This window comes from Pipra filicauda, unplaced genomic scaffold, assembly GCF_003945595.2.
Source record: "Pipra filicauda isolate LSUMZ 115617 unplaced genomic scaffold, ASM394559v2 scaffold507_size779033_pilon, whole genome shotgun sequence".
NCBI classification, from domain to species: Eukaryota; Metazoa; Chordata; class Aves; order Passeriformes; family Pipridae; genus Pipra; species Pipra filicauda.
Window position 1 is genome coordinate 253,562 of NW_024104651.1, and position 72,089 is coordinate 325,650.

At 38.4% G+C, this 72,089-nt stretch overlaps 1 non-coding gene across 1 annotated transcript; it reads right to left on the bottom strand.

Annotated features, from left to right (window-relative positions):
* Positions 1–31,054: 31,054 nt before the first annotated feature.
* Positions 31,055–31,123, bottom strand: LOC113989567. The gene has a single exon (XR_003541307.1). It is a non-coding gene; the product is annotated as a small nucleolar RNA SNORD123 (small nucleolar RNA).
* Between the last annotated feature and the right edge of the window lie 40,966 nt (positions 31,124–72,089).

Below are 72,089 nucleotides of genomic sequence, written 5' to 3' on the forward strand. Positions count from 1 at the left end.
AATCAAGGAAAAAAATTGACACAACCCTTTTTCCAGTAGTTCTGATCATCCTTGGTTCCCACATGCAAAATAAATGCAGAATTAAAGAGTATTTATTGCTTAGGGTTGATTTAGGCTGCTCCTAAATCCAATACAGTCCACAGAAGTTTTTCTTTGGATAGCTTCTCTGTAAAAACCTCTTAATTCAGCCTAGAAAAATCAAAGGATACCAATTTTTGGAAATTTTAATAGCACATTTGTGGCAGTGCTGGTTACACATCTTGCTGACAATGTCACTGTTGGTGCAAGTTGTCCCATCTGTCCACTTGCTCTTCTTTCATGAAATATCAACAGTTCTATGCTGCAGTACAGAAACTGGCAGGCACAAATGCAATTGAGAAGCTGTTAAAGGGTGATAATTATCATAGCTATCTGATTGTTGCAGAATATTGCAGTTATTGCAGATATGGTGACCCTGATTTAGGAGAATACTTTGGTAGTGCATATTCTTGATAAGCATTGTCTCGTGGCATGTTTATGGAAACAAGCAGAAGATAATATTAAAATCTCCTGTAAAAAAGCCAACCAACAAACAACTAAAAAACCCAAAAAGCAACCAACAACAAAAAAACCTTAGAAAAGAGATTTGTATTCCTAGTTATGTCATTTATAAGGATCTAGACTGGATAAAGACCCAGAGATTCTCACACAAGAAATGTCTCAGCTGGTAAAACCCCAAAGCTGATATTTCTTAAGATCTGAGCAATTCACTAAGTGCTTTCTATTTCAAAATGTGGGTTAGTGAAACCACATACTCTTTGGCATTAGTTCTCAGTGCATAAAAAGGTTTTATTCTTTATGGCACATTAATGTATATGAACAGCTGGGCTAAGAAGGGTAAGTGTAGAGTTTCATGAATTTTATTACAGATAGAGAATCTAGACAGTTTACTGACAAACATTTTGCACCAAGAATACTGCTTAATTTGCATGGTGGGTTTGTCAAGGACTGGTCCAGAAATGTCCCAATATTTGTCCTGGGACAGTTTCAAAAGTTTTTTCTCCCCCTTTTCATTAGTTCTATGAAAAATCATCTCCACAGTTTATAGTTGCTCTTTTGTCTAATTACCTTCCCCTCACCTTTACTTCCCTGAATAAAGACAGTACTTTGTATTTACTGTTGTTAGTGGAAGCACTGTTGTATTTTTCAGTTGAAACCTAGAAGATATTTTACAAAAATCTTTTTTTTTCTTCTAGGATATATTTTGATGAAAAAACATCAATCAGCTTCAGTTTTTGTGTCTTTATTGAAAACATCCAGTATTGACTTCCTATTGGTGCATACATTGTGCTGGCTCTGTACAGGAATAATTATAGGTAAAACCTATGTTCTTTCCTAATGGAAAGGTTGTCTAACAACAGTCAAATTTCAGATGAAACTTTCGCAATTTCTTTTTGAAAATAAAAGAAGGGTTTGATTATGGGTCACAGGCAGAAGGCAAGAATGGCAGGCTCAAACAGCAGTTGTCTTATTAAGGAAGAGGGTAAGTAATCTTCCGTCTTACTAGCATACAGTTATTTCTCCTTTCCTCGATAAAATATTGTCAGCAAATCCAGGATCACTCTACCAGCTGCGCAAAACTATATCCACTCTATAGAAGATCCTTTAGCAGTTGTCTTTTCTGTTTTGATAAGGTTGGGATTACAAGAGAGTAGAGGGAATGATTATCAAAAAGGAAATCTGCAAGCAGTTCAGCATTTCTCATCAAATTTTTTTTCACTCTTCTAGGAATATAGTTGTATAGTTATAGCAACAGATATTGATCTAGCTTTTGACACAACTTCTAGTTTTCTGCTAGACTAAATGTTGTGGGTTTCTTAACATGTAGGGCGGTTTTTCTTTCCACACTCAAGTACAGTTTCATTTGGCGAAAAGAAGTGCTTTGACTAAACTGAACTTTAGGATGTGTCAAAATGTAAAGCCTGAGGGGCCTTTTGCATGTTTATGTTGCTTTTGCAAACTTGCACAATGCCAGCTCTGCAAAATGTCCCCTTCTGCCTGAGGCTGGACAGGAAACTGCACCCTGTCTTCCTACGCTTGGCTATGCTAATCCACATTTATGATTGCCAAGTGTGATTACTGCAATGTATTGCACTGAAAAATCAAATTGCTAGCCAAGTCAATAGATCTAAAGGGAGTAATGGAAGTTTCCAGAGAGGTCCCTGGACTTACTGAAATACAAACTAGGAATGCTAGGTCTAGTGTTAGCAACAGACATATCTATCCCATAGCAAATTCCTGGCTTTTGCATGAGCAGTCTTTCAAAAATCTAAAAAGCCCACTAAAACAAAAATCAAACCAAAATTAAACCCCAAAAATTCTACTTCTGTTAAATAGATTTGATACATCATAAATTAGCAGATAATTCTTGGGTATTTTCTTGCTTTGTAAAATCCAGCAAGAAAATGTGTCCTTCTCTGTGTTTGCTTTGTAGTTTTCTTACTCATTGATGCCTGTAAATATTCTTCCTAAGCTGATGGTTGACTGGACCTCCCTGCTCTGTAAAGCTATGCCATGTTTTTTTTGGTTAGTGAACTAAGCAGCCAAATAACGTAGGTGAAACCCAGAGGTACTGATATCTTTTTACTTCCTTATCTTTTACACATGATGTGCTTTCTTTCTGACTCACCCTGGATAGACTTCTGTAGCCCCCAGCCCTTCTTGTGTTCCATGTTAGGCAACAGTAAACCGTGTCCTTCTGCTCAGCACTTTAGAGTTGTGCCTTGGTAAGCATAATATTTTTAGCTATCTGAAGTTTTCTTTATCAACATAATAATGCATATCCTGGAGGGCCTTGTTACTGTTGGTGACTGGATTAATTGTTTTTACATATGTCTCTTAAAGAACCTACTTTCTCTAAAAAAATTTGTGTGAAAGGGTATGCAAATAATCTTCTCAGTGTGAAATAGAGTGGCAAGAAAGAACACTGAGAAACAGTTGAAATCTTTTCTTGACCATTTGAAATTTTGCATGCCCCATTGTATTTGTGACCCTTGCTCTTCTTTTTCTTTTAAGTTCTGTGAATGATTCATATTTTTCCCTTGTTGGTGCCAAGAACTCAGTTCATAGTGCCAGTTCCTAAACTAACAGCCAGTTTCAACGTACTTTGGTTCATCTATAAAATAAGACAGAACTATTGAATATCCCTGTTTAATTTCTCACTCTAGGAAGTGGGTTAAAAATAGCTAACAGGTCTCATGCAACTAGTAAGCAGGTTGGGACTTTGAGACTGTAGTCAGTTTAAATTTCTACTTTTTCATATTTTAACCTCTACTTATTTCCTGCTTGTCTTCACCTTCTCTTCCCTCCAGAATACCCTTATTTTTTGGTCTTTTAAATGTTAACTTTCCTTCACAATCAGCTCTGGAAATGGAGTTTCCATAGAGGTGTTTTAACACCAACAGGATATATTTGTTTGTGAGACATGATATTAAGTGTATTAAAATGTGCCATCCACTTAGTAATATCGTGTTTTTGTAAAGATAGTGTCTCAGAAACAACTGTTGAAAAATGACACTGGTTGGCTGAGAATAAGGCTTATATTTTGCAAAAATTAGGCAGTCATTTCTCCTGGAAGTTATTAATTTTACCTGCATATAAGGAAACTTTGGGTTTTTTAACCTAAGGTTTTTTGAACTTGCAACATCTTAGAATTTGAATGAAAATAGAAGGGTGACACTTTAAAACAAAAAGTCCCTACATGACAAACAAGTATGAAGAAATATACTGGGTTAAAAGCATCAAAATAGAGTACATTTGCAGTCTGATTCCTGTCCAGCAATTTTTTGTTGTTGTTTTCTTTGGTAGACAACATGAAAGATAATCACTTTGTCTTTCTCTCTAGTGAAAATAAGGGATAATACATATCAAACAATTGCTATGGAAATGTGTTTCAAGAAATGTTTATTTCCACTAGAAGCTGCAAAATGAACTGAATACCAATGTGACTCTTTTCTGCCTAGGGGTTATAATTCAAATATCATCTATTTTACCATATATTTTCCCTGTGAATACTCACCGCAGATGACTAGGAATTTGTGTTTTGTTTGATGAAAGTAATAGCAGTAGCTACTATTACACCTTTTGAACACTCATTTGAAAGCCTTGTGCCATGTCTACAGTTTACATGTGCACACAATTCCAGATACCTGTGTTGTGTGATTGATCTTTGATGTATGGTATTTTAAGAAGTTAAACACAGAAGTAAGACAGAACAGAAACACCAAGAGGCAAATTATTTACAGATTTTCTCTCTTAGTTTGTTGTGTTTTTTTCCATTCTAAAAAAAACACTGTTTAACTCCTTTATGTCATATTTCTTCTTAAAAAAGTTTGAGTTGTAAATGTTCTAGTTCTCTTGCCTTGAGATGGGCCCCTTGGTCTCTTATTTCTCACATTCAAGCAAAAACATGTAAAATGAATACAAATCCTGAAGCTGTATGTGACTGTCAGTGCTAGAGCCAGAAGTGTGGTGGTAATTTGTGTAAAAATATCCTAGCTGTGAACTTGTTAGCTCAAGTACTTCCACCTGTGCTGCTACTGCTGTGGCATGAGGTGCACTGCAAGCTGCAAACTCCCAAAATCTGTGTAAATGGTTAACTCTAAACAGCACCATGCCTTGGTGCTGTGGCTGCATGGCTGCCATCCAACGCAGACAGTAAAAAGCTAGTTTTCCAGTTTCTGCATTAGGTGTAGTCATACTTTTTGTTACTGCATAGACATATTGTAAGGTGTTGCACCCTACGTATAGTCTGTACAAGCTGAAACAGAGAACATCAATAATTATTCATTATTTCTGTTGGTTTGGTTTTGCTTTTACTTATGTTTTAGAAATCTAATTCCATATAAAATAAGATGCTGTGGCAGGTTGTCTCTGTTTTACAAGATTAAGGTTAAAAATAATCATAATGAAATAACTGAAATGAGATCCCTGCATAAACCTTTGAACATGAAAGAAAAAGAAAGAAAGAAAGAAAGAAAAGAGAAGAGAAAGAAGGAAAGAAAGAAAGAAAGAAGGAAAGAAAAAAGAAAGAAAAGAGAAAGAAAGAAAGAAGGAAAGAAAAGAGAAAGAAGGAAAGAAAGAAAGAAGGAAAGAAAAGAGAAAGAAGGAAAGAAAGAAAGAAGGAAAGAAAAGAGAAAGAAGGAAAGAAAGAAGGAAAGAAAAGACAAAGAAGGAAAGAAAGAAAGAAGGAAAGAAAAGACAAAGAAGGAAAGAAAGAAAGAAGGAAAGAAAAGACAAAGAAGGAAAGAAAGAAAGAAGGAAAGAAAAGACAAAGAAGGAAAGAAAGAAAGAAGGAAAGAAAAGACAAAGAAGGAAAGAAAGAAAGAAGGAAAGAAGGAAAGGAAGAAAAAAAGAAACAATGAAAGAAAGAAAGAGTTGTTTATTAAGTGACTGGATCCACTTATTTCTCTGAAATTGTGATGCCTTGTGCACCATCCTATTCTTCTCTCCCCACCACTGCTGAAGGTTCAGATCATCACTGGGGGAAATAATGTACTGTTTCTGTAACATACCTTTTTCTTCTACCTTTGATGACTTAGTTCTTTGCTCAGTACCTGTTATTAAAACAAAAATCTAGAGAAGATTGAGATGATTCATTCAAGGTGCATTCCTACTAAACCTTACTTGCTGGAGATGACTATTTTATACTGAGTTCTGTGAAGCGCTTACTTTCAGGTGGCACCGATTAAATTACCTATTTCTGTTCTGCCAAAACCTTTCTTGTCTTTTGACCTGCTTATTAGTGTGGTTTTTTTCTCTTTGACCTTCAGTATAAAGATTACTGGGAATGCAGAGTAAAAGGAAAGACCCCTTCTATGACTGTCTATCCTGCATCTTTCTTTGAGGAAGAAAACGGGTTGATTTCAATTGTTATGCTTATATTTTTGTTGACTTTGATGCAGTCCAGTAAGCAGGCTGTGCTTATGCATGCTCTGTAAAAGAAACAAGTTTTTTTGATTGATCTCTTTGTCTGGCTGTGAGGCACAAAAGAAAGTATTTCAGTTAGCATCTACCTAACCATTGCAATTTAGACTTGGAGTGTTTGTTACATTTTGGAAATATATTATTCACTAAGTTGTCTTAAAATAAGACTGTAGATACAGTGCTTGGCAACTTTTTTCTTTGTAAGACTTGCATGGCGGTTTGTCTCCACATTTCACATGTTCTCATTGATGTTCCTTTCAATGCCATCTTTCATATTCATTTTCTAACTCTGTGAAGATATTTTTAACTGTATTCTATAAACTTTGTATGGTGTTTCAGTGGCATCTTGTAATACAAACATGCTCTAGATATGCTAAAGTTATCTAATATTTCTCTAGCAGCCAAAAAAATAGTAAGATGTGATGCGTATGAGGTGGTTTATGCTAATGAGTTCCCATGCCCTTACTCTCTTTGTATTGTTTTTTTTCTGTTTTCATTTGTGCACTCTGGTGCTATCTGTTATGTTTTATTAAAATTTAGTTCCTATAGGTGCTACATTGCTAGCAATTCCCTAATATATAGTCTACTTTTGGTTTTATACCATTTTTTTTCATTAGAGGTATTTCAGCTCTTACTCCCTAACATTTCCTAATGCCTTTCAGTGAACTTCCTTTGTGTCCTCCAGTATTTCAGTTTTTAGCAAAACAGTCTTTGATTATCTTCAGACTATTCTTGATAAGACCTTTAACAGAAGGCCATTCTGCTGAAAAGTCTTCTGCAACAAAGACTCCAGCTACCCCCTTTCTAATTCTGAAATAGTGTCTTTCCCCACCAATTACAGACCTCATTTCAGACGGAACTGTGTATTTTGGATCAGAAGATGTGTATAAGGAGTGTCCGTGTGTCTCCTTTTCTACATAATTAATACAGAGACTGCATTGCTCCTAAGAACTGACCTCAGGAAAAGCTTAGTGTAAAGAAAAAAATCAAAATAATGTTAATGCCATCTTCATTTAGATGATAAGTAAATGTACTCATGGATTCCTGTTTGCACAACCTTAGTCTGGTAGCAGAGGAAGGGGACAAATGAAGAGAGAAGTAGTACCTCACAGATACCAGGATCAGGCAGGTAGCTGGGACATTAAAATAAGAGGTGATTTTACACAAAGCTGTCACCATGTCAACCCTTTCTTTTGCTTTTCTCCGTGTGTTCCTCTGTACTCATCAGTTTGAGCAAATTTAAGATCTAGATTCCTGGTTCATAGCTGTTGAGAAGCACACCTGTGACTGGTGCCAGCAGAAAGGTTGGTAAATCCAGACTTTCCAAGTCTCTGAACTTGAAAATGAGACCAATATTTCCAATTCAATTCTGCTCGTTCTTTTAGAAATATCTCTGTAAGAGATTTCAACACAATGAACAAACTGTAATTGCTTGTAAACAGTGCACATAGACACAGTACATGCATGCCTTCATCAGATGTGGTTTGATTTTTAAACCCTAGTGAATTATACCAAAACATCCTTGAAGATATGTGGTTCGGTGTTTTCAGTCATTAATTTTGACAGCCTGCTCTAACAAGTTGGATCTTAAAAGTCAAATCTCTCAATTGTGTTTCTTTGACTATGTTTAGTAGCTGATATTTAAAGAAGCTTTTTAACAAGCTTTTTGGCAGCCAAGGGAATGAGAATGGAGAGAGAGAATCTGAAAAGCATGGAGCTGTTGTTGGGAGCAGGTGGTTGGGTCTTCTGATTCGTGGAGACTCTTCAGGGGAGCTCTGTGTGTTGTTCTGAGCATCTGTCTCGGTATTGATTTCTATGGAGTATTTTCTAATCTGTTGCTCCTCCTCCATTAACCATATTAACAAAGCTCTCATCTACCTATAGGGAGAGGAAAACTGAATCCTGAATTAAATAATTCAATTATTAAATTCATTTTGATGTTGTTTGGGTTATTGTCTTGAAAGCTTTGGTTGAAAGATCTTTTTCCTCTCCAAGAGAATATATTGCACTTTTCATTGTTATAACCAGAGTAATATAATTATCTATTCAATTCTTCTGTGAGAAAAATTGCTCTTCAGACAATTGGTCATTCACATCTGTGCACACCAGTGAAATGGACTTGTGAATGTCAACTTGCTCTAATTATGTGCTGTTGGTAGTGAAACACATTGTGATTTAGTTTGATGTAGCAAATTAGAAACCCAAAGTGAGTAAAAATGACAAAGATAATTATGAACTATTTCATTCAGAGAGAGAATTTCTCATCCTATTTCCTAGTGTTTATGGGAAAAAGACCCGCAACAACAGCAATCAAAACAAACAAAAAACCAAAACTCCCCCTCCCCCAAAAAACCAAACCAAAACCCCCCAAAACCAACCAAGCAAACAAAACCAAAAAAAACCAAACAAATAAACAAACAAAAAAACCCGCTACAAAATCCCTCACATTTCAAAAAACTAGAGACTGCAGAATTTGAAAATAAAAAATGGGCATACTGTGAATGTATCTCAAATTTTCATGACTGATAGAATGTAGATCCACAAAAAAGCCTTTGCAGTTATGTCTTACTGCACTGATTATCAAAAAGGTTTATATATCTACTCTTAATTATTTTTGAATACCCGCACTTATGTGTGTTAAAGGTGTTAAACAGTTAGATTTCTAAGACCTAGGAGCATCTGTGGGTACACATTGTTTTGCTGAGTGTTCAGAGAATCCATTTTGGTGGTCACTAGAAAACATACTTGAATCACTGTGTAAAGTGCTCCTGGCAAAGGAGAAGATGGAGAAAGTATCCTCTATTTTAAATAATAAGATAGTATCTGGAGAACATCATCTGCTGTTTTGGAAACTGATTCCTTTATCTCTTTATCCTCTGTAGAGATTTAAACCCACATGTCCCATAAGTGCTTTAGTTACTGAGTTCTAGTGATTGGAATTGTCCTAATTGGGCTTTGCAAGGAATCATGGTTCCACCAGTCACTATTTCCTCCTTCTGTGCTTTATGGGAAATGGTTAGGCACTTAGCTCTTGAAAAAAGCAAGGAATCTTCAGTAAAAGTAGATGCTTTCTTGTCTTAAGGAATTAAGATAAGAAAAAGGGCATGCTAAGGCAGAAGCTTTATTTTTACTGATTTAGCTGTTTCTGCACACATTGCTTTCTGTGGACTTTTTCCTGTCCAGTTCCCTTTTTTCACTATGGCTGCAGGTTCCGCCAGACAGAAGGTACTCAGTGTCAGACAGTGTGATGTTCAGTGTAAATGTAATTTTCTGTCTTAAATTTTAGTCTTCATCACTGAGCAGTTACTGCTCATGTCAATTCTTCACTTTTAATAAGGGACATCCATGAAAGTTCTTCCGTTTTGAAAATGCCTACCACCTCTGATCTCACGGGTTCGGTGAGCAATTGGCTCACAGGTCAAGCACAGAGGGTAATAGTGAATGGGGTAACATCAGCCTGGTGACCTCTCACTAGTGGAGTTCCACAGCACTCCATCTCAGGCCCTGTACTGTTCAACATCTTCATAAATGACTTGGAAGCAGCACTGGAAGGGATACTAAACAAATTTGCAGATGACACAAAACTGGGAGGAGCTGTTGACTCCCTTGAAGGCAGAGAGGCCCCGCAGAGAGACCTCGACAAATGAGAGGACTGGGGAATCAGCAACCATATGAAGTGCAACAAGGGAAAGTGCTGGATTCTGCACCTGGGATTGGGCAGTCCTGGACGTACTTACAGTCGGGAATGAGATGCTGGAAAGCGGTGCTGTGGAAAGGGACTTGGGGGTCCTGGTTGATGGCAAGTTGAATATGAGTCATTGGTGCCCTGGCAGCCAGGAGGGCCAAACATGTCCTGGGGGGTATCAGGCAAAGTATCGCCAGCCGGTCGAGGGAGGGGATTGTCCCACTTTGCTCTGCCGCTGGTGTGGTCTCACCTTGAATACTGTGTGCAGTTTTGGGCACCACAGTATAAGAAAGATATTAAGCTGTTAGAGTGTGTCCAAAGGAGGGCAGTGAAGATGGTGAAGGGCCTTGAAAGGAAGCCGTATGGGGAGTGGTTTAGATCACTTGGTCTGTTCAGCCTGGAGAAGAGGAGACTGAGGGGAGACCTCATGGCAGTCTACAACTTCCTTGGAAGGGGAAGAGGAGGGGTAGACATTGATCTCTTCTCTGTGGTGACCAGTGACAGGACCCAAGGGAATGGCCCAAAGTTGTGTCAGGGGAGGTTTAGGTTGGATATTAGAAAGAGGTTCTTCTCCCAGATGGTGGTTGGGCACTGGAACAGGCTCCCCAGGGAAGTGGTCACAGCACCAAACCTGACAGAGTTCAAGAAGCATTAGGAAGATATTTGGGCATATGGTGTGACTCTTGGGGAGGAACTCATGCAGGACCGAGAGTTGAACTTGATGATCCTTGTGGGTCCCTTTCAACTCAGCATATTCTGTGAATCTGTGATACTGTGATCTCTTGAATGAATTTTAAATATGCTCATTGTGTGTGATATTTGACTGCTTAAGAGACATGTGTTGAAGGTCCTGCAATAACATCTAGAAAGCCCTCAGGCTTACCAGCACTCACATCTGGCAAACACAAGACATTTTCCAGGTCCTGGGATATAAACTAGCATGATACCTGCAGGGTTTAGAACAGTACCTAGCAGTATAAACTACAGCATTCGAACTGAAGAAGATTAGATCATTCTGTCTGACAAGAGTATGTGTACTTGTAAACAACCCCAGCAGATGTTATTACACCTAGTGGTAGATAACTGACGTATTAAAGTATTGTAGGAATAAAAATGTGTCAGAAATGGACACTGAAATGAATATTTGAGGCACTATAAATGTGATTTCTGATAATTTTTTTCCTGATGGGCCATTCAGGTGCAGCTTTTAATTGCTGTTTGCAAGAAAGTTCATTTTGACCTTAAGTCCCATTTTCTGTTCCTTTAATGTGACCTTTTTTTTGCATTTTCTTTCCTGCGATGTGCCCATAGTGTGTGTGTTAATAATTCTCTTACTGTATTCATATGTAGAGTCTTTCCCTCAGTAATTTAAATCTCTTTGAGTTTTTCAGGTGTTTTTCTAATGTAACAAACAAAGAAACAACACAATTTCTCTGTTTCTTTCAACTCTGGTTTCACTCAGATGATGAGTACAGAACACAGTAAGGCTTTTTCAGTGTGAAAACATGTTCATTAAATTACATTACACTTCTAAGTTTTATTACCTCTTTCTATAGTACTGCATGAATGATTGTGATTGTGGAATCAAAGGCTCAAAGCTTTGTGCATCTGGAAACAATGCTTCTGTCCTAGAACACTGTAAAAATCTAAATATAAAATTCAGTGGCTGAAGCATAAATGATTGTGCATGGATTTAATGTGGTGTTCTTAAAAAGAGGCAGAGATTATATTTCTTTTCCTGTGCAAGAATCTGGATATAAGTCTAAGTGACATTGATTATAGTATTTAAGAGGAACATAATTTCCCTCAAAGTGCTAAGGGAAAGTAACTTATTTTGTGTTTCACATACAGTGATAATCTTTTACATGAAACACCAAAAGGCACGTAGAAGAATAAAACACTAGTACCAATACTTGTGTTGCTTAATTGGAGCAGGAAACATTTTTAATGTCCATTGATTCTCTTTGAGGTAACCATATTCCTGCACAGAAGAAAATATAAGTGAATAATTATTTGCCTAAATCAAGAAACCTGGATTAAGAAAACTGACAACCCAACCTAGCACGTCCAAAAACACTGGAACAAAGAATACATACTACAGGAACAAGCAGCATGAGCTAGCAAGTGAGTTAATTTTGTGGTGGTAAGGCCCTAGAGCCCTGCATGCTGACAAAACTGACCGACTAATCACTGTTTTGACTTACGAGGTTTAATTAAGGAGGTAAACCTGAGTAGCATTTCAAATACTTGAGTTCTTATTATCTTACCCCATATAGGTTCACAGATATTAACTGTGGTGGTAAATACACGATTTGCCATTGTTTAGGCTATGTTTATGATAGACTCATAGAATTCAGTGACAGAAGGAAGCACTGGATCACACTGGTTGATATCTTGTATATCCTATCACACCTGTTTTGATAATCTGGAAGGCCCAGAGCTGTGAGTCTGTGTTGCATATGATATAGATGCTTTTGCATGCACAACACATCCAGTTCATTGGGATCACCTTTGGCATGAAAATGAGGGGTATGTCCTGTGCACCGGTTTCATCAGACATCAGACTATCAAGTGCTAGAGCACTCTTTGTAATGCATTCTCCCACACCCTGATGAGCCCATACTGTAAGATTAAATTACAGCAACTCATTTTGTTTCATTAACCCATGTCTGAGGAAATCTACACTTGGCTAGTATATGGTTTTCCAAAGAGGGTATACTAGGTAAAATCTATGCCTAATTTCTATTTTGAATTTTTCTGATGTCAGATTCTGAACACTAGTACATTTTTTTTTTCCTTTTAGTTTCAGGCTTTCAATAGTATTCTCCAATTTTTCCTCAATACAGACAGTTGTACTGTGTGCAAGTCACCTTTCATTTCTCACCTGTGATAAAATGACAGTTTGAATTATTTAAGAACCCTTTTTTTTCCCAAATTACAGACTGATTTTGTGGCTCTCAATCATCTTCAATTCTCAAACCACTTTTAAAAATGCAAATATTGACACTGGTTGTGTTATCTGAATACGAGTTTTACTGAAGTCACAATCAGATGTAATTCCAACTTGCTACGACTGATCACCTCTTTCCTCTTTATCTGTCCTTTTGGCATAGTATGGGGAGTTACTGCTGAGCTTTTTGTGCTTTCCTGCAAGAGTGATATTATTCATTAGCCAGATGACTTAGTATGAAAATGATCCTTGTTTCAATGGCCCAATCAGATGTGAATATGGGACTGCTTGCCCTGTGTGGTGGACCCCTTTTCATTTAGTGTTCACTTACATGAAGTGAGCAGCTTTCCTAGCCAACACTACAAGCCGTCTGACTGGACATATGACATCTGATTAGGTGAAGTATGGGCAAAGGGACCTCCCATGTGCTAGCAACCATGGCTGAGCATACATGCACCTACCTACCTATCCTATACCGTGCAAACATATCTATTGTTATTTGTCTTTTGCTGACTTTTGTTTCATCTGGATTTATTACAGCGGTCCAGAACTTCACTAAAAAGTTTAATAATGTGAAGTAAGAGAGCTATGTAGCGCTTTCCTGTCAATTCTCTTAGGAAAAGAAAGTTCCCTACTATTCCAGGGGGTTTCTATAAATCTCTGTCTCTTTTTAGATGTCTCTCAGTTAGCTCTTTCTTTGCCCAATAAAGGATGCACATAATGCTGTGTAGCTCTTGCCCTCTGATTATTATGCCACATGGTACTAAATATAATCCCTTGCAGAGTTCCGTGTTTATGAAGTCTCCTCTCCCCAAATTGTTATCTCCTTAAAGTACAAACTGAGACCCAGGAAGAACTATATTACATTTTAAAAAAACCCCAAAAAACCCCTTCTATTCTTCAAGACTCCTTACTTGCTCTGGCATCAGTCATATTCCATAGGCCATTGCAGTGTAGCTCCTTCTGTCTGTCTTTTTTCACTTTAACAATACAAAAGGGAAGTTTATTTTTCCTCTCTATATTGTAGAGTTATGATGGATTTGTTGCCCTCTGTATTATTGTTTTCTGATCCTTTCTTTTATTTTGCTGGGAAATGAATAAAAGTGATACAGATATAGGAGATTAGATAAGAAATGTAACTTACTGACAAGAAGCTTGAAGTCCTTTTGTACATATTACTCAAGAAGTGTTGTAGCTAATTGCTGCATTGGGCAGTGTAGCAAGTCCTGTAATGTTTCAGAAATATCCCGTGTTCATTTCTGGTTGCTTAATGTGCAACAAGCAGCTTTTTAGGAGAATTGGTGCAGAAGCTATATGCAGATGCATGAGAGGGCAGTGTTTGTCTCATCCTGCTGTGAAATGTTGTGATGTAAAATCAATGCAGCTTAGAAAGAGCATTCCCATAACAATTATTGGCTGCATAACATATTTTGCCCTGTGTTGTCTGACTCATACGTTGCTTACATTACAGATAAGTGGCCATTTCCATCAGAGCAAAACGTAGCCTACTTGAAGCAGACAAGTAGCTTGTTCATCCAAAAAGGCTGGTAGGAACTAACTTCACAGTCTGCTGCTGTTTAGGGTACCAGCAGTAGAATGCTCAAATGACAAAGGGGCACATGTTGATCTTTACTTCAGCAAGATCCTCTATAGTTCCAATTACAGATGTTTTTTATTATGTGATCCATGCCACCTTTGGATTGTGCATGAAAAGCTGGATGAGTACATGGCTTACTTTTTGCCTATTTTTCTAGTCAGGAGAAGCTGAATAGATTTTGAATGTAGATAAGAATCTTCATAGAAAATCCCCTCTGAGAAGGACAATTCTGCACCAATACCTCTGTCAAAGATCTCTGTCAGCTAGTTCTTAATCAATAGCATGTGCATAAAGTGGGATTTGGCCTTTATAAAAACACATTCAATTTGCATTTGAAGTAACTGCAATACATCAAGCATCTTCTTATGCCACCTTTTCCCCCTTGGACCACGGTATTGTACTTTGTAGTGAAAGGAGATAAAACACTTCTTTTGAACACTGGTTGGGAAGAGGCCTTATGTTTGAGCTCTAGATTAATATGCAGTCTGTCCTGTTAAAAAGTATGGGAGTTGTACAGCAGCTGTGTCAAGATCAGCATCAGGGAAGAGTCACAACAGGACTGAGACAGACAGCTCATTATCCCTGCACAGCAAAAAAATCCCTTCTCCAGCCTTGCTGATGCAGAGAGGGAAGGGGAAGTGATGATCCCTCTGGAGTTTGGCTATTAACATCTGTCTGGACTCTATGAAGTCCTGTAAAAAGAAGAACTTGCCTCAGAGGAACTTGCTCCCCTGGAGTGAGATGACCATGAAATGCACTGAAGCTCTTTGGGAAATCCTTTTTTTAAAATGTCTCATTTACATCACAGAAAGAATCTGTAGCTGATCAAGGGACAGCAACATGCTGGTAAGCCATGCTGCACACTGTCTGGCTGCACCTGCAGACACAGGAAAACTGCCGTCATTGCTGCATCAGAATAGACACCTGAGACTTGTTACTGAAGGGTGACAACCAGATGCTAACCATGGTTTTGACATTTCAGTCTCCATCTAGTACATACGTAGCAGTCTCTGTTTCTGGAGTAAGTTGCTAGTCATGTGTTACACTTGTGTAAGCTTGGTTAAGAAAGAAGATTAATTTTTAATGAATTTATCAGACCTGATTCTGTTATACAAGAACAGGTGAAAAGGCAAAAATACTTATATGAAGGAATAAATGTATTTTCCCTTGGTAAAGGAGAAGCATGCAGCCTGTTCCACTGTTTGGTTTGGAATGAAATATGTAGTAAATTTACAGAAAAATAAAACAGTCCTTTGGTCGTGAATCAAAGAAGTATAACTCAACACTTAATTGTGAGTAGATTGTGTGATATTTACATTAGTAAAACATAAACCTTGCTAATTTTACATATGTATGAAAAATCTCTTCTCTGATATAAAGCAATCATTCAGAATGAATAGAAGTTTGAAATTCTTGTATTGTCTGTATAGATGGTTGCTATTGCTTACTTTTCCAAGAGAGATGAAGGTGGTCCAAGTACTGGGATATATGTTCTAGATCACTGAATACATTTCAGAGAAGTTTGGCCATAACTAAGTAGCATGTTTTACTTTCTTATTTACATAAGAATAAGAAATGTTGTTCCCCTGGGAGCAACTTCCTCTACTCACTCAAACATGTCTTTGTTAGAGATATTGGCCTTATGGTTTAGGCATGAAATAGGGCAGTCCAGGAGTATCTGACACTCAATCCTCATCCACAGGGAAATGGGAAAATGTGGAGTAGGACAAAGAACGTGAAGCCTGTGTTCTGGTCATACCAAGCATCATTTGTCCATATTAAGAAAAAATAGCAAAGCAAAACCAAAAATCAAACCAAACCAAAGCCCAGAAATTCTTCTGGTATTGACCAAAGTCAATACCAGAAGAAAAACTGGCTCAGAGGCTGAGCTGTCATTGCTGAGCTCAGTGATATTGAAGAAGTTTCTAAGTTTTAAAACTCCTGCTCTCTGAACAGATGACATTAACTTTGCAGAAGGATCTTTTTCAACCTTTGTTTTTAAGTTTCAGAATTTGTTGTTCTGTAAGTGTTCATCTGTATGGAAACCACTCTAGCTGTACGTGGGCCCCTGTATACCACACTGAAATCTTTGAACAGTACTGTTGTTTGGCCCAAATGTATGACCGGTAATGTAAGTTCTTTCAGCCTTTCATCTACAAGGGCATTAAAAAAAATGTGCCAGCAGTTACAGAACTCCCTCATATGGCCTCTGAATGTCTCCTAATCTATAGTTCTTTCTATAGACAACAGACATTAATTCCTTATAAAATCTGCCAATATTCTCTGATTTTTTAAATTATTTAAAAAATATTTCCCCACATATCTGACATCACAGTGATTTCAAAAGCTGGATTCAAAAGCTGGGAGAGACTAGTGCCTGTCCCAGAGAAGCAAGGCTTCTGTCTACATTGTTTTAAGAAAAAAATGCTCAGCTGCTTCATCTGTCAGTCATTCTCTTCAAGTAGAAGGAAATACAGACACTCACAACAAAATGAGATTGCTCTTGAAAAGCAAAATGTAAGAACTTGAAGCTTTTCTATCTCTTTCTATAATCTTCTATGATCTGTCTCTTGCTGTCACTAAGGATGTAGTTCTAAAGGCAGATAACAGAAGGGAACTGGACCAGCTTGTTTTTCTGTGGTAAACTTCCAGTGCTGAGGTAGAGAAAACATATAGGCATTAAAAAACAAACAAACAAACAAAAAACCCAAAAAACCCAAAACCACCACCACAACAACAACCAACCAAAACAAAATGAAAAAAAAAAACAAACAACTAGAAAGATCATATTTGCCTATATTTCCTGATTGAGAGCAGAGCTAAAATACCATTTTGGTAGCAATACCACTGAAGCTTCTTCTCCAGCTAGCTCAGCTTCTAAGGGTACTCTAGTCCCTGCATTTAATACAGCTTCTTTATCCCCAAATATAGCAGTCACAACACTGAAACAGGATCTACATCATCATCCTAAACTAAAGTCATCATTATAAAAATTATTGTAGTTAATTTATTGCTGCTGCAAATTACTTCCTCTTCAGTACTATCCATAGTAAATTTACTGCTGAGTTTATCAAAGTGTAGAAGCAAATTTTCTTCCCATTTATCTGCAATTTACTTCTAATTAAAATGGCCTAATACTTCTGTGACCTCAGGTTTCAATTACTCTCAGATAAGATTTTAGAGACAGAGATGATGAACACCCAATACGCAAAGAAGACACAGATCTTGAATCATGACAACTTACCCTGCAGCTTCTCCCAAGAACCTTTCATCTTTATCATCATGACATGAGTACATACTCTTCTGCTCTTACTTTGCTCCCAATTGATCTCAGAGCTTTGCAAGAGGTGCCATCTATAGTTTGTACTACCCTGAAGACTGAAAAATCAATGATCAGAGAAAAAGGGCTATCAATTATCAACCCATTTAGGTCCTGGAGAAAAGTTTAGTGATGTTTTTGAGAGAAGACATCTTGAAGTCATTTTAAAATGACACCAGCTACTATCGTTCCAGATGCTAAGAAAGCTAAACAGCTTTCTCTATTGACAGCTGTTCTCAAGGATAAATAACTCCAAAGGCCAGATTAAAATAAAAGTCAAGTAAGTACTCCTCTATTTCAGTCCAACTGTGCCTAGCAAACTAACCTTATGTAAATACTCTTACCAACAGAACAAAACATGTGTCTTTGTGAACCGATTTCAGTCTCAAGCTAAATAATAAAAGGGTGTATTTTCTGAAGGATATTTATGTTTCCATGAGTAACGCTGGAAGTTTAGTCCTTACAATTACTTTTTTTTCCATCTAATTTGCTATAATGGTTGTAATGATGAAGGGTTCTTAAAAAATTCTGAAGAGGAGAATTCAGTACAGGTTTTTCTCCTTTAAAGGCAGAAATATTTTGAGCAACTTAACATATAAAATGCAAAGTCCAAAGAAACATATCTGCCCAAATATATCTTGGTCTTCTGGTGGAAGCCCTTCAAATACCAGAGTCAGACAGTTACAGAGTACCTACATGTTTGCAGTGGAAACCAACTGGTTATGCTTTAGAAAATAGTTTTCCTTTTAAAAAGCTACCGCCACTTACAAACGCAACCAGTTTGTGAAACGACCAAGACAGTCCAAGGTGATATGCTGAAAAACAGTGACAGTTCTTCCCAAACCCTGTCTTCAGATATCATCTTCACCTTTGTTTTAGGTTTGAGCTTGAATAATCATTAGCTAGGAGTCATTCTAGATGATTAGAAGTCATCTCTTTTGGGTATCCTCATCAATTACAGATTCTCTTTGTGGTTTTTCTCATCCTTTTCATTAATGTCTTTCATGAATAGCCTCTGAAAAAACATAGCCTTGCTTTATGGGATATCTGATTTATAGAAAATACGTTTTGTAAATCAAGGGGCAAAGTCTACTACTGGCAATTAATTTCTCTAAAATAGAATTACAAATATTTTTTCTGTTTTCAACTTGAGAAAACTGAACGGCCTTAGTCTCAAGATGGTAACATTACTTTTCTTACTCTCCTTTTCTTTTTATAATGTTAAGGACACTTTTTAACTCTCTTCAAGATGCATGCTTCCATACTGTGACTCTTTCTTTCCCATAAAATCTCTGCAATTGAGAGCAAAGCAGTATTCAGACTTTCCCCAGTGCTAAGGATGTTTACAGAAAGTGTTCATTAACTAGTTGTGAATATGAGTTAATGCAATTATTACTTACTGTTCGACTACTTACTCGAAGCCATAGATTTCTGGACAACACTACAATCCTTGAACTTCAGTTTTGTTACAAACAGCTGAGTCAGATGAGAAACCGAAGCAAGTTGTCATTCACAGGAAATCAAACTGACTGCAAATAGCAATTGCATACCTTCCAGAGGAGAGATTTCCAGTCCATCTGGATGGTCATCTGTAACCTTAAGATAAATCTGTCAGAGACAGATTTCAGACTGTTTCAGGCTGTTACACAACATGTCAGCTTGCACTCATGCAATGCCTAAAGCCAGACCTCACCCTTCCTCCATTGCAGAGCTGGCAGAGGTTGCTGTATCAAGCTGTGGAATGTCAAACAGCTTTATATGTCTTGGCTTAAACTGAGGATATGCATAAAAATTCATCTTTCTCACAAAACCTCTCTTGCTGCTTTATATAAAGGGCTGATCACTGGGACCACTGGATGATCCTTGCTATATGAACCCAGATGGAGACAATACATAAGCATTGTAGAAGGCAAGGAAATCAGGGTAACCTGAAGACATTCCTTCTTCTTTTAAAGATTTCCATAGACCAGATGTTACCAGAAAATACATCTATAAGTTATTGTGTGCACAAATATGAAAGAGCACTTTTTTTTTTTTTTTCCAAAGCAATGGCTGGCAACTATTTATAATTCTTTTTTGTTTTCAGGAGATGATCTGTCACCAGTTTCAAATGCTCTCTTTCATGGTCTATCCTTGAATCAATGTTTCAATAGTGCATAAGTGCACTATTCACTGTCAAAAAGACTCAGGTCAAAAAGCCGGATTTCATGGCAGAGATAATGAGTAAGATACAGAGGGAGGATGCATTTTGGTTTGGTTTGGTTCATTTGGGGGGTTTTTTGTTTGTTTTGTTTCTACAGAAGGACTGTGATCTCAGAACCCTTGCAAATATAAGGAATAAGGTACCATGCATGAATTTCTTCTGATCCCCTATCCAGAAGATAAGGAAAAGGACTTTGACTATGTTTATCCTAGTAACTTCTAAGCGTCTGAGATGGTTCTACCTAATAAATTTCTTGCAATTCATTCCAGCCTCTATAAACATAGAGAGGAATATTTTCTATGTAACTTGAGATGAAATAAACATAACCCTGAGCCTTCATTACTTGGGAGAGCCTAATCAATGCAGTGTGAATGAGGCCAAGACACTGACCATTTAATCAGGAATTAGCCATCAGAAGAAATAGTCCCATGGTATATAACAAGTCAGGTTTGTACCTCCCTTCTTATAACTAGATTCTTTCTTAATGCTCTAACAGTAAAGTTTCTGAAGATGCAAATGTGTTTAAGTTGTGATACTTGCTGGAAAACCCATGCTTCCTCTTTGAGATGCAGAATACCTAATATACATTTACTTTTATTTGTAAAGGATATGTGTCTGCTTCTGGGAATTACTAACCTTGGAAAAATAGGTTTCAGGATTACATGACTGGATGAACTTGTGTCACTATATATAAAGGGATCTGTATGTGTATAGAAGTCGGTATTACAGTCTGAGAAATAATAAAAAAGCATAGATAATGGAAGTTATATGAAACTGGAAACTGAAAAGCCGGATTTCATGGCAGAGATAATGAGTAAGATACAGAGGGGGGATGCATTTAAATAGAAGCCTGAACCTGCAATACATGTCCACTAGGTCCAGGCTACTGCAGTTCCTGCAAAAGAAAGCTTATGGAGAGCATGGACAACTGGTAGCATTGAGACAAAAAAACCCACACAAATAGAAGTAGGCTTCTATTCAGTAGCAAAGACTTATTTAATCATTTGTACAAGACACATTATATTCACAGGTAAAAGATGGAATAAAAGTTGTCTTAAGGTCTTAAGTTTCCAAGACAGGAATGAAGCTACAAATTAGTTAAAATATTAATAAATTCAAAGATTAAGGAAATATGTAGAATCTGACATAAACAAAGCCTGTTATTTTTAACATAAAAAATGGACAAAGGCAGATCAGCCGAATTGCTTAGAAGGCCTGAGTGATTGAAAACTTAATTGGTGACTCAAGTACTAGTCTCTGCACAATATTAGAAAACAGGTGGGCTTTCCAGGAAGAAGAGAGAAACTGACATCACTAAAAAGGCCTTCACTTTTATATGCAAAGTGATGGTGTAAAACCTACTGAGGATATGCAGTCCAGGAAACAGCTGGTTCTGTCCTTCTGACATATTTTGTGAACTTTGCCAACATCATTTATACATAATTATACTAGTTTTAGCAGGACTACTGCCTCTGCAACTCTAATGAGAATGAATATGGTGCAATGTTGGCAGATGTTTGTGCTTTTCTAAACTTCCTGAACTAAAATGCTTGTGAAAAATCCTAGCTTAGGGATTTATTTTTTGGGTTGCATCAGTTCAATTTCCATATGATACAATATAAGTATTAATTTTGTTATCATAATTGTTTTTAGGACTCCCAAGCCCAGATCAGGCACTTGCTATGTAACAGAGCTTTTTGTCCACCCATAATTAAGGGTAAAAAACTGAAGAGAAACCAATGTCCAAGGTGATTAGGGGACAACGTCAATTAAATGTACTTGTCTTCCACACAATAACAGATTAATAATTATCAGTTGTCTTTTTGGGAGGCACTATAGCAAAGAAATGAGAATGAAGGGATCAAGGAAGAGAAAAGCCTAAAATTATGTATGTTTATGGGGAGCTCCATGTAGGCTTTTTGAGCAAATAAGCAGATGAGGTGATATGTGAACCAGTTAAAGCTTGAACCTCATTCCTGGATAATAAATGAAAAAATATTCAAAGAATGAAAATAGCATTCAATGTCTTAAAAATGAATTTTTTTTTGTTTATTGTGAGGGAAACTGTCAAAATTGCAAAGAGCTGCATGAGCAAATTGAACTGGTAGGTTTTGAAGGCAGTCTGGCAGTAGTGTATAAATAGATATGCCTGGGACAAAAATGTTTTTTTCAGGGCCAAGATGTTACAGTAAGTGAGCTACAAAATAACTGTGACCTTAATGAGAATTTTAACAGCATGAGTGGATGAAAAAGAGCAGGATTTAGAGATGGTTCTGTGGACATAACGAAGAGTTAAACTTGACATCCAGGTTATGGGTGTTTGAAACTAGCAGGACAGGAAGAGTCCTTTGAGAATCTGGAGAAGAGGCAGAGAAGAGATGACTCGAAGGAGAGAGAGATCTGTTTTAGCTGTACGAAACTTGAGATGACAGCCAGACACTACCCAAGAGCACATCAGCAAGGTGTGCCTTGATCTTACCCAATGAAGGTAGTGTTTTTGGGAAGAGAGGTCTGGAACAAAGCAGTATTTGTAGGCATAGCGTTTTGTTGCATTTTGTTCAAGTGCTTGTAATACTAATTTTAGCATTTCTGTTTAATACAATCTGATGAAAATTCATGTGGTATTCTTCATGTACTGCAAGTACTTGAGTACATGCTGATAATACAAAGTTATTTTGGATGAAGAGCAAAGATGAAGAGCAACTACAAATTCTGCGGAAAGATCTCAGAATGTGGATTGAATGGATGATAAGAAAGAAGGTGAAATTCCTTGTAAGTAACTGTAATGTGACACAGAGAAGGAAACAACCCTAACTTTGCAAGAGCAGAGATGGATTCTGAACTTGCTGTTGCCATTCAGGAACAAGATATTGCAGTTGCAACAGCTACTTTTGTGAAAACATCAGCTCAGCTCTCAGTGGTGGTCAAAATTAGTACTTAATGTTAGGAATTAGTAGAAAAGGATGGAGAGCAACCAAGATAACCTCCTATTGCTTCTATCTGAGGTTTAATACTATGTAAATCCATAGCTTGCCTAAGCCTAGAATGTTGTTTGTAATTCTGATTGTTCCTGGTTCAAAAAGAATATAGTAGAAGTGGTAAGGATACAAAAAAGTGCTGTCAAGGTGACTAGCCCCATGAAATTACTTCTGCATGTGAATTATTTAAATTAAGCAAGGCTACTCCAACCAAAAGAGATGGGGAAGACAGAAAATTGAGATGCAGAGGTCTGTAGAAGGCAAATAGGGAATGACTAGTCACTGTGTCTTAAGATAAAATGGCAAGGGAAACTAGGTGTGAAGATGTTCAAAACGAAAGGAAGTGCATCTTTTCAAAGCATACACCAGCTGTGGCACTCCTCGACCTAAGATACTTGGATATATCAAGTCAGTGATGGAATAAATTTTGGAAACATATCTATGAAGGACTGTATAATCTACTGAGATCCTGCATTACTGGATGTCTGTGAGTCAGAAATCACTGATGAGTAGCTGTATGTTTGCCTTGTTTAACTTTCTAAAGCATTTCATATAGTTTGACTATCAGATACTTATGCTAGATGGACCATTGTCCTAATTCCAGCTTTTACACTGAAGAACTTGAGTGCTCTGAGTGGAGGGACTATCTGAATATTGTTTGGGAAAGGATGGGTAGATTTCAGGCATAGTGCTGAGAAAACACTTTATTATTTGGTTGACACATAATTTTGTCTTTTCCCTTTTTCTTACCCTTGGCTTCTTTTGACCTTACTGCTTTTCCTCATCTGCTTGCTTTCAATCTCTGCTTCTCTTTAATTTATTTTTCCTCTGTATCTGGCAATCCTTCAGCCCTAGGCTGTGTTTAGCCCAGGCTAAACACAAAATAGGGCTAAAAGAAGTAAGCATCCACACTAGTGAATATACTCTGTGAAGCATTTCTATCTTTCCTTCTTTGTTCTTGACTCTCTACTGTGGAGCTGAGTTTAACCTAGAATCTGTGATCTCCCAGCTATCAGACAAGATCAGGAGATGCTGTAGGGTGAGATTTGTAGGGAGTTAGGATTCTTGTTTAATGTTGTTCTCTGTTACTAGTGTTTGCAGAAGAACTTGCAGTCTGTTGTACGCTTGTTCACCAGTTGTTTAGAGATCAGCTTAAAAAGTAGTTCCAGAGCAACAGCACTGTCTGAGCTCTTGGTCCAACACTGGTGGCTGACATGTTAGTGGGATGCTGATGGAGTTAGCCTTGTTTGGGCTGAATCTGTTATGCTTCCACTGTGCTTCCAGTGTTAACCTAGTAATAACAAATGGATATTTGGAGGGATAAAAGTTTTCTGTTTTGATCCAGACACTGGTGCAAGGCTCTTGTTTTTTTCCAAGATGAAACTATTCTAATCAGGTCTCCTTGAATTCAACTAACAGAAAGAAGTGGGGCATTGACAGATTTTTGGAAGTGCTCTACAGCTTTCTTTTAAGTGGGTGGAATTGAAGTTGGTCTATAAGAACTCTACTGAAAATCCAGTATTTAATTCTTGTTACACACTTTTTAGGAAATGCTTTAAGTGATATATACATAGCACAGCATTTTCCCATTTCTATTCTAAAATAATCAAAAGGACTTTGGTAAAAGACAGGGAATGTGTTTAAAATTATTTGGCCTCCCATTCCCTGTTAAAATGATTTGGCCTCTGATTCCCTGCTTTGGCATCAGAATAGCAATTCATTGGCAAGTTAAAGCATTCCCTTTTAGCTCCTGATGAACCAAACTGGTTTGAGCCCCCAGGCCATCAGTCTTTCTTCATTTATCCTTCCTTCCTTGAGGCCATTGCTGTTGGTTTTATAACAGGCAGGGGCTGGTATCACCAAACCCAGCTGTACACATGCTGAGTGATTGCTGTGACATAACAAATTACATTTTCCGCAGGGTTTAGTCAAATGTGTTTTCATTTATAATATTACGAGAAAAAACTCCAACCAATCATTAGGACTTGTTCTTCAGCACTTTCAGTTACAAGGAAGGGAGTTATAAGAAAAAGAAGAAAATAAATACTGAGGAAAGATATATGTTTGTCAGGTAATTAATTTCTGGGAAACCCAATGTACCTGTAAGGATATTTTGATCAGATATAGTTAGACACTCCATTCCTAGGTCAGGCAGTGTTATGGCAATCTCAGATCTCTATATATGATTATAACATCTGAACATCTATGTTTTTTTTCCCATCAGATTTGTAGAGTTTATCTGTAACAGCCTCCCCAGAAAATCACAATGTGTAACTTTCTGTCAAACAGGACTGTCATTGATTTTTTTTTGGATATGACAGTAATGTCCATTGGTAGATCCAAGTGAAACCAAGAGTCCTGCTGTGCTAACCACTGAGTAAATACACAGAGAGATATAAAATCTTCTCTGGTTTCCTTAGGTATGGTATTTATAGATGACAATACAGTATCAGCAGTAACCAGTATTTTTGTGCTCTTAAATAGACAAAACCCCCAATACTCTTGATGTTGTGTAGTTAGTTAGCTTAGGATACATGTTAGTTATCTGTATTTTTGGATAAGTGATTTGAATTTGAGAACTGAAAGGAAAGCTATAATTTAAAATGAGAAGACTCAATTCTGGTTTTCTTTCATGATCCCAGATAACAAATCCGAAGAGTATTTTGACACCCTCAAAAGTCTTACCCTGCTGATTTTTCAACTGCGTTCACTATACAGAGTATGCATTTGAATTTTGCTTTGTGCATTTCTTCATAGGGAGTTCCAAGCAAAATGTAATTGATTCAGGTTCAAAGGAACTTTTTCATTTTGTCTCACTTTTAAGACTTGCAGTGTACTGCAAGAAGCCACAAAATACAGCAGGAACTTTGAGATTTATTTATTCATTTATATTATCTATTAGTTTTCCTCTAATTGCAAATCCCTCTGGTGTGCAAGTAAATTGTAGGCACTTCATTTCTCTAAAAGGCTCTTGGTTGTATCAACCTAGAAATCATATAACCCATTCTTGCTCCCAGTAAAGTCAGGAAAAAAATCCTTGAGATTATCTCGGTTAAAACTTGGTCTAAAACTTGGTCTAAAACCACCAAGGTCATACGTTCAATGCCCTATATGGGTCATTCACTTAAGAGTTGGACTTGATGATCCTTGTGGGTCCCTTCCAACTCAGAATATTCTGTGATTTGTTGTTGACCAACACTTCAAAATGCTTATAGATGTTCTTACTGTATCTAGTGAGGAAGAATGATCCTGTTGAGTCAGCCAAGTGGGAGGCTCTGCCTGACAATCTGCTATAAAGAACGTCTAGGCATTCCTCATGGCAGCTCCATGTCTGCTGACTCCGGGAACATCAACCATTAAATGCTGAGTAGCAGTATTTGGAAATTCATTTCCTCAAACATTGTGAAATAAAATTATAAAACAGTAGTATTCTATCCATTCACATTGCTTTTGATCACAGCAGCAGACTGAAAGCCTTTACGACCATAAAGGACTTTTCCAGTTCATATAATTTTTCCTTCAAATAATAGAATATATGTCCAGTTTCCTCCCTAAAAATAGAGAACCAAAAATGTGAATAGTTTAGAAAACCACTACTTTTAGACCAAACTTCAGTTCCTTTGTTGAACAATCTGAACAAGTAAAAAGGCACCAAAACAGGATGACCTGTGGGTGTCACCATTCAGATATAGGATACAGCCTTGGGAAAAGAGTCTTCGCTAATCTTTTCACAGATTGCTTGCTTCCACATGCAGCTGCTATGACATTGCATTTGCTTCTGTCTCATGGAGAAATAGCTATGTAAAATTCTCCTAGAACCTGATGCTAATGAATATCAGATTGGTTTTTTTGTTACATGATTTATCATGCTATACCCAGAAACTGCCAATTGTCTACAATGTTGAGTGACAACTGTTTGCTTTTCTCCCACACATATACACTTTGGAATGAAGATGTCTCTTCCTCTGTGCTAGCACTTTTACCAAGTGCTCAAAATGAACAGCTTTGAGGAAACTTTCCTTCAGAAAAGTCCTTAACTTTAGAACCAGTTCTTATCATCCAGTTCAATTTGCTGTGTCTTTGGGGCATAATATATAACTCATTTTTGTGAAAACTCAAGAATGTTGGCAGGCATGGAGGCTTTGGGCTGCAGTTGGATGAATGCCATTTTTTTTCTCCTTTTTTTTCCCTGAGATAATTCAAGTATTTCTTTTCACTTGTTGACTAAGTCCTATTATCTATACCTTCATTTTGGTAGTAGAAGGAAGTCATTATAAGAATAAAGAAGATAGTGTTAGCATGTAGCTCCCATGTATTTCTTCCTTTACTCACTCTAGTCCTTTTAATTAGAATCTCTATCCCCAGATGACAAACCCAATTGAAATCTGACATTTTGATACAAATTAAGAGTTTTGTCATGCTACAACTAATTTTAAAATTTTAGCCCTTAAAATCTTTGTAAACATATGACTGATGAAAGAACAAAGAGTGAACAGCCTTATTCTGTTTATATAGCAGCATCAGTGAACACACCAACCCTCCTCTATTCTGAATTTAGAATGCCCATTGAGAGAATTAGAATGCCCATTGGAGACAACAGGCACTTCAAGACATGTAGACATTACAGCCTTGGTCTCCTTTTGGTATCTTCTGGTAACATTTAAAGCATGATGCTGGACTTACAAGGTTAGCAATGTTTTCAGTTTCTTCCCTCTAATCTTGTCTCTTTAATGAATGCCCAATTTTGAATAAGTATTAAAACCCCTTAGTAATCTGATTATAGCTGGGGTTAACCGCGAAAAAAAGTGGCTTTTGCTCTTTGACAGCATGTCTGCACATCCCTTCTCCTGTTTGAGTGTTTTGCAATGAGGCTTATTTTATGAAACTTCAGGTTTCAAAACACAAACTCTGGCTTCTTGGAGCTGATTCAGGTTAGGTGTTCCCTTCTGCAGCTAAATCTCTTACATGTTTTCATGTTTCCAGCCACATAATTACCATACAATATTTTTAATAAAGAAATTTCTGATTATGTAAAATATAAAGAAAAATTTAAAACATTTTGAACACAGTATTTCTGATTTAAATAATTTCAATAACTACAATGGTTTCAGGCTATGGAAAGGAATAAGAGGGCTACAAATTTAGTAACTGAACTTATACCATACATCTGACATTTTCAGAGTGCTAATTATTGCTAAGGGCAATAAGTGAAGCACTCAAGTGTTAGGTAGTACTAGTGTAGTGTTTTGACCCTGGCTAAACGCCAGGTACCCACCAAAGCCACTCTCTCACTCCCCTCCTCAGTTAGGCAGGGGAGAGGAAATATAATTAAAGGCGGGTTGAGATGAGGGAGAAATCACTCACCCATTACTGCCATAGGCAAAACAGACTCAACTTTGGGAAACTGACTGAACTTATTACCAATCAAAATCAGAGTAAGGTAATGAGAAGTCAAACAAATCCTAAAAATACCTTCCACCCATCCCTCCCTCCTTCCTGAGTCTAACTTTATTCTCGATTTTATATCTCTTCCCCAGCAGCGCAAGAAGCGGGGAATGGGGTTACAGTCAGTTCATGACATGTTTTCTCTCCTTCCACTTGCTCCTCAGGCAGAGTCGTCCTTCCCCTGCTCCCGAGCGGGGTCCCTGCCATGGGAGACAGTCCTCCATGAATTTCTCAAACATGAATCCTTCCCACAGGCTGCAGTTCTTCACTAACTGCTCCAGTGTGGATCCCTTCAATGGGGTGCAGTCCTCAGGAACAAGTTGCTCCAGTGTGGATCCCTGGTGGGGTCACAAGTCCTGCCAGTAACCGTTCCAGTGTGGGTCTCTCTCTCTACAGGGCCACAGGTTCCACCAGGAGCCTGCTTCAGCATGGACTTCCCACAGGTTCACAGTCTCCCTTGGGCATCCCCTGCTCTGGCGTGGGGTCCTGCAGAGGCTGCAGGTGGATCTCTACTCCATTGTGGACCTCCACAGACACCCATACAGCCCCTCCATGACTGGAACTTTGCCATGCAAATCCAATACAACTAAAATTAGGAAGTCAAGTGATCTTAATTCCATTTTCCTTTAATGCTACTTCTTCCAACTTTTGCTCATTAAGGAATATAACCGTGCTAATACCCTGAACTGACAATGTCACAATGCAGGCTAATTTATGCATACTTTAATGGAAAAAAAAGAACTTATAGTAGAAAATATCTGTGCACTTTTAAATGGACTGCCTGCAATAAACAGATACAATATACTTTGCCAGCAAAGATCACAGCTCTTTGGGAAATGGATCCCTTTGATTTGGGCATCCCTTTGGGACAGAACCCTGCATGAAGGCTAAAGGTTTGATAGAGACAGTTCAGCTCAACACAGATTTTTGGTACTGCTCATAGAAAACTTTTAAAACATTAAAAAAAAAATGACACGTGTACCATATGGGAGGGATTTGGGGCAGTGATCAGGTACAAACAGGGGTATTAACAAAAGCATAATGTGAGGTCAATATCCACTGCCCCTAATTCACAGCCAACAGCACATGCTCTTGTAAATGACACTTGGTAGGGAAAAATCTCTCTCACATTTTTGACACCTACATGTTTGATCTGAAATACAGAAATGGCAGAACAGAGCTGCTATATTCACAAGTGCTAACCAAGATGCACAAAAACTTTGCAGAACTGTGGGCTGGGCTTCCTTTCAAGTCTAGGAAGATGTAGGTGCCTCCTTATACTCTTGCTGCTCTAGTCTGACATGAGTTAAACTAACAACGGGACAGAAGACCAGACTCTGAGATGGGTGCCTTAGTTTCCAAGTAAAATCAGCAAAGTAAATAAATTCAGTAGGGTATTGGGGAGTTTTATTTGCTTTTATTTCTCAGTAATAAACACATATTATTTTTAATGCATTTTCTCTTTTGTCCTTGCTTTTGTAGCCACCTCCAAGTTGTTAGGCATTTTGTTTTTTAACAATTCCAGACTATAAAGACTGGCTGTAAACAACACCATCTATTTTTTTTCCCTAACAAGCCACGGAATACAGTGTACGAGCAACTGAGGAAAACATCAATTGAACAGAACTTGTAACTTTTATCGCTGCTATCAAATGATCTGATAGGAAGTCTACAGCTGGAAAAATGGATCTATTGCAATATGGCATGCACCGTATTAAGTTGCTGACTCTCTTACTTCCTACATAAACCCTCTTGATAAGTACATCTAGCTTATTGTGCTCCCTATGAGTCTTAGAAAGGGCAGAGGGCATGTGAGATTTTGGTCACATAAATATGCTGTTTGCTCTTAACCGAAGTGATAAATGAACTCCCATTAGACAATCAAACTCTTTATAGGTAAACCCACTTCTGATTAATCTTTTTTTGTTAATTCCAACTTAATTTATGTGCATTTTTTTGTGCATTTAAGATATGTTTAAAGCAAAACAAGAATGTTCATGCGTTGCTTTTCTCCAGTTTACATAAATCACTTTTTAACAATGACTTAGATATTGGCCTACTTGGAGAATTTACCACGAAATTCTTGCGCACGGACAACTCCACTGTCACTAGGTAAACTTGTTTTAGGGCTCCTAATGCTAGATCAGTGACACAGAAATGTCTAAGTTATGAGAACTTCACATTTGGTTAAAATTCCTTCTAAAAATTGTCGTAGTCTAATTCAATGAAAACAGGAGTTAATGCCAAATATCTTCTCTACCCATGCACCCTCAAAAAGGTCAGCACAAAAACTTGAAGTCTAGATGAGCTGTATATCCTGTGCTTTAAACCGCTTGGCAGTGACAAGGTCATATATATATATGCACTCTCTATCCAAATTCCCCTTGTACTGCTGGGTGATGTAGTTAGTAACACAGGAATTCAATATTAACGATTATGGACGCTCAAACAGAGAGGAGCAACTAATGGATGTCTTGGGGCTAATATCCAAAAAATAAAAACTTACAGTAGTCTACACAAGAGAGTTTTTTAAGGCAGAAAAATATACCATCATTCAAAGTAGAGGGGGAAAAAAAGCAAATATTTTTTTATGTATTAATTTAAAAATCTGTGAATCTAGATTCAAATTTAATAGTACTTATGTCTTAGGGTTGTAACTTTTCATTATTTCAGTCTAAATTCTGACCTATTTAAGAGACCAGAGTTATTAATATTTCCTATTTTTTCTACTCCTCAAACTTTACAACTGGATTTCTCCAAGGCATTCTTCATTCTCACTCCTGTCTTCCTCTTCGTTTTGAAAGTATCAGTTTGGGGAATTGGCTGAAAGATATAAAAACACACACATAAAAATTGTTTGACTGATGGTATTTATTGTAAAATATTCTTTTTTTTGTCTGGAAGAGATATGAAGGTGAATCAGGAAATGGATGGCTTTTTCAGATCACATGAATCAGTACCCAAGAATTCATCATTTTCACCAAATATCTGTCTACTTTTAGGGATCTGAAGTTGGATGGCCCTTAGTTAGAACTCTCATAACAACTTCTTTAAGTGCCTTATTTGTCAGAGACTTTAATCAAAAGAAAGAGGCAATTACTAAAATTTGGCTCACAGATTTATAAGTGCAAGTGCATATTTATTTATATTTATTTATATTTATTATATAGCTGTGTTGAAAATATCATCTTCATAAAAATAAACAATTTTGTTTATAAAGAGCCTTAATAATAGAAATGCCAGGAGAAATATTACTTTATTCTCCCTTTTAATCACAAATAGTAAATATAAATTAATGAGAAGAACATCTAGTTCTCAAAAGCCAAGTAATTTAGAATCTCATCTAGCTTTTCCTAATTCATGGATATTATGGAAACTAGTCAGTTTAACCTTTATATACAGCACATTACATGAGACAATAATTTGATGGAAAACAGCAGAATTTTCAACTCTTAACATTTATTTCCCTATGATTTAAAGCAAGTGTTGCAATGGCGTGTTTTGCAAAGACAATTAATATTATGCTCAGTCTGACCTTGTCCTGTGTCTGCTACTGGGCATAAACAGCTACAGCCTTGCATGGCCTGCTTTTTAACAGTGTACTTCCCCACCAGACTTATCTGAGGATAAAGATGGCAAACTTAAATCTTTTGGGTTATCTGCTTTCCTGAGATGAAGATGCCATTCCTATTTTTACATATAAGAACACTGGGAGTTCCTGGTATTTCAATATGGCAGACTCATGATGATCCAGCCTTGGAAGGTGATGTTGCTCAAGGCAGTAGGGAATACTAAGGACACACTCAACTCAGGGCAAATACTTTCCTGAATCTCAGTGGGAAAGAAGGAAGAAACAGCAATGTAGACCTGGTGATTAATTCTCTCAGGAGGATCACTTAAGGAAGCTAAATTCAAGACAGCAGATTGTACAAATTCTCTATTCTTTAGCATTGCTCAGGAAAGGGAGCTTGTTCATATGCACCATGCTCCCGCCTGGTCTGCTCTGGAAAGGCTCTGGTCACCAATACGGTTTCTCCTAAGTAATAAATTATGTGGTTAAAATACCCAAAGGTTGGCAATTAACTGTGAGATTTCAAAGTTTTTCTCTGCTTGTTTCTCATGAATTAAACAAAAATAAGTAATATTTTCAATGGTCTGGAAAAATACATGCAATGGGAATAAAGCCTTTGAACTCTGTGATTGTGAAGCAAGCAAAGTTGTTTCCTTATGATTCAAGCATAGCTCAAAGTTCAATTTTCCTGAAGCTAACTCCTTCCTCCTTTTCTTTTTTCTTTTTTTTTTTTTTTTTTTTTTTTTTTTTTTTTTTTTTTTTTTTTTTTTTTTTTGGTTAGTTTTTGGTTTTTTTTCTCTTTTAACCCAACTTGATCTTTCAGTTTACTGTATCTGCCTTTGTTTTTCTAAACAATGAAAAACACACTATCCAAGGTGCTTTTGATGGGTAATGTGAAGACAGGCCTTCCCTTGTACCATGGCTTTCCCACCTAAAAAGATGGAAGTCCACCCCCTTCCCTACTTTCTAACACTCCTTGTATCCTGCCACCACAGGGAGGAGCTGAAATCTTGGCTTCCCACCAAACTGGCCAATAGCCTGAAGGTGCTGAGCAGCCTTTCCTCTTCCAACTTAGGATGTACTGTACGTCATTAAAACATTATGATATAAAGCTATAAATGTTGTGAGTTTTGGGGGTATGTTTCTTTGTTTGAGATTTTTTTACTTTTATGTGCATTGTTTCATAGCCAAACTGCAGAGAAATTGTTAGAGGCTAAAATATACATCACTCTAGGTGCTAGAATTTTGATGGGTTTTTTTGCTGGCAGTTGCTTTTCCATACACACTGTTTACTTTTCATAGATAAAGTATGGATGTTTTATTTTTTTCCCAGCAGCTGGAAAAACAAATATACCTCCTCTTTAAAAAGAAACTCTGAACTCTTTTTAACAGGTAGAGATACATAAAAAGTGTGAGACTTGCTGATGTGAATAGATATGTCTTAAACCTACTCAAAACAAGTTAATGGAGTAGATATGTGAACCTTTGTATATGTACACTTACTTTGATGGCAATTTTTAGGTGTAAAAGGAATTCTTTTATTTTCTATACAAGTATTTTCTGTACGAGAAGGAAATCACACGGGAAAGTGATCCTACATAAATATGCATTACAGTAGTGGCTTTTCAAACTCTATTGTTACAAATAAGGAAACATCCTTGACTGTCAGGGTTGCATGAGTTTAATAAAAAAAAAAAAAAAGAAAAAAAAAGTTTAGCCTTTACTATTTGCCTTTTTTTTTGGTTGGTTTGTTTGTTTGGTTGGTTGGTTTTTTTTTTTTTAGTACCTACCAACAAGCAATCAGAAAGAATGCTCCAAATTCCAGGTCTTCATTTTTAATGATAACTTCAAACTTTCATTAATGTTTCTAATTGAATAACTTTCTTTTATATCATAGCCAAAGTCATGTTCTCCCTTGAGCTGAATGTTTAAGGCAATTTGGATTTGCAGCATTTGGCTTGCTGATAAGTTTTGATTCTAGTTGTTTTAATTAGGTATGTTTTTATAGGATTACTCTAGCATGAATCAATTCCACAGCTTTGTTTTAATAAACTCTTACTGCTTTTAGTCTTCTAAATGGAGGTCTTGCTGCGAACAAAAGTCAGTTTCTCTCTGCAGTTTGTAGTAGAAATGTGCAAATGCTGCCATAAAAGAAAAAACCACGTTGATGGAATTAATTACAATACACACATGAACAAAAATAACCTCCTGGTTTAACACAGGTGGGCTGGCTAAACACAAAGACATGCATCAAAAACCTGGTGAGATCAGAAATGCGAACGCACGTACCTGGGGGAGATGCCTGCGCGGCTCGGCTGCAGCCCCGCAGTGCCACGTCTCACTGTCCCACGCACGCAGCGGGACCTTTATAGGGAACTCTCCCAGGGCCTGGAAATGAACTTTCGGGGCTGACACGTCGATCGTGTTGTGGGGGGAGGGAGGGGACTGGCGGGGGCGGAGAGGGACTCGCCAGAGGCTGTTACGTGGCCGCGAGAGTGTCAACCCCGCAATCCCGGAGCCGCGCAGTGCCCGGGCGCTCACCCGCGCAGCGCGGCGGGGACGGGGCTGGTGATGCGCGGCTCCCGTTGCCTACGCGGCTCCTCGCTAGACCCCGGGGGCTCGGAGCTGGGACACTGGGGGTTGTCTCGCCGGCTGCGGGATGGCGTATAAGGGGTTGCGGGGAGCCGGCGGGCGCGCACCGTGGGCGCTCCTGTGTCTCTTCCGCCCCGGGGCAGCCGCTAGCAGCCGGCTCTCCTTCGCCTCCTATATCTGCTGCTCCCCGGTTTCGGCGGCGACTTCTCCGCCTCCAGAGCCCGGGGCACAGGCCGGGAGCCCCTGAGGACCCGGCACAGGGGAGCTGCCCGTTGCCCACCGCCTCCCCTCCTTCCTTCCCTTCCTCCCTCCCCCTGTCTCTTGCTGCAGCTCGTCCGGATTTGTTATGCTTAGTTGTACTGGCGCTGGGGCGCCCCTGCTCAGATCTGATGGTGAGGAGCAGCCTCAGGTTATGTTTTTTTTGAGTTGCGGTGAGTAAAAGGAAAAAAAAAAAAGAATAAAAATAAAAACAAACCCAAACCCCGAGCACAAATATCTCAACCAGTTGCAACTTCTCGCCTGGCCCGGAGGAGGGAGCGCGGGGGGAGGGAAGGGAGTAATGCGAGATCGCCCCAGCCCGGGGCAGCGCTGGCTGCGGGACGAGCCGAGCCGCGCACGGTATCGCCGGGGACGGGCGGCCGTGGCGGCCGCCCTGGCTGCCGCTGCTCCGCCCCCGCGGCGGGGCGCTGGGTCCGGCCGCCGGGCGAGGCGCGCAGCTGCCGCGCCGCAAACTTGGTGGGAGCGAGCGGAGCGCGGGCGGCTCGCCGAGGCTGCGGCCATGGCGGCGTGAGCAGGGAAGCGGGCACCATCGCGGCGCCGGAGCCCGCCCGCCCGCCCGCCCGCCTGCGGCGTGCAGCCCACGGCGCCTCCAGGTAACCCCTCCCGGCCCCTCTCCCCACGCGCCGGCGCCAGGCTCGGGCTGGGGGGTTGGAGTGCCGCAGGGATGGCACGTCCCCGGCCGCCCGCTCCCTGCCCGGGGCCACTTCGCTTGGGGTTCGCAGGGCTGCGCCCCTGGCTCCGCCGAGCGCCCCCGGGGGCGCGGAGGCCGGCCGGGGTCGGGGTCTGGGCGGCGCAGCGGGTGGGTGCCGGCAGGGGGAGCTGGCGGCGAGGCTCAGCGGTGCTGCCGCCGGGTACCGGTGTCGGGGAGCGCTGCTGGCTCCCGGAGCCCGAATCGGGCATTGCCCGGCCCCACCCCTGAAAGTCCACCGAGCCTTCCAAAACGAGTGGCCGTTCTCCTCGAAGACGGTGCGGTTTGCTAGGGAGAAATAAAAACCAGATGGGCAGGCAGCCGCTTCTGCAGCGGGGCTGAAGCCCGGACCGTCCCCGCCGGAGCTCCGCGCAGTGGGACCCCCGCGCCGCTCCCGCCCTCGGGGTCGCACTCGCGGGAGCGCGTTCTCGCCCAGAAGCGTGAGGTGCGTTGTGGTCGCTGAGGCAGCGGGGAGGCAGCCGTTGGCTCCGAAACGTTTTGGAGGGGTTTTGTCACACTTTGGCAAGTGAAGTTTGCTTAGCCTCGTCTTCTGGTGAGAGCAGCAGTGGAGTGAAAGGCACCGGCAGTTGTCTGAGAAACATGGGGTTTTCAGTGGGATGTTCGTGTAGTATGATTTAAAGCCCTGATGTACTTTCATTCTCGCTGTTATTTAACTGGACTGTCTTCGTTTCGTGGTGTGACTGTATTTTGGCACTTTCTGAATCAGGGAGTTTGAGTTACCATTCCGCAACAATGCAGATGGAAACACCTCGGTCAGTTGTATAAATCCATCATTCCGTGAGGATTGCTTACCGGACAAATTACAACTATTAGGGTTTGTTGTATCATTCCAGATGCTGACTGTGAATTGTAGATTGACACAACGATAATCTGCCCAGGATTATTTCTGGGGGGCAGCAGACGCGGAGGGAGCTGTAAGTGCATCTGTTCCTTCAGCAGACTGAACTATTGGCAGGATAGATCTGTACACGCAGGCACACTCATCCTTTTGAAGATGGTTCGAATTTGCAAGTTTACAGCTGAGAAAGACATCCTAAAACTAGACTGTGTTGTTAAAGTTATAGTGATAGCATGCTCTGACAGCCCTAAGGTAGTGCATCTGAAGATTGTGTTTTCTGAAAGCTGACTAACCACTCTTGGTTTGAATTTTGGTGTAAAAGACTGGTGTGATGCTAGCACAGCTACAGCGCTGTAAAACAGGTTTTTTTTCATAATGGAAATTGAACTCAAATCTTAGTTCTAGCGCTTTGAGCATGTACCAGTTGTTATATAAGACTGACTCAGTTTAGTGAAATCTGATTTACCAAGAATTGTTGAACTTGGTGATGTCATATATATAACACATGCTCAATCAAAAGTGTATTACTGCCTTGAAAGGCTGAGGTATGGCCTTAGGTACTTTGCTTAGTCTAGTGAAAAAGTTTGGTAGACTTCTGCATTTTGTGCTGTGTTCCCACCTTCCTCTCTGGCAGGTACTAATAATCTGACTTTATTACGTTTGCTGATGAATTCATCTTATTTTCTCATTTTAATGCTGAACAGCTGTGAGGAGTCCTGCTGAGCGCTAAGGTTTTGCTCTGGAGTGTGGCTGTTTACTTCTCTGTTTGAGAGGTTGTTTTTAACTAAGTAGTGTAAATACTTGCTTTTAAGTTGTACTACTTATTCCTTGGGATGTTGCAACTGTTTTGTTTTGGTTGACAAAGCTGAAGGCATTAATGTCTGTAGTGTCTCATTTGTTTTAATCTTTAACCAGAGCTGTTTTCTCAAAATACTTAGGAGTGCCTGTGCACTTTGTAATGATCCATAAACATGGTTGTAGGAGGTTTGTTGTACTTATTTCCTGTTGGGCAGAGATGCAGAGGGTGGTAACTGTGTGTTGCTGCTGTTTCCAGAAGAAGGAGTTGTGTGGTGGTTTGTTTTTTAACTTCTCTTCCCCCACTACTTAGGGAAACCACGTGGATTCTGACTTTTGTTGATGTAGCCTTGCACAAATACAGGATTTTCAATGAATGAAGTTCATTATTTTCCAGTGAGTAAACTGTATGCTACGAGCTGTGAACTGCAGAAATAAAATGTAAGTGTCCTGCAAATTCTGGCTTTTGTGTTAAAGTTGTAAGTAAGAATTCAGCTAAGGGAGCAACTGAGCTGCTGGGGTGAGCAGGAGCAGACAGACCCATTTCTGCCCTCTGGTCTGCAGCAGCTTTATCATCAGTGCTGGCTGGGTCTTATTTCTGTGCCGTAGGACACGTAAGTGGATAGCTGATAGTACTATCAGTTGATAGTAGGTGTGTACTACCAGTAGTATCGGTTGATAGTGGGGAGGAGAGTGTGTGTAATCCTACACTGTGCTATTTAATGTAACGCAGTATCTAATACTTGTTAATATGTTGTGATGACGGACTTCTGAATAGCAGTGAAATACAATTTAGCTTTAGATTTAACATCTGGTTTATAAATTTGATATGCTCTTGATGTTTGGTAGTATATGTTCTGAAGTTACTATGGCTCCTGAGATGAATTGATATTGCTTCTGCCGTAATTATAGGAAGCAGCACTGAGGAACTTCTCCTTTTCTGTAACATCATTTTATGGAGATGTTTAATGGGCATTCTTGTCAGTGCTGAGTTCTCCGAATTATTGCTAATCAGTCTGTTTCTCCTCATTATCATCCTTTTATCCTCTTTGGCATGTGTATACATTCCTATTTGGAAACAATTTTAAGTTACAGACTACACATTTGTTTTTTCCTAATGTGTTTTGTAAAGCTGTAGCTGATTGAAAAGAATGAAGTATTTGTTTGTGTTTTTGTTCTTGTTTGGTTGGTGCTTTTTTTTTTCTTTTTTTTTTTTTTTTTTCCCAAACACTATAAATACTTTTCAAACTGACCCTTTTGAGATATGTTTGCCAACTGTTGGCTGTAGTCTGGATTTAATTTCCAGGCTGCAGTATTGCAACTGTGACCCGTGAAAGGCAGGTGGCACTCTGCTATCTGCAGTTCTTATAGACACCCGGGGAACATCACAGCCTGACATGTGAAGTTGAGGTATGGTTCGCCGTTAAATCTGTTGTTAAAACGGCAGACTGTTTCCAAAGAAGGTGGGGGGGTTTATTTTAGTTTGCTTCATAAATACTTCTGATGATTTATTTAAGAAATTTGCCAGTTTGCATCTAACTATAGCACATTCGTTTAATATTTGTCAGGAAAGTAGCAAATGTAAACCAAGTTAGTGATCCCCAAACTGCAGTCTAATTTGTGTCCTCTTGATTTTTTGCTAGAATTTATATTCCAAAGTATAAAGCATACAAATCTTTCGTTATTTAGTGTATGTGTTCATGCATCTGTTCTCAAATTTGTGTTTTCCCTGAGGAACATTGATGCAATCCAGTTGTCTGCTGTATAGAATCAACTCTTTATCTCCATACTCATAGTTTTTATATAAATATATTAATTAAATGAATCTCCATTTGGGAACCTTTTTGGAAGAAATCTGCTTGTTTCCCAGTGTATGTGAGAAAGTCCAGCAACTTCACAAAAAACCAGATATTTGCCAGTTGTTACTGATAGTAGCAGAAAGCTGGGGTTGATACAAAGTCTGCACTGCGGCCCTTGCAGTGAAATGCTTGAGTTTAACTCAACTGTTGAAACTTACCTTTTCAAATGTTATCTTTTCTTTGCAAATAGTTTGAATAATTTATTTAGAAAGGTTAAATGCTGTGTAGCATGTCAGATGCATTATCATTTCCAGACTTATCTCCAATTAGCTTATCTGTGTTATGAAATTTCTTGTGCGATAGCCAGATAATATGGGTTTTCATTCCTTTTCTAGTTTTTAAAATCAGGATATATCCCTGAGCTCCAGTATACCTTAGAATTGTTGTATCTTAATTTCTGACAGAACTGGTCAACCTTTTCATGGTTACCAACCCCAGTAATGGAGATTAGTGTTTCATTTAGGAGATATTGATTGAGCAGCTCTGAATCTTTGGCGTATAATATTCTGATTTTTTTAATGCCGTGCTAGATGAACAGCATCATCCATCCACTTAGCAGTATTTGTTGGGTTTAGGAGAAGCTCAGAGAAATTATAACTTTGGAAATGCTGAAATGCAGCCTGTTACTCTCCTCTCTCTGTAATACTGGGGTGCATTCCTAGGCTTTACTAAATACATGTGATGAATAAATTAGAGAACATGCAATGGTTGCAGGATTGGCTTATACATGAGTTGGTTAGGCTGAAAAGATGTGTTTTGCTGTGAATTGTGAGATTTTCACCCTTCTTTTCCCCATCCTTCTCTGCATTTCAAAATTGAGCTGCTCTCTTTGCTACTGTCTTCCTTTTCTGAATTCCTAGTCTAGGTGGAAAGCCAGAATACTATTAAAATGTGCTTTCTGGTTAGACTTAGGCTTAACTGGGAATGTTTAATATAAAGTTAACTGTAAGACCTCTGTAGCTGGGGAGAAATATTTAAATAATTTTGGGCCCTGTTCTTCTGACCCACAGTAATCTTTTGCTGAATCAGTAATTTCTATTACTGGTGAACTCTCCAAAGGTATGCGAATGAGTATTTGTGTTGTGGTTTTAAAAAATATTAGGCAGTTGTTTTACACTGTGTTTTCTTCAGCATGAAGTCACTTCAGAAATTCCTGTTGCCTTTTTTTTTTTTCTTCCAGTCCATGTGTGTTTTCTCATCATCTGTGTTGTTTCAGTGACCTGCTTTCACTGGAAGCCCACTAACATTTGCATTGGCAAAACCCCTTAGTTAGAAAGTGTACCCTGGGAGCACTGCTGAGATCACCTTGTTATGAGAGAAGATGTATGGGATAAAGCCCTTTCTGTTGACCTTGTCTGATAGTGAAATTGCCGAGTACTTGAGGAAAAACTCCTGGCCTTGCCAGTTACTAGAGGATAGGTCATGTGTGTTGCTTCGTGTCTCTCAAAGTCTGGCAGAGTTTTAAGGTTTCTTTACTAAGCCAAAGTTGGAGACTGCAAAAAGAGATTATCCACAGTCTTTGGGCTGCTATGTTACTTCATCTGAGTTTGGTTGTTGATGGCCTCTTATGTCTCATTTACTTTCTTATTCTGAACTTGCAGTAGGGCTATATGGTTGTTTTATTAGTTTTTGTCATAAAAGCAGTTTATGTGTATTCTAATTTTTGTCTGTTTTTGTCCAATCTCTTGCTCCAATGCATGTTTTTCCTTGTTGATTTTTAAACATAAGCAATGATATTGAAATACTTCCTAAGAATGTTCAGGGGAGAGTATGTACACAAAATTGCTGCTAGTGTCTGATGTTATATTACCCAATGCTGCAACATGGGACTCATATCTTAGCCAAAAGATGGGATTTCATCTTTGGAAGGGAATAGACTGTTTTCTGATAGTGCTCTTCAAGGTATATCAGCCTGGGCTAGACCAGGAATCTAATGACTCTTGTAAGACTCATGAACTAGCTGTGATGCTTAAGTTGCTAAAGGGGATGTTGGTACTGTTGTTGTCTCTTACTCTTTTTTTCTGACCTGTAAATGCATGATCTGGCCCTCACTTGATTAAATACTTGAGAAAAACCCAAACAACCAACCAGAAACCCCCCTTAATTCCTGTCCTCTATTAAAAGCTTGACTTTGTGACCTGAAAACTGCTGTATGCTGTGTTCTTCAAAGGCAGGCAGGTCTAAATGGAGTTAGAGAGTGCTGTTGTAGTTTGTTGTTCTTCTTGGAAATTCTGAAACTTTACGTCGGTCAATTGTCTATGGGGTCCTTTTAGTTGTGCTAGTGTGGAACCATAGCGCAAACAGTATTAAGGAACTGATCCTCTCAACACTTTGTCTTTGAAGTACCCATGGCCACCGATCCCAGTAAGGCCCTAAAGACACTGGTCTCAGTGTTACTGCAGGTGTGCAACGGCTACTGTCAAGTGAGGAAGAGGGGAGAAGAAGATTGCAGAATAAAGTTCTGATTAGTCTCTCAAATAACAAAATAACAATGAAACTTGTTGGATTTTGCCTCAGTGGTTTAGAGTGTATCCATGCAGCTATTTGTTATGTTAACTTTTGCTGTCTGTTGTAAAGCTTTCTTGTGGAGGTTGCAAATGGACTTAGGCATGAGTATATGCCTGTCTTCACCGGCAATCTAAGCTCATCTCCTGAGGAGTGAGGTACCTGAGAGACAATGCCTCATTGCATTGCCCTTGAGTGTATCAGAAGTGGGACAATTCAGGGTAATAACCTGTTAAAAACTGAAGTTCAGTCTTGCAGAGTTTGTCTGTCAGACCTCACTCTATTGAAAAATTACAATGGATTTTGGTACATGCTGTTGTAATTGATAGTACAAAACCACAAAACCCTTCTACATTCATGTGCCAAGAGCATGAGTTCACGCTTACAGATCTAGAGATGTACAAGAGGTGAAGTTGATGTTTGTGGGAAGAAAAACTTCTCTTGATGCTTAGGATAAGAGTCCTAAAATGCTGTTACCCTAGGCTCTGGGGACTTGTTGAAGTGATGTAATTCTGTTGTAAAGTTTGGTCAGAGTTTACAGGCTTTTCTGAATTGTCCAAGAAAGTTGCAAGATTTTGCAATTTATATTCTATTGCTTTCCTGAGCACATGGTGTTAGGCTCTTTATCTGAAGCATTATTTAATATCTTTGATACAGAAGATGAACCAGTGAAGCTTGAGCATCATCCTGTAACTTTTTTTTACAAAAAAAAGTGTAACTAGGAACAACAGCAAAAGGAGAGATCAGGGCTCTAGAGCTGAATCATTGGTTTTTTTGCCATTGTTGTCTTGTTTAAAATGAAATGAATTGTCTGGGTGGAGTGACCTGATTTTTTTTTTTTCCCTTCAATATCCTTTCTTAGTAGCTTTTATTAGAAAATCCCATTTTTGCTCAGTTATCTATACCTGGTAGGGAAGGTTGTTTTCAAATGTATTTAATCTGAAGGCCAGTGAGATTAGTATTGAATTTTGAAGAAAAATGATCTTGAACTAGAGGTAAACACTTAATTCTGATATTTAACTTGAGTCTTTATATTTGTCTCTCGAACCCATAATCATAAAGTGCTCTTAAAATAACTTGAGCAAACGTGTTGTTTTCCTTTGAGTACCCTATGAACTCATTCCCTGCCTCTTGGGAAAAAGACACATTAGTCTTTTTATAGGATGACTGTTGACAAAGCTTGTCCTTCAACTTCTGCTGCTGTGCTGTAACTATTTCTTTTTTTCCAGAAGGCTCAAAAAAGAACTAGTTTGTTGCAGAGGCATATCACTAATATTTTAATAAGTATTGCCTGGAAATATAGCAAGCTCGGTTTGTTTATGAGGAACAATTCATGTGCTTAACTTACCTCTCTGATTTATCGTGAATTCTGTGTAAATCAAGCTTGGTTTATAATTGCATGTATTTGTTTATTTTGTAGATTTAGCATTTCCCTTAAAAGAGTCATTTAAACAAGTGGTTTGGGTTTTTTCCCTGCTACTCCCATCAACCTTTACCTTTTTTATAAGCCCCAAATTTCTAACAATGCCAACACTGAAAATTTTGAAAATGGCATTCACAATGAGCAGAGCAGTTGACACCAGGCCTGTTCCTAGCTCTCAGCACACACTGACACGTTCGAAGATTTATCTGTAGCCATAGATCAAGTCTAGAGAACTTGATTACAGGTGAGACGTGAGGATCTAGAGACTTCTGTTTTTAACTAGCAGGTTGGGTTTACTTCTTGCCAGGCCAGGGTCTTGTCTCCTCTTTCTGTACTGTGGGAAATGTTGCTTTATGGTATGTTTGAGTACCTTCTTTCCTTCCTGCTTATTTTTTGACTAAAACTTTCTAAGCCTTATAAGAAATTTTACGTGTGTTGAATGTTCTTGCTTCCACATAAAAAGTTGTTTCCTACAAATCAATCTTCATTTGAAGAATAGTGTTTCCATGAGTGTTTGTATTAATATCTATAGATAATTGACAATTGGGATGAGCAATCTTGGGAAAAACTGTCTGGATCTTCCTGAATAGCATTCGTATTGCCTTTTAGGTACTTCTAATGCCAGCCTTCATCCCAAAACATTAAGAAGAGAGAAAAAAGCCAACCTTTAGCTTCATAATAGCATCTGGATTGACTTTCATAATTGTATTAGTAGTCCTAAAAATATTAGGTTTATATGAACTGGAGTGCTCATAGGAGCCTTACTTTTGTGACTGAGTTGTAAGGATTTGAGTTAACGAAACTCAGTATTATATTGTTCAGGTTTACATGTCATACTGTGACTGAAAATAGTTTGGAATTGCTCTTGTAGGCAGCTTACTAGGGAGAAAGCGATTAGCAGAAGATAATCTCTTCAGCTTTAGCAATGGCAACTAGTGTATAAATTATTAGTATCTTCTTCTGAAATGTTGTTTCATTTAGCTTCTTTTTGCAACAGTAGTTCCAAAAATTCATTATTTCAGCACCATTTAGGCTCACAACTGTAGTCTTTATGTTGCAAAATGTGGAATATATAAAATTGTGTTAGGAAAGGATGTTCTTTCATGTTTGATCTTTGTACACTTTCAAGCCTAATCAACCAGAAGGGAGATTTAATCCGTGAAACAGGTAGTAGCTAACAAGCAAACTCTAAGTGTTGAATCCTTAACCAATAGAAGATAGAATATTAATTAATAAGAGAACTGTGTAACTTGTAGCCAATTCCTTTGTTTGCTAAAACATATAAATAGTAAAAAGTTTTGATAGTTGGTGTGCTTGATTTATGAAATTCCAGTGAACATCCAGGCTCGTGCAACTCTGAAATAAATGATCAATGTCTATCTCAAGTGTGTAATTATTGCACAACTGGCAATGGATCCAATTTTTGTAAACAACACTTATACCTTGGTCCCAGGAACTCAACAGAGAAAACTTTTGCATCAATGTTCTGTTATCCAGTTTTCCTGGCTGTTAAAAAATGAATGGAAATACAACATCCTTTCCCCAAGGCATCTACAGAAAGAATAATTTTTGTCTGGTATGATCGCTCTCAGTGCATTCCACTATAGGTCAGCACTGTGCAGAATTATGGAAATGGTAAGATACTTCTCATACTTCTGGTAGTGTATGTAATATTTTTACACTTCCTATAGAAAAGATTCTGTAGACTCTAGCTTGTATTTAGATATCAGCTTTGAATTTTTTTTTTTCTTTTAAACCTTTCTCACTTAAGGTTCTACTTCAGTAACTCCTGAAAGATTTACTGCTGTTGCCAAGTTTCTAATATATTCAGACCTTGTTGGAATGAGTCCAGCAGAGAGCAGAGCTGGAGCACCTGTCCTATAAGGACAGCCTGAGAGAGTTGGAGCTGTTCAGCCTGGAGAAGAGAAGGCTCTGGGGAGACCTTATGGCACCTGTCAGTACCTAAAGAGGGCCTACAAGAAAGCTGGAGAGAGACTTTTCACAGGGGCATGTAACAACAGGACATGGCAGAATGGCCTTAAGCTGAAGGAGGGTAGATTTGGATTCAATATTAGGAAGAAATTCTTTATTGTGAAGATAGTGAGGCACTGAAAAAGGTTGCCCAGAGAGGCTGTGGATTCCCCATCCCTGGAAGTATTCAAAAACAAGCTGGATAGGGCTTTGAATAGTGGAAGGTTCCCTGCCCATGGCAGGGGGATTGGAATTAGATGATCTGCATGAAAGGAGGTTGTAGCAAGGTGGAGGCTTGCTTCTTCTCCCAGGCAACTAGCAACAGGACAAGAGGAAATGGCCTCAATCTATGCCAGGAGAGGTTCAGGTTGGACATCAGGAAGAATTTCTTCACTGAAAGGGTAATAAAACATTGAAACAGGCTGCCCAGGAAGTGGTGGAGTCATTATTCTTGGAAGTGTTCAAGAAATGACTGGACATGGCATCTAGTGCTATGGTTTAGTTGGCACAGTGGAGTTCAAAGATTGGATTTGGTGATCTTGGAGGTCTTTTCCAACCTTAATGATTCTATGACCTTTAAGGTTCCTTCCAACCCTAACCAATCTATGATTTAATGATTCTGGTGTCTTAAGCAGCATGGCATGGGATAGGCTGGAGACACTAGCTAGCTGCCTTCCTCTGGCATTTCTGTTGCCTAGCAGCTGCCTGCAAGTGGCAGGTGACATGTTTGGTTTGCTCAAGGTTCTGAACCATCAAAGAAAGATCAGGTATAACTCATCTGTATAGTAACACTACAATGTTGATAGATACTTTAGTAATGTGTGACAGATGTATATTAATTAAATGAAGACTGTGATAGAACTCATTTGAGCAATAATTTCTGTGTAGAAATTGTTGGTTGGGGCTTAGTGACCAGAATTATTCTACTTAGATGACTAGATCAGAGTAATGCTCCTTCCTGACAGTAAACCTTCTCTATAATTTAAAAGCTTTGTATCAATAATAAAATATATCTGTGACACTTGCAATTTCTTAAAGAACTTTGAAACCAGCATTTATAAATGCTTCCTGGTTTACTCTATGCATGGCCAAAATTAACCTCACCTTCCAGTTCCTACATATATATATAGAGGTGCTTGCATGGGAGCATGCTTTTTTTTTTTCTCTTCTGTACATACACACACATGCAGTCACATACATTCTTACAGTCTATTCTGGCTTGTCAAGCAGTGGCACTGGCTAGATAATATGCTCCCTTCATTTGTTTAGTGAAAATTCTGCTATAGTATCCCACACAAAGTAAGGACAGAGAAGTCTTTTTGCTGGGAAGAACTTATCAGCTTCAGTGCAGTGGTTAGTGCACAAGACCATTCCGAAAGATAAAGTGAATTGAAATAGAGATCAGGATGCTGTTCTGATAGTTGATGGTTTTATTTTGAGCTCTGAAGAGCTCATCTCTTTGAAGAGCAAAGAAATATTAGCATCAAATATTGATTATGTGCAATATCTAAAATTCATAAACTTCTTAACTTTATTCTGACAAGGTGGACTGCAGGGATAAATGCAGCACCTTTTACTGATGAGGGAAAAGAGTGAATAAAAGAAATATAATTTAAATTAATCTTTCATGATACCTATAGTGGGATCTTTTAAAGGCAGATGTGATTATGTGTGTGATTTGACTGGATTTAGAAAATGCTATCAAATCAGTAGAATTTTTGTAAATTATGAAGTTATGTTAATTTAGATGGACCAGAAACATGGACAGGCTAATTGGACAACACTAATAAGAATGCACATGGGTATTTGAGATTTTAATAAACTTACCTGAAAGCTGATGAACACTTTGTAAGTGCAAGTATTTCTCCATAGTTTGCCTCTGATATTATGGTATGTCTTGCCATGCAGTCTTGCTGCAGACTGTGATTAAGTCTGTACTGTGTAAGATTTAAGTACAGTTGTTATGCATTAATTTCTAAAATCTCCAGGTTGTGTTCCCTCTAACTGCAGCTGTAGCTCTGAAAATGGCATCAATAGGTCCAACATGTTGTTTCAGATAATGTACAGGAACATGTTGCTTTTATGTTCTCAATTAAAGGTGAGGTGGCTTAATGATAGTGAAAGGGGGTGGAATATTGAGGATTGACATTAGCATTGCTTCATGTTCCTAAAAATTTGGAAATAAAAATTCTACATGGTTTGTTATCTACATTTTAGTATAGCAATGCTAATAAAATGAGCTCTTATGCTCTGTTGAGTTCCCTTTTGCTCTGAAATCAGAGCAAAAGAAATCAGAATATTCCTTGCTTTACTTTTTAGTAATTTGGCTCAGTTCTGCTACATCTGTCATGTGCAGATGTAGCAGAACTGGTATAAGGTATAAGGCAGGCCAGGGTACTCTTGCCTTCTGCTTCTAGGTTACGTGTGTATTAATGAACACATGATTCTTTGCCTAATCCATCAAGGTGGAATTACTCTTTTCTGTTTTCACTCTGCAGTAAGTCAACCGAGATGGTGTTCCAGCAGGTAAAATATTTTGTGTGAGCAATCCACATGCCATCTCAACCTTTAGCTGGGCATCAGAAGGTGTGGCAAACGTCCTGTTACCTTCATCACGTCTAAGACATGCAGGTCACCTTTCCTGCATTCCTGTAGCCTGTACTGAGTGTATTGCTGTCACTGAACAGTAAGCAAGCAGGGGTGCTTGGGCTGGCAGGAACCTGCTGACACTTTTGGGGCTGTCAGTTTTTTTCCTGCTGCTTTGTGTCCTGGAGCTCAGGACAGAGAAAGGCGGCTGCTGTTGTGTAGGTGGATGGGTTTGTTTGTTTGTTTGTTTGTGTTTTTTTGTTTTGTTTTGTTTTGTTTTGTTTTGTTTTGTTTTGTTTTCTCTTTAATTCCTCACTTAAGGGGCAAAGATAATGATGTAGGTGGTGGGCAAGAGGGTAGAAAAAGCTGGTCTAAATAAGAGGTGGGATGGGATATTTTAGATGAGTGGGAATGGAAAGCTTCAGAGGAAACCGGGCTTGTGTGCTGTGGGAGAACAATGTGGTGGGAGGTAGTAGATGGGCAACTGCAAAATTGTGAAAGCCTTTCTTCTTTGTCTCCACTGCTACACACCTGGCATCCTACTTGGGCTCCAAGTGTTATCCTCTTAGTCTTTCCTTGACTGTTCACAGGATCTGAGTCCTTTTGAACTAGATCAAAAAATAAGGTTCCAGCTAACCATATCCACTGCCACTTTGCTATTTTTGTTAAGTACTTAGAAGTATACAATTAGCTAATGAAATGCTTAACACAGAGTTTCTCACACATGCAACTGCATGAAGCTTGATGACTGTGTTAGTGTAAATAATTGTCAGGCAGGAGGAGTTGCTATATAATATGAACTATAGAAACTGGACTCCAGGTTAGAAAACTTGGTCAGGCTAATTGAAGTAATGTCACCAGCTCTCAGGGTGGACGCTGTTCTCATTTGTATGTTGAAGGTCTGTGGATCTACAGGGCTTTCAGCTGTTCTCCAGGTACGAACTTTCTATACACCTTGTTTGTTATCTGCTTTGAGTGTTTTCAGTGAACTATTATGTGCTTTGCAGTAGAACTCAACTATGGATACTATGACACTATAAACATTACGGAGATAAAAAAGTTAATTTGTCAAACTTATAAAAGTGCACAATCACTTCTGGCATCCAAAAGAAATCAGCAAAACCATCTTATAAATTAAAGCATGTACTTGGTGCGAAGTGATAACAACTTTGTTTTATATATTGGAGAGAGATCTTTGGTTAATGTGGTTATTTTATAATCCAGAGCCAGACTCTACCCTCTGCCTTTTATTTCTTAAAAAATAAAAAAAGTAATTTTTTTACCGAAGCAATTAAAAAGCCAGTCTTCTCATTTGCCTGAGAACTTATGATCAGCAGAAGACCTGTGAAACATTATGATTTAGATTGGTGTTAGGAGCACAGTTAAAATAGGTTGGAATAGCTCAGTGAACTTCTGCCTGATTTCCATTTATTATGGTCAATATGGAACACAAAATATTTGCTTAAATTATCTGTAATAAAAGTGTACTCTGAGATAACAGTAAAAAAATTCAGTATAGCTTCTTTATTCCACTGGCAGCACATCCAGACCTTTTTTCCTCTGTGTCTTTAAATATCTTCTTGAAAACCCTTCAAAGGTAGTTTTATTAACTTAACATAGTGCAGATGTCACTAGCTGTGAGGAATAAGTCACAATGACTTGTAGTGTTGTGTCAAAAATATCATTAAGAGGCTTAGAACAGGGGGAGCAATTAATGATCAGTCTTCTCTATGAACAAATGTCACAGACTCCTTTAGGGCTAAGCTGCTTCTGTGCCATATTAATTAATGACTCTTTTGAACAAAGTTGGTGTTGATGAGTGGGTTTAATTAAGCATACCTGAGAAAATCCAGAAAAACACATCAGAAGTATTAGAATGAAAAATTTGCATTTAATTTAATAAATAAAGACTTTTTCATTCTCGAGGGTTTTGTGTTTCATGTAACTGTTTCTGGCTAACATTTCCCCCTAACTATTGTGTTGTCTTTATTGGAGAGTTTGACAGAAGCTATGTCTTATGGTTTGCTTCAAGATGCATGCCAAATACCATGCTCATATTTAAATCTTTATTATTAAAAATGTATTAAATCTGTCATAACAGAATATATCTCTTGGAACAGCCTCAGTCTACCTGTTGAAATGTGGCAGGTAAGGGAAATAAGCTCATGTAAGTAGAAAGGTAGAAATCTTAAACTGCTTATTCCAAACTTGCTGACCCTGTACCTCAGTTAAAAATGTCTCCTTGGGAAAACTAAGAAGCAGCTCTGTAGTACAAACTCACATGTAAAACTGGATTGTTCATTGAACTCAGTGGCTTAAAGGTCTAAATTGAAACCTGGTGAATGGTGGTCCCCAAAATCCATGTTATTATGTGGACCATAGTAATACATGTATCAGCATGGAGTTTTGTTACATTTTTGATTCTATTTTGTCACTCAATAAGACAGAGGCAAGTGTGGTCAGTATAGTATAGACATCAGGAAGAGTCCACCTAGAAGGTGAAGGCTATTTCTGTATGTTTTTTTCTGTACATTGAACTGAAAGTTGCAAAAATATATATAAAAAATACTATTATTTTGTGTTTGGATGAGAAATGCTTCAGGGGAGGAGGGAAGACTAATACACACTCTTTTAGTTATACTGTTTCCAGGTATTTGTTTTGGTTTTATTCATAAATTCAATTGTATAAAGTTAATCAGAATATGAAGAACAGTTTTGTGAAAGAACTCTGTAGTTTGCAGTTTTGCAGTGGTAACTGGAAACTTTAGTAGTCTTTCAGTACTACTTCAGAGGTGGAGATGTGCCATTGGATGGACTTGTCAGAACTTAGTAAAAATAGCACATCCTACAGCAGGCATTCATCCAGAAATCTAAAATTAGCATTGTATCCTGGATATAATACTGCAGGTGGTCACAAGCACTAAATTGTATTCAGCACCCCCTGTTATTCAAGCAGATCTTAATATAATTATTTTAAACATTTTATGGTTTTATGCAAGGCTGACTTACTGTTATTATTGTTGTTCTTTATATGGCATCAAAATGTGAAATGTGTTTCATAGGAATTAAAACAAACTCTTGGCCGGAGATATTTAACATGGTTCTGCATGAATGGAAGTCAGTGGTTCAATTCCAGCTGACTTCAGCTGGGAGTATAAGTAGATCCTGGCAGCTGGCAGGTTTGAGTGTGATTTATTTCACATTGTACTATTTTATTTGTAGCATTCCAATAGAGCTTGGCCAAATAAGCTTGAGGAAAAGTGCTGTCCCTGTATTAGGGGAATGTAAAGCTTGAGGAAAAACAGAGCTTGGGTATTTTGGTTTGATTAATTACTTGAATATTTTTGCAAATTACTGTAGGTCCAGATTAGTCTTTTATGGGGAAAGTGTACACCGACTTTTTCATTCCAGTACTCTGCCCCCTTCTTCCTGGTTCTGGAACAATAGTGAGATATAGGCTTTTTTATGACTGTGAGCAGCAGGTTTCTTTAAAACCCATTGGAATGACCTGTAGAAATAAGATAGGATTTTCTTATGACTTATTTATTGAGTATAGGTGTTGGTTCTTGTGTTTGTTTTCAGATAGCAGTAACGAAACATGTTTCTTACTCTCTCTGTATATGGGTGGAGTATATGGGTGTAGTGGGATGGGAGAGAGAGAGCAGAACTGTGTGGATATTCTCCTAGAGGAGAAACATCTCAAAAAAAATAATAATACTTCTTTTATTTTTTTTGTATTTTAACTACATATGACCATATTTTTTAAATTCAGAGTATATTATTCAATATTTTTGGAGGTTATAAATAAAAAGACTTCTTACTTTTAAACTTGATTTTTAAGTAAGGTGAGAGACTTGATTTTCATGTTTTCAAATTTGTCTGCATATCTTTATTGCTTTGCTCACAGCTTTTCTTTAAAAGCAATTCTTTTTCGTATTGAATAGTTGTGAGCATTTTAACAGCTTCTCGGGGGATAACAAAATTCTTCATTCTTAATTTACATGATGTCTAATATTTTCATTTAGTTTCACTTCTAAGGGTTTAGGTAACTCTAGAATGAAGAGACTGGACTTTTAGGTGTAACATTCATGACTATAGTAAGGAGAAAGCTGTTTGTTTGTACTGGAGGAGATACAATAGGTAGAGTGCATAAGGCAGAAGTGCAATTTCTCCAAAGATTTGTGGCAGAGGCTTGTTCTGTTCATTTGGTATAGTAGATTATTGGCAGGCTTCAAAATAGTGATTAGATTGAGCAGCATTTATGCTTCGAAAGCTGAGGGGGTAAACCCCCCCCTAAGATATTTTTAAGTGATTGCAAAAACATCATGTCTTTATGGAAAGGGAAGTTTTACAGCTCGGTAAACCTAAACCCAGTGCAGTGGGCTAAGCAAGTTTACTTTTTTTTTTTTTTAATTATAAGGATTTGCTGTTGTGGAAACGATAAATTAAAAGAAAATAAAAAAAAGTGGTTTCGGGAAGAAAGGTAAGCTTTTGCCTACCAAACTAAACCTGACATTAACAGGCTTGTAGTGCGGTATGGTACCACAAGGATCTCGGTTTCTTATTTGCATCTCGGAGGAGCAGATGTTACAGCCATGGAAGTGAATGGTGTTACAAAGGCATCAGCCCCAATGAAACTTAGTGCATTGGCTTGAAGCAGAAAGGAGTTCTGCAGGTCTGGTTTACTTTCCAAGTGAAATTTAGGTGTGTCGGTTTCTCGTTCTTGACCTGCAGGGAAGCAGTAAATGCAAGCAGCAAAAAGAACCTTCTAAGAAAGTAGATAGTTCAGGATGGATTTTGGGAAAGCTGAATGCTCTGTCGTGAAATATAATGAAGTTGTAGTTATTATCTTAGCATGATACCTATTATAAATGCATATAAATAACATATTAATAAATAACAGATTAAAAAAATACAGACCTGTAATCCTTTGTCCTGCCTATGGGAGAAATTAATTTGTACACACTGTTTGCAAAACCTTTTGTAAAGGAGTTGAGACTGCTTCAATGGAAGGTGCAACAGAGGTAAATATGTCAATTATATCCAAGTTCAGTGAACTTAATTATTTTTGAAATAAGCACTGAGGAGCTACTAATACTCTGATAAAGAAAAAAATCCCATGATGTTCTAGTATTTACCTGGACAACAACATAAATTATTGAAATACACATTTAAAAGAGCAGAATTTAGAAGAGCTTTGATTTCTCCAGACTTTCTTTTTCGAAAACTTCTGATTGTGTTCTAAAAAAAAAAAAAAAAAAAAAAAAACAACAAAAAAACCAAGTACTCCCCCGTCCAAAAAAAACAAAGAAAAAAAACCGCAACACCCTCCATCTCCCCCCTGAAAATGACCAATTTAATGCCTATTTCAAATACAACGGCTGTGCTGGCCTCATTGGCGGGCTAGTGGAAACTCTTGAAGGCAGAGCTTGTTGATGGACTCTCCTTCCCCCCACCCCTAAGCTCCTGTGCTTCTTGGTAAATGCACTCTGCAGGAGCAAAGCATTCTTGATTCATCTCTCTGAACAAGCACATATGTGTCATGGATGGTTCAACTCTTTTTATAAAAAGAATTTGAGCTTCACAGAAATAAATGATCCCCATATTGTTATTAGTTTTAAGATTAATTTTAGACAAAGTTGCTTTAGATATGTAGAAAAAATCCTCCATCTTGTTTAGGTGACAATTGGAGCCTTGCATGAGAAGTAGAAAACATGACTAGTTCTTTATGATATGATATTTTAGCACAGATTGACAAACAGTTTGAATGACATTTGAAAACGTGAGATGTAAGAACTCACTGCCTTTGCTATATGTAAACACTGCTGGGAGAAAAGGAAGCTTTTATTTAAAAAAGAAAAAAACATGGGGATGAGAAGAGCAAGTTATGCTTTAAGCTATTTCTTTGTGTGTTTAACATCTGGACTGTCTTCAGAAAATGGCATGTCTTTCTGCTTTTATTATTTCAGGGTGGTTATTGACTGATCAATAAGGTGCTTTTTTTCTTTATCTGATGCCTCACTGAGTTCTTTGCAACCTCCTCACTGTTAGGAAGCTAAAATTGGAATTTTAGCTATCAGACATAGAAATCATTAACAACATTTATTCACTTCTAAATACTCTCCCGTTATCTTGATGCTGTCAGATCACCCTTTCTGCAAACCATAATTGAAAACAATGGGATTTCTTAACTTTTGTGGACAGTTAACAGACTGGAGAAGATTTTTATCAGAGAAAACCTCATTCAAGATGAAGCTATAAGAAGCTGTATCTCTTAGTGGTAAGAAAAGCTTTAACAAAGAAATCTCAAAACCCCCATCAAAACTATGTGCCTCTTCTACTTTGTCCTTTGCATTAAACCAAGAGATGCTTTGCAGAGGTCAAATTAGAAAGTTGTAGTGGAAGCGACACAGAAATCTGTTAACACTGACTTCAGATTTTTAGATTTCAGTATCTGTAGCATTGCCTAGCACGGTTTAGGCTTTATGGTAACAATTAATGGTCTGGTTTTGATCCTTTAAATTTGATTGATGAGTATGAAACTCCTTCAAAAGGGTAAGTGCTCAATGGCAACTGCTTTGGGGAAAGGAAGTGAGCAAGAATAATTAAATGCAGCTTCAAAGTAGTAGTCCTATTTGTCGAAGAGCATTCTCCATGAGGAGTAACAGTATCCTGTCAACTAAGGAATGAAGAAAGGGTAAAGAGAAGATAGTTTAAATTAAATAGCAAATAATTTTTTTAGTAGACCAGAAAGTAGGACACAAAATTTAAAAGCTAAAAAGGAGGTATAATGTAAAAATGTAAAAATATAAACTCTTTCTGTAGTATATTAGCAAGTCAACATAATTCCCTTATATTTCACTATGTATTTGGAACCAAAGCTACATACAGATACATCTTGTTGGAAATGTATGATTATTTTTAGAAACTTGCAAGTTTCTTTGCATATTAAATACAACAAAGGAGTTAGAAAATTGGTATATTAGACAGCAGTAAGGTAAAAAGGAACTTGGATGGTTACAGTTATTTTACATATTGTTATTTCACAGTCTGGGTATGGTAAGTTCTCCCATATTTTGGAGTACCTGATATGAAAATTGGGGAAAAATCTGCTTTCTAGTGCTGTATAATAGTATCAGTTGGAGCAAGCCTTTGGTCTTCTTGTTATGAATTATATAATTTCTGAGGATGACATGGTTGGAGCCTTCTTACCCCCCCCTCACCTTTTGCTTAAGTTAGGTGTTAGTAAAGAAAATAAAATGCTACCCCAGTTTACTAAGCTTTTTTTTTCTTGTAGCTTTTGTGTGCTTTTAGTCTCATAGATCGTCCTTCTGCAGTAAATTTACCAGACAATAGGATCTTCTGTGTAGAAGTCCTGTACCATCGGACACTGGGAGTCTAATATGCTCATCAGATCTATGTATGTGAATTGTATTATTTATGTTGATCTGATCTTTATTACTATGCTTTTTGGAAGCTCATTGTGTCATACTGCCAAAGGAAAATAATTCTCCCTGCCATCTACTGTATTTTGTTGAACTTAAACAGGTTTGACCAAGTTTCTATTGGGTTGCTTTGGGGTGGGTGTATGTAGAATAGATGCTTAAAATTGTGTGAGAAAGATAAAAGGAAGGTTGAGATGAGTGGTCAGAAAGTTAGGAGACGGATTTGGAGTGAGTTCAGAGTAAAGAGGCTGATCAGGAAGTGTGGGAAACAGATATGTTGATCTCAGTTGTAAGATGCAGAAGGCTGGTATCAATTTGTTGGGAGGAATGTGATGAAAAATGAGACTCGGATAACTGTCTGAAGGTTTGAAAGCAATCTTTGAAGTATCGTGAGATACGTGTCCAGTGACATTTTCTTAAACCAAGGATGATGGCATGCTGTCAGCTCCCATTTTACATGAGGTCTTGTAATTTTTTTTCTCTCTGTACTTTGTGATAACAGGCTACAGAAAGTAACACTTCTACTGCTCAGAAGAAGCATTAAGACTATGGGATACACTGGGAAGGTGTTTGAGACATGCTGCAAATGGCACCTGAGGCTGTGGTGTGGCCCTGCATCGGCGCAGGGAGCCGTCTCACAGCCAGTGCTGCAGCCAGACTCGCGGCTGCCTGGCTGTCAGGGGCCCAGAGCTGGTGTGGGACTTCACGGCCAGCTGGTGGTGTTAGCTGGGTACATAGCTATGAGGCAGGTCCTGTCCCATCACTTAAAAAGAATTAAAGTGATCATTAGGTCATGCCCAGAGTGGGTGCTCCCTCCAATAGTCCTCAAGCATCAGCTGTGCCAAAGTGCTTCTCTGATTACAAACCACCCTGCTTCTTTCTGTGACTTCTGAGGCAGTTACTCTGTTGCTGAATGTATGCGGAGCACAAAGGTAACCTACAGTCACATGTATTGTGAATTCAAATTTTCTACTGCAAGAACAGTAAATTCCAATCATTGTGGAAACAAAATGCCTCAGCCTGTATAATTTGTTGCATTTGCACTCATCATTTTGGTTGTACAAGGGAGGGAAGAAGAAACGTGCCCTGACATGAAATGCCAAGTGGAGCCAGACCCCAGACTGCAGCAGGCATCCTTGAGGGTTGCTGGACTTGCAGTTTGCAGAAATCCTGCTTGGGAGGGGTAGAGGGCTGTCTCCTTTGGAACAGCGAAATTGCAACTGCTTGCTGAAACTTTTGCCTAGTGTCTGTAGTTGCTGTTGGCCTCTTTGAAACATACAGAAGCATGCTTGCTGTACTGTGGTGATTTGAAAATATTAATTTCGTTACACATGAAAATCCCTAATGAAAGTTCCTAATGAAAAGTTGACCATTTTCTGCCTCTGTTAATTTCTAAACTTTTTGCAAATGTAATTGCTGCTATGATTACAGAATGCCAAATTGAATTTGGGGACATATGCAATATTCTTTTACCACTAGTCTAGTCAAATAATTTTTAATGAGACAAAGAGCTTGTTGAACACCCAAATTGGTTTGTTTACTTCAGTAGCTCAACTGCATTAAAATCAAAGAGCTTGCATGGGCAGGGGGTAATTTGTGTCATTGCTGGACGCCATTAATCACCCCCTTGACTGAGGGCAACAGTTTTGAGAAGTGACTTATAGATGATTGAATAACTTTACTCTCTACACCATTAATGGTTCCCAGCAGGCTGTTAGCGTGCAATCACAAACATCTGTGCATTTTAAAGTTTCCATTTCTCCAAACAGGGACGTATTTTACAAAGAGAAAAAGGAAAGGGAAAAAAAGGAGAACTTGTTTTTGCATGAGTGGTCTTTTGGAAAAAGGGCTAACTGGAAATGTTCCTGATTTAACTCGTGTATGTTATAATATTATCTGAGTTTATCTTTAGATCTTTATGCTCTTGATGGCATTAGAAAATTTTTTTGTTTCAGTTTTTGTTGTTTTGACTCCATGGGATCTTTTTGACATTTGATATCCCGTAGTGAAAGAAAATGTATTCTGCTTGCCTAGTAACTCATGGATATTTTTGTTTTAACAGTGTGTTTAAAGTAAATGTAGGCATTTACCCATAGATGCTGCAAAGTCTGAATTACTTATTCAAAGCTAACTATTCCAGCTCTTTTGGAAACTGGCTTAACAGAGAACAAAAATTGTTTCTTCAGGCAGTCCTACTACTTCTGAGAAGTAGTACAGAAGCATTTAAATACTCAGGGAAAGCATGCTGGACGTTGACTATTTTCCTGTCTACATGGTGCTGCTGTGGTTGCTCACTGTGTCCCAGGCGGGTGCTGCGTATTTGTTGTTACCGTCACAGAATCAGTGAGTGTAGGTTTCTTGGGACTGGAGCAGTTCATCCAAACAACCATCCATATTCAAACAGTCTTTGCTGTCATTTAGCCTCTTCTAGCACATTTTATAGAATATCTCAGCTTTAGAAACTTTGTTTTTTTGAGGTCTTTCAGTACTTGTTCTACATACTCTGTAGAGGATTAATCCAAGGCTAACATCTTAAAAGCGTGAGATTGATGGTGCTGTTTCACAATCCGCTTTTCACTCTTCTGGCAGTGAAAAGATCTCAGCTAAGAGGGCTTGGTAGGTAGAAGAAATAGAATTAAAAAAAAGACTCAAGACCCAAAGGAAGGAAGAATGCCTCCTTTATCGATCAAGGATAATTGATTCTGTACCGACTACGCGTTTTAAGTTATCTGTGAATGAGGATATGACAAGATTAATCAGTTTCATCAAGCAGTGAAAAATTTACTGTGTAATTGAAAGGTGACAGGTTTGCATCCATTAATCAGGTTGATACTGGGGTAAGATACAGATAGCCTTGAGTTAGAAGTCTAACAATTAATAATGAAAAGGAAAGTGAGATGAATTGTATGTGATCCCTAACAGCTATGCAGAATGGGACTCCTAGGTAAGTATCCGGAATATGTTTTAAGAAAAAGTTGATGCATAGTGGGAGAATAGGACATCTCAATTTTCTATTAAAGACGTCTTTGAAGAAGCTAACTATGACCTTAGAAGACTGGGCGTCTTTTCTTATTCCAGCATTGCTACTGGGAGTGGGAAATATTAGATGGATTCAGAGTTCCCATTTCACTCTCAAGTAGGGAAAGGGATTTTTCATGCTATCTCTAATAACTTGTCCAGATACTTAGATGAGGTACCCGTTGTCTTTAAGTTGCCACCTAAGAGGTCTCGTGTCCCTGAAAATTATCCTTTTTTTTTTTTTTTTCTGAGCTTCTAATCTGTTTAACTTCTGTGACCTGTTGTTTAAATGTACTCATCAGTGGTGTCTTGGATTGAGCACCTAGGGGGTGATGTCCAATTCTGAGCAGAATATATGAGTTTTGAACTTCTTAAATGTACCCAGGCTTGTCATGTGAACTGGCAATTCCTATTGTTGATAATGAAATGGTGGAAAAAAGTGTGACCGGCAGAGCGATCATGGTATGCCATTTTTTTTCCTAATAAGCTCATATGTTTTATCTGTATATGTGTTGTATTACCTGTTTCCTTTTCTTTAGATACAGAAAATTAATTTATTATTAAAAGCAAATCCACACTAAGATAGAACTGTCACATGTACAAATCCTTCCCTGCAGAATTTCTGTAGCCAGAGGATTTTGAGCAGCTACAGTAGCAGTGAAGTGGCAAGGATTGCTTGCAAAACTCCTGTGCCAAAAGTGGATTTTCTGTTTGGCCATATGTCTAGCCATACTGATGGTCCTGATCTTGTTAAATGCCTTTCACTACCCAAACAATTTGTATACATACGTATTTGTAATATGCAAGACAGGGTTTTCATGTATCAAGACCAGGAAAATGAGTTTTCATCCCATCAAGGGGATGAAACAGGAAAAGGGATAACAGGAGGATCATTAGCTACTGGCACTTGTCCTGGAACATAAATTGCAGTTGCTATTAAAAGAATGTGGCTGTAGATTAAACCACTGTTTAGCATGGGCATCATCCGGCAGAACATCGTGAGGACAGTGCATAAATCATATTTAAATTTTAGAATGCTTTTCCTTTATAAAACAAAGGAAATTAAGAAAACTTATTTGTTCCACATGTACATTTTTTCTTCCTCCCTCGCACCTCCTCTAGTGCCTGTAGGCAGTGTTGGGTAGTTCAGCTGCAAATAGTTTGTTGTGAATTTATCTCTAAGATTCATAGTTTCATTTCTTCCTTTTTTTTTCGGTATTGGTGACTGAAACTTGTTTACTTATCTGTTCTCTGTCTTCTATATTGCAACTGTCAATACTGGTGCCCAATTCTGCTGATGGATTTAGTGATCTAAAGCTGGGCTCCAACCATTAGTGTTTTCTGTAGGCAGTGGGCAAATGGTGATATCCAGTAATCATAACAAGCTGAGGCTAGATCTGCACAGATGCATGTACAGGCGGCTGTGGATACTGTGTTCGCTCTTCACTTAAGCACATGCAGTTGCTGGTTTATGTCAGCTCTGAGCTTTTCTAGTGAAATTTTTCATTGCAGCTTCAGTGCAGCCATGCTGTTAGGGGGTGGGGAGGTCTCCCTGTGCCAGCCCCAATCCATCCCATGGGCTGCACAGTGTGCTCTGGCTGTACCACCTGTGGTGTCTCAGTAGAAGTGAGACCTTGTGACTCAGCTCCAGGAAACCATAGGGATCGTCACAGAAATGGGAGACTGCAGTAAGTGAAATATGCTCTACACAGTTCTACAGGTGCTCTGATTCAGAGCTTGTGTGTTTAGAGACCTTGATAACTGAAGCTAAACAAAGCCAAGCAGCCTTTAAAAGTGGTAATAAAAACAAACAAGCATGTACATTTCTCTTCCTAGATACCTTCATTACACCAGTGGTTTGGAACTGAGGCCGTAATCTAATCGTCTAAAGTGTTAGCCTTTTTTGTTTATAATTGCCTTCTCTTCTGAATTATGGAGTCCCACCTTCTCTCAAGCTTTCAGCAAAGTGGATTTGGTGTTTTTTTCCCCCTCTTCTGAGTAGATAATCAAAAAGCATGATCATATGTTGTGCTCTTGCCTAAGTTTCTTCTGCATCTACCTTTGTTAACACCAAGCATTAATAACAAAATCTTATTCTCTTGTTTTTGTAGAGAATTTTCTAGCTGCAAACTGGACCCAAGGAGATCATGGGGAAAAATAGCATGTGTTACCAAAACCAAGTCTGGATATTTAAAAAAAAAATAAATCCCCAAACTCATATCTTAACAAATTACTAAGCAATCCAAAATGCATATAGATTGAGGTGGTATATTTTGTGACAACAGGATGAAAGTGTTCTGAAAGTAAGTGATCTTTGCTTATTGTCTTGTTTAGGAATGGCAGCAAAAGCTGTTTGCAATCTTGCACCATGGTCCATGGCATGCAAGTGACCAGACTCCAACAGCTCTTACCTATCTCTACTGAATTCTGTTATAGTGATATTTTTAAAACAGGAGGTTTGTGTTGATACACAGGTCAGCTTCTGCTAAATCAAAGGTCTTGAAGAAACATTTTGTTCTGGAAATAGTACTTGTAAAGGATTAATTGAGGATTAAGGTACTTGTTAGTGATTTTTAAGAATAAAGAGTTAGTAAGAGTTGCCTTGTAATAAAATACGCTCAACTTGTGTGAGGTAAGAACAGTAGGGTCAATTATGCATGTATCTGGAAATGACAAAAACAATTTCTTTTTTATGCTTATCCATTACTGTGATATTTATGCTGAATACTTTTAGTCTTGCTCTGAAAGACTTGCGTATACAATTATTTTCACAGACTCCATTGGGGTTATTGTGTGTATTACATTTACAATATAGCTCTGAAGAGTGTATATGTTCCTAAATTATTACGTTACTATTTTATGCTATTCTTCCTCAGATGAAATTTAAGCAAATTTTAAGTACAAATAATGGTATTTAATATTCAGTGCTGAAAGGAAAGTTTATGATTTGTTAATAAATTAAGGAATTATAAAAGGAGTTTTGGATGGTCTGAGTTCACACGTCATACAGTGATTATATGAAAAAAATGGATCTTTTGTTCTACTAAAGGAAAAAAGAGTAACTTCTAATAAAAACTACAGTGGGATAGATAATTTAATATATTGGGCAGACTTATTTTGCTGTGGATCAATTATTTGTGAAGCTATGTCACATAAAATGTGCAACTTCCTAGGTGTATTAATATAATACAGTACTAGGATTGTACCCAGCGTTCACTCTTATTGACACCAGAGTCTCGACTGGAAACTATTCAGTAATCATAAAATCGTAGAATATCCTGAGTTGGAAGGGACACACAAGGACCATCATCAGGTCCAAATCCTAATAATAACAGTATCCAGTTGTTTTAGTTTGGTGGGGTTTTTTGTTTGTTTATTTTGTTTTGTTTTGGTTGGGGTTTTTTTGTTTTGTTTTGCTTGGTTTTTTGGTGCTACAACTGGCACAAAAGTCACAGGGAATATTCAACAGGGGATAGTAAAATTTTCTGGAACATAAACACTCTGGTGCAGTAAATTTATCACTTAACTTTTCATGTCATATTAAGTGTGGGGAGGTCCTTCTCACAGCGTGCATAAGTGTCTAGGGTAGTCTGGCCTGCCTGCAGTGAGCCAGCAATGCCGAATGATCTGCACTTATGATGCAAAGTGTTGTGCTGATCAGCTCGGTGTTGCAACCACCATGGATTGTATAGCAAAGGAGCTAGCAGCCCTTTTCCACTGGGAGATAGAGTCCTGACTCTTGGGCTTATGCATAGAAATGTCAGTGTGAGGTTCTTGGCACAGAAGTCTCTTTCTGGCAACACTTTTTGGTTTTGGTCATGTAAATTGTGTGTGAGCTGCAGAATAAGATCACCTGTGGTTAAAAAATGGAAAAAGAGATTAATATTTTCTTCTTTGCTGAAGAACAGGTGGTGGAAATGACACACCTAACTATTTTGTGCTATTCAAAATTGTGCTGTTACATCTGGTTTACATTATAAACTGTGAATGTTACTGGTAAAGGAAGTGAATAGGAGAAACTAGCATCAAAGATAAATACTTCCCTATAATATCAGGTAGAAATAAAAAAACTCACCTTTTTTATACTTGCAAACATAATTAATGCTTCACTACTATTGTTATAGAAAACAGATTTTCAGTCTTGGGATCCTTTGGGCTGCGGAAGATAGGCTTCCAGAATAAGAACAACATGCTCAAGCATTTCTTTTAAGTTTTTCCTAAGCATATGCAACAGTTATTTCTTAGTTTCAAGACTTTAGGATAAAGATAGGTAAAACAGTGAGTTGAAAAAGTCTTTTCTGCCCTGGCCAATGGGTTATTTTCTGCTCTTCATATTCATTTGTATACAAGAGAAGATATGAGAGAAGCCTTTCTTTTATTTTTTTATTTTTTTTTTTTTTTTTTAAGCTTTCAAGGGTACTGTTCTTTGTTTCTGAGTGGGCTAGAAAAAGCATATTGCTCAGCTTTAAGCCTTGACTGTCATCATCTCTTTCAGCATGTATGGAAATATTCCCCAGCTTCAGGGAACAGGCATGTGAAATCTGTGAGATGAAGGCTGCTTTTTAACAAATGTAGTCCTGGTATTGATTTGTATACTAATTTTACATTTTAAATATAAGTTCTTTTTTTGCAAAGTGCAGAACCAGAACATAATTTGTTGCTAAAGAAATTATAAGCTAATGTAGGCTCTTTTTTTTTCAACAAGACACCTATGATGCTCTTATTTATTTTTACATCAAATACCATCTACATTCTTTATTATAATACTGTAGTTTTAGCAATTAGTGCTACATTGCTAGAGCTTTACCACATATGTTAATAATTTCTTTACTAGTTGTTATGGTTCTTTTGTTCCATGCTGTTAGTTCTGAAATCTGGAACTCTCTTTCTTACATCTGAATTACTGGTCCTTCAGCCATGAAATATGTTTCAGCTTTTTTTGATATGATGTAGATATAAGCTTAGAATATCTTAAACTCAGCACTGCTGTGTGTGTTGATTGATTTATTTATTATTTAAATACAACACAGCTTACCTGAGGTAGTGCAATTTGTTCAAATACAGAAGACATTTTCAGTGTCTCCTGTACTGTGTTTCTGGAAGTCACTGCTCCTTGAATAATTAATGTGAATTCTTGCTTTCTAATCGTTATGGGAGTACCTTCTGGATTGTTTTTTTTACAGTTAGAGTACTTTGTTTGCTGGACTTACCTGAGGGAGAGTGTATTTAGCTCTTTGAACAGAAGAATGTCTCATGAATTATCCACCAATTGCTTCCTCTGACCAAGGAAGAAATGATACTGAATACAGAAAGGGAGTTAGCATCATCTCTGTTCTACTCTGACTTGACTATAAAGTCAATCGGAACTAATTGTTTTAGTGTAATTCATCATTTTGCAAATTAATCTGAACTGGTCAGAGAAAAGTAGAGAAAGATGATTCTGCAGGAAAGTATCTCATTTCCTTATTTCCACTACGGTGGCATTGAAGATGATGACAATTTAAGGACACTCCCAGAACTACCCTCTTTCCATATTGTTTGATTCAGCTGCATTGAATGCATCCTGGTATTAAAAACCAAAGCAAAACAGCTTTGTATGAGCAGAAGCAATGAGGTACTACTTCTTCCTTGGTGTCCTGTCATGCTTCTTGTTTTCATGTTCTGAATGTGCCCACACAACACTTAGAGGCAGAAGGAAGCTTGTTCTGTTTATGGTTCAAGCTGGCTGGCTGGGTGCCAGCTCCTATCTGAAAACAGTGCAACTTTTCAGTTCAGTGCAGTGCCAGACTTAAGTTAACACAATTCTACTGTGTCTACAAGTCTTGTTTTTCTTCCCATGAGTTTGTTGGACAGCTTGGAGATCGTGAGGTATAAGCCATTCTGCAATAGATGACATAGCTGTACTCTTTGTCACATACGTCTTTTGTTTCTTAGCAAACAGTGAATTGAGATTCTTGGTTAGAAACTTAAAGGGTGTTCACTTTCTTTTTGTCCACCTACATACCCAAACCCATTTGCTGTTTGGAACTTTTAACTTTAACATTTAATGAGGTGGGTTTTTTGTGTTCAATTGCTCTTTCTGTTACTGCAGCACTTGAAAAATGGAGTATGGAAAAAAAACCCAAGTAAAGAATTTGTAAGTTAAAAAATTTATAGCTAACTTTAAAATTGGAAAATTTAACCCAGATATATATCCACATTGTGATAGTTTAATTCACACCTCACTTGCAAGCTAGGCAACCAGAAAACAAGAGAACTGCCAGTGGGAAATTAATGTATATGACTTGTTAATCATAGTGGAGTGAAGGGGTAGTACTGCCCCCAAGCTTTGACTGGAAACCTCAGCACCATTGTTCTCTCCTCTATAACCTTCAGTATTACTAAAGTGAGAACCTACTTGTAGATGACTTGTCCCTCCTCCAGCCTCTCCAACTATAAAGAAGCGTGGAGCAAAAGCGCAGGGCTGAACATGAGAGGTGTTGGAAAAGGACAGAGCAGCAGCAACAGTCTTGGCGAGTGAAACTCAAGGAGCTTCCAGCATTGGCAGATGAACCTGTGTATGTAATGCAACTGAGTCCAAGGATCAGGTGACAGGCCAGTAGTGGCTGAGTAACATGGAGTGGAAGCAGGAATCTGAAGTACTTCTAGTCAGCCTAAACTCTGCAAGACCCACTGTTCAAACATGATTTTCTGCCCTACAAGAAAACTTTGAGTCTGTGGATAGGCTGCACTGTTTCCCTATTTATTGCAAAGGATCACTTGTTGCAGGAACTAAGTTGGTAGCAGGCCACCTAATTCCATTGACCCTTCAAATGGAATAGCAAAAGAAGCCAAAGTGACGATTTGTGTAATTTTTTTTCCCAGCCCTGTCTAAGGAAGTCATGATATTCTTGGGAATACAAACAGAATTCATTTTTATCAGCATCACTAATTCTCTGTTGGATTTGGAAGCTTGGAAGTGATCTTTATCAGAAACTGAAGATCAACCTTTTTGAAAGAAGGGGTGATGAAGTCATGAGGGTGCAGACACTAATCAGATCTTCTTGCCGTCAGGCAGGTTCTGTGTTCCCTGGATAATCAGAAACCTTGGCTGCTGCTTTGTCACTTAGAAAAGCTAGTATGTGTTTACAACTCTAGAGGAGAGAAACCATTTTTTTTTTTCAGAGGATGCCTCTAGATAGCTCAGGTAATTTCTACACATCTGTTAGCTGGGGTTGAAAATCATACATTAATGGGCAATATTCTCTGTAGCAAGTAAATCTGATCCCAGTTGTAAGATTAAAGTGTGACCTGCTCCTTTTGAGCACCAGGCATTTATTTCAATATTTCAGATGTTTGCTTGAAGGGTTTGACCTGGATAGCCATAAAAATGCAGGTATTTTAGCACTTGCTCCAAAGCGTGGTAACAGTTTCTTTTTTTTCAAATGTGCAAGGCTGTGACTTACAGCCCCAGCTCTCCTGCCCTGGGTGTCACTGTCAGGACCTATGACTGCTTCGGTTCGTGGGTGGGTTGGCAGGTGTGGTAGCAGTATCACAGTCCGTAATAGTGGACTGTCACGCCTAGTCCCCTAGTAGACTGTGTCTTTTGATTCCACTAGGGTCTCATGGCTGTCAAGGATGATGTTGACAATAAGTTTTGTTATCTAAAAATCTTTGGGCTTTGCGTGAGTGGCTACAACTTTTAACACCTTTAAACTTGGATTCTGAAAGTTGTGTTATTGTTGTTATTATTTCTTTAAAAGAAATCTTTACAGAAGATGAGAGGTTGCTATCCAGTAATTTTTTTGTTACCTATTTTTGATTTCTCTTTTGTGGTTGTTGCAAGAGGAGGAATAGAGCTGATGTGTATGCAGAATCAGCCTCTTGCTTGTCTTTGGTTCCTAAATGTGTGCATAAGAACCCAGGGGAGTTGCAGATTTAGCAGTCTGTTCTGCTTAGTTGGATGGTCTGCTGTTGACCATGATAATTATAACTTCCTTCTGCTCTTTACATCAAGGAAGATGATGAGCTATGGATTTTGGTTCTTTGGCTTTAAATGGGACTAGATGAGAGGGCAAGAAAATCAAAGATTACCTTTTCATTCACTATTCTTTTCCTCTCATTCATCATTCATTTGTTTCAAACAGGTGGGTGTAGTAGTACCAAGACTAAGTTTTCGATGATCTTGACTTTGCTGCTGCTTTATAACTGGTTTTATATTTTTTGATTCAAACTTCTTTAAAAGTTCTTGTGAGTGAAAAAAATATTTATCAGATCTTTCAGAATTCAATATTATTTGGTTTTGTAATTTGACTGTAATGAGTGTTGCCATCTGTGGTAGACCTTCGTATGTCTGTTTTATTGGATATTATGGAATTCATTTTATGGGTGGGGAAGACAGAAACCAGCAGGGGAGTACATTTTTCTTGCCACCAAATCAGCGGACCACGTTGCCCAGACACAGGGATCTATTACCATCTATACCATCTCTGTTACCATTCTTGATCTACTACTTTGAATAATTGCAGAGTTATCACCTCTGTTTGATTTGGAAGGTTTCATCAGAAATTGGCAGTTACAGGAGGGATACTCCTTCCTGTCTGTCTGCTGAGGGCTTGTCCTTACCTGTACCTCTGGCATATGATTTGCCAGTTTTAATGCTGGATTAGAATGGGCCTTGCTATTGCGATCTGGATTTGCTCTGGCTGTCTATGACATTTTGAATTTGTATTTACTTTCCAAAGTACTTAGTCACTGTCAGATTTTGACCAAAAATCAATCTGAATTTTTCTTCAAGACATGTAGCTTTCATTTATGCAGCCTTTAGTCTCCTCTCTAAATGGTACAAGAAGCTTAAAAATGTACAAATTCCCTTAGATGATAATGATATTATTATTGTAATTTTTATTACTAGTAATGGTGGTGATATTTTGTAAAAATGTTAAGCACTGCAAAGAGTAAAGGACAGTACAGAGGTGACAGAAAATGCATATGATATAATCGGACAAAATGTATGCAGTTGATGATTATTAAATGAAAACAAAAATGTGAAAAGAAAGGATACGTAAATAAGGATCACTTTAAAAAACACTGACAGGAACCTAAGTTATCAGGATGGAAAATCATACATAACTTTAGAGAATGTTTTAAGAAGGTTTTTGAAGTATTGGCTGAATGAACATAAATATATATTCTCTGCCAGAGGAATGTTTTCATGGTGCCAGGTAATTTTTTTGTCCTGATTGAATTTTATTTTTATTTTTTTTTCCTAAATTATCCTAATCTAGATGAGGTTAAAAAAAGCCACAGAACCCTCCTGGCTACATTGTTTTCAATCTGTTTTTTCGGACTCTGTCTATTGACAGGCCTGTCTTACCTTGGTTTTAGAAATGTTTTATAGTCATGTGATTGAACTAAATAATATATTTAGGCTTACTGCAAGATTTAGGATCAAAAGAGAAGTTTACAAGAGGCCAGTTTTCCAATGTTACAGGTGACTCTTGTACTTGTCAAACTATTATTTTTCCTCACTTCTCTGTGTCTCTTTTCACTATTCAAAAAAGTGTATAAATCCCACCTTTATTACGTCCTTCTCCCCCCCCTTTTTAATCCAGCATGCCTGCTGTATGCATCAGGAGAAAGCATCATGTGTCTTTGTGTGCTGTGTGCAAAGTGTGTGATATGGTGATATATATAGTACAGACCACCCTTACATGGGTTATTGGGGGATATTATAGGGCACTGATTTACTGCTCAGTGAGCCAGCTTTGGGATAGATGGCCATTATGGGCTGTTTGCTAAGGGAAAGAAGGATGAAGGTTGGAAATCATTGTGGAGTCATAGACTGGTAGGGTTAGAAGGGACCCTTAAAGATCATCTAGTCCAATGCCGCTGCTGTGGACAGGAACTTCTTCCACTAGACCAGGTTGTTCAAACCCATCCAGCTTGACATTGAAAACTTCCAGTGATGGGGCAACCACAGCTTTTCTGGGCAACCTGTTCCAGTGTTTCACCAGCTTCATAATAACAAATTTCTTCCTTATGTCCACTTTAAATCTTTCAATTTAAAACCATCACCCTTTGCATTCTCACTACAGGTCTTGGTAAAAAGTCTCTCTCTTTATTATAGTCATTTTTATATATTGAAAAGCCACAATGTTGGTTTCCAGTGCAGCTTCTATATGGGTTTTGCTGTCTTGCTCACAGATTTATTCTTTGTTGTATTTGCTGTAAGTATATTCTATCTCTGTATTCTACCTCTTCTGTTTCTTCAGCTTGTCCCTCACCTGTGTATTGTTTTTGCTCATCTAGTCATACTCTCTTACCTCTGCAGGCTTTCTGTCCATGTTTGCTCTCTCTGCTGTTTATTCCTGATCTGTTCTCCCAAAGCCTTGCTGTCCTGTCTCCTCACGGTCATTCCCTCCCTCTGTTCCAGCTAATCCAAAATTCATTACCCTGGATAATCTGACTTTTATTATGTTTTTTTTTTTTTGGTAATGCAATGTTCTTAAGTTGTTTTTTCTTGTTGAAGTTTGTTTTGTCCCTCTCCTTCTTTTCCTTTTATCTCAGGCCTAATGGACTAGAAGATCCTGATTATTATTGTTCCCTCCCTGTCTTGTGCTTTCCTTCCTGAGCCTTATGCGTCTGCGGTAGTCTCTTCAACCATCTGATTTTCAGGTCAAATGAACCCATCTTGCAGGAGTAGGTAGTTCCATGCTCATGCTTTTTATTTCCCAGGAAATACTGTCTCAACTGAACCATTTCCTTCCCTCCTGCTATGCATCTTCTTTTCTTCCTTTCTCACTGAGAAAAGAGCAGATTCTTTCTCTCCTTGGGAGTCTCAAGAAAGCCCTTGCCTCCCGTTCCCAGTCCATTCTTATTTTCGTCCTTGGTGCAGCTGGATCTACGGGCTGACTTCCACTGGTTATTGCCTGAGGGAGTGTGCTCTGCAACATCCATGTGTAAGCAGGCTGGCCAACTGTTGGTGTTGAAAGATGTGATTTATAGTACATATACTTGTCTCATAGCGTTTGACTTCGGCCTAAAGAGAAAGGTAAGTGGAGATAGCATAGACCTTAGCTGAAATACAACGTGCAGCTGTTCTCCAAACATACTGTGTTTATGATCCAGGATAATTCAGCTAAAAGGATCTGGAAACTTTCAGAGAGAAAATGTGTCATTTAATGGTTATACTTCTTATTTTATGAAGCAGTAGTAAGCTTGCGCTCTCTCACTTTTTGCTAGGTGAACCAGCTGGGGCTCAGAGGCTTGGAAGGGCTGATTTGTAACAGCAAAAGATCTCAGTCAATTTGGACAGGCTGTGTTTGCTCCAGGGGCTGGGCTGTACACCTGGCAGATGACTGCTTTTCCGAAGGAGCTAGAGTTTGACTGGGAAAGGCTTCATTCCACTCTGTGGAGTAAAAGTGTTGTACTGACAGGGGAAAAAAATCAACATGATAGATACCACTTAAGATCACTCTGGACATTTTTGTTTTCACCAGCATATGATGAGGGATCAGCTCATAGTGCAAGGACTGGAAGGTGGCCAGGTCTATGGAGATTGCTAGTCAAGTTACTTATGTGACTGAGATGCTTAGCCTGAGCCTGATGTTGCTTTTTTTCTTTCTCTGTAACCTCTACAGAGTGGAGGTGATATGGTTCCTATTAATAGTACACCGTAACAGTAGTATGTAAAGGAGGTAAATATCATTTGTGCTCCCATCCCTTAACACACTTATTCAATGCAAGATGTCAAAATATGTGACTAATAAATGGTGGAAAGTCTCTGTGAAGAATGTCAATAGGTTTTTTGTGTTCTCATTTCCATTTAAAAGTTATTTGTAATACTCCAAACAGAAAGTGCTGTAAATGGCAGTAATTTTTCTGTGTGTTTATTAGAGAACTGCATGATAGTATCTGCTTAATAACTCTCAGTCAGCATTCAATCAGAGGTGCTGAAGGTTAACCCTATAACACTTTGACTAATGTGGAAGATTATGATCTCTGGCCTGTGCTTCAGAACAGAGAGAAATTGAAATGGCAGCATTGTAAAAATATTGTGACAGCCAATATTTGCCTTTACACAAACATACTGAAGTTGGACAGTGTTGTAGATGTTCGGGTCTGAGTGGTGTTTAGTAATTATGGGGAAATAGATTTTGCTTTTCCTTCTCCAACCTGACTGAAGGTGCAGCCTAACAAGATGCACCCACGATTATCTGTATGCTTGTTGCCACTGCAAGGGCAGTCCTAGTTCTGGCTGTGTGCTGAGTCTTCCTGTTTTGAACAGACTTACTCGACTGGTGACCTGATTCACCCAAAAATGAGAGCAGTTTTCAGTTGCTCAGGGGGGTGAACTGGTTTGTGAAGCATCACAGTGAACTCGAAGGAGTGGACAAAGTAAGGGTGAAGGTGGATTTGTAACATAGCAAATAGCAGTAAGCTATTTGCTTAGCTCAGCCACCTTGGTTGACATTGCAAATGCCACTTGGTTGGTATAGCAGATTCAGGTGGAATTGAGAGCATCAATAGGAAGATGCTTGGTGCCCCATCGTTCCCCTGTTGCCAGAGACAGTGGAATGCCTCAGAGAATAGTCTGAATAGTCTTCACAATGGTACAGTGTGAGCAAAACCCTGTATTTTCCATAACCTTGGTTGAGGCAGTGACTGCACTGTTAAGCTGAAAGTCCCCGCAACTGTTCAGTCTGCACTTACCATGAGAGATGGCAGTCCAAGTGGGTGAAAACAGAACCTTATCCTGAGAGGTGTCAGACATCCTTGATAATTGGCTGGCTTCAGCAGCTCTGCTGGTACAGAGCTCGGGCAGGAAGGAGCTAGGTGTTAGGGGAAAGGAAGAAAGAGTGAGGAGAGGAATGTGGCAGCGGGAGAAGTAAAAAAAATGGTGAAAAGAGAAATGGAGTAGAAATAAACCCCTGCATACTTTTTATGTTGCCTTAAAATTTTATAAGGAACATAGTAAACAAAATTGTAAGAAAAGGTAATTATTCAGATTCCCAAAATTCTTCTCTGATTGCCCTGCATTGCAGTGCCTGAAGAATTCTCCTTTGTGTTTCACTGAAAACGTTTTAGATGGTCAGCCATAGATTTCACCTTGGTGTGAGGTGATGATGATAGTCACTCGATCTGTAGGACAGCTGGCAGGAGCACCCCACACTGTTGCTCCTTCAGACCTGCATTAGAGAGGTGATAGAATATGAGAGTTACGCCAGCCTGTCTGACCCTGTTGCTTGCTTGTTCTGTGGTCCACTGTGGGAGCTGGGCATTTGGGGTCTCTTTCTTTTCTCCTTCTGGTGTTGGTTTGTTCATTCACTGAATGTAGCAGGGAGCAGCCCATATTCTTATTGTCTGAGGAGTATCAGAGTATGCAGGTGGTGTTGGTTGTGGAGCTGAGGGGAACGGTTCATATTTTTAAACGCAGTAGAATAGGATGTGAGGTGACAGGATCTGGTATGTACCAGTCTGACCTGAACAAAGATTTTAGCTCCTGCATTTGGCTTTCAGGGAGCCATTTTTCATGGACACCTTCTGAGAGGCCTTGCATCTACATTACTGTTATAGTCCCAGGCTGCTTAGCTGAAGCAAATCTCTTATTGTTTTAGCTTGCATTTTTAATCACAGACTTGAATCACAACCATTGGATTCCTTTCTGATGAAACTAAATAAAAAGATGCTCTTTGTCTACTAATGGATGTTCATACCAGGAGACTAGACTAGAAATAGAAAGAAGTGAAACACCCTAAAATGTGTATAGTATAGTTATAGACATTGTGTCCTTAACTGTAGAGGAAAAGTTTTAAACGAAAGAATAGCCTTTGTATATTTCTTGTTGTCTCACTAATTTTCAGTGGCTCGATGCCCTTCTGTTTTCAAGGATTTTGTGGCTTTAGTTACAGAGGATGAACCTTAGACCTGGGAAAAGCCTGTAGAAGAAAGGCTGGTGGCAGAGGAGGTCCATTTCTGCGTCAAATGCTGATTCCAAGTGGATCCACAGGGATCTGCAGATTCTGCAGCCTGAGCTGGATGCGAAAGGTGACTGATTCCTGTGCCAGAAGGTGACAGTGTTGCCATGTTAGGCTGTGTTTATACCAGCATAATAGTTTTGACTTTTGTTGCTATAATTATTATTGGGCCAATTGCTGTTGCCCCAGATGGTGGAAGTGATCGCACTATGACTCTGCTTTGCCTTGTCTAAGATTTCGCAGCATCCAACAGTGCCTGCAAGAAATGTAATCCACTTACTACTGAGCACTTCTGGAGATTTGGCTGCTTCATTGAGGTACTTTGATGAGAGTAAAGTTCCAAATCTAATTAGATTTTTTAATCTGTATGTACTGTGTCATATGAACTTGCAGTACAGC